Here is a 61947-nt window from a genome sequence, read left to right as displayed (position 1 = left end):
ATCTATCATTGTATTATTCCAAAATCCTGACAGAGCAATCTGGAATTCTTTCAGTTTCCCTTTAACCTTCACTAACAAATAATTATGTCCTCATAAAAATGCCAAAATCTAGTGTATACTTTTCCATAATTTTCTCACAAAGAAACGCTAAAGATATAGCTTCACAAGATATTCATAAAATATCTAAATATTCATCTAAATTTGTTGTTTGTTCTGCCCTTAGTTTTCTGGTGTTTAAAAGCCACATCAAGGTGTTGCTTCCTTCTTCCCTCCCACTGCCTGCCCACTCTTCGACAGTTATACCAGAGACAGTGAGTAAAGTGTTGGCATCTAAATCAAATCATGTCTTTAGTTTTTATCCCTTTTATTCCTTGCATTTAAAAAAATTACTGCTTTTTTAAAAGTACCAACTCTTATCTAGACTCTCATTGGCTACAATAACATTCTCATAAGATTGTCAGTGAGGGCACCTGAGAATACAGCTTTTTGAGGTTTCCAACTGGCAATCTCCTGCTCTCAGAACTGCTCTGGGGGAGTGCAGAAGAGCTGTGGAGTCTTACAGCATAGTTACTGTCTTCTTATATGCCCTTCTTCCCTCTAGGTACTCATCTAGCTCATCTAAATGCATATGCATAATCCCATCTATGAAAACCCATACATATCCCTCCATAGGACATAAGCTTAGGATAGTTTGTTTTGCCATAAACCGGCATACCCTAACAACCTAGATGTACTTTAAGAAGCACAAATAAAGCTTCCTAACCATAGGGTTCATTGGCAACTCACTAGTCAGTCAAGCATGCTGATATCATGTCTACTGGGGGTCTGATGGCCTCCTATGCCCAATGCAGTGGACTTCCACAGCGCTACTCTTTCATTTCCCCAAATTTTTCAGTCTCTCACATTTGTACCCCATTTTGTCACTCAACTAAACTAATTATCTGGGTGTCCCTTTCCCCCAGAATTGGGTGAGAAAAGACTAGGAAAACTAGAATGCTTAGACAGTGTAGCACTAAGAGTATTGTATATAAATATCCAGATACTACCCTGTGGCCATTATTGGGACTACAGATCACTAACACAGAGACAGAACACACATGCTAGAGACAGGGACTCAAATCCATCAACACAGACATTTTTGAGGCCCAGTTAGGATAAAAGCAGTTTGTCTGGGACACCTGAATGTCTCCTTCTCAGTGACAGTACCCCTTGCCATAGTTAATGTCATTCTTTCTAGGGTTTTAAAGCACTTTTAAGTTATCTTTATTATAGTATGTACTGTTGCATTATGCTTCATATTTCCATGACATCTTCCCCATTAGACTGTGAACTCAGCAAAGGGATATTTCCTTACTCCTGCCATACACTAGGTGTCCAATAAACATTGAACTGAGTGTAGAATAATGCCTATAACCAAGAATCATTCATGTTTCAAGGTAATTGTTCAGCCTAAAAATGAATCGTGAGTTTTATTTTAATTTAGACATACTAAAAAAAGTACATTTTTTCTTTGATCTTTTCCATTTAGAAAATTTTCATTCTATTTACAAAATAAATGTAATCTTTTTTTTTTTTGAGACGGAGTCTTGCTCTGTCGCCCGGGCTGGAGTGCAGTGGCCCGATCTCAGCTCACTGCAAGCTCCACCTCCCGGGTTTACGCCATTCTCCTGCCTCAGCCTCCCGAGTAGCTGGGACTGCAGGCGCCCGCCACCTTGCCTGGCTAGTTTTTTGTGTTTTTTAGTAGAGACGGGGTTTCACCATGTTAGCCAGGATGGTCTCGATCTCCTGACCTCGTGATCCGCCCGTCTCGGCCTCCCAAAGTGCTGGGATTACAGGCTTGAGCCACCGCGCCCGGCCTAATAAATGTAATCTTTAAAAAGTTTCCGCCAAACAAGATAAATGGAAAATCCAGACAACAGCTACATTCAAGAGCCCTTATTTATTTTATTAATTACTCAATTTTTCTTAACCAGGACTGTTTTCAAAATATAAGTGGTGCATGCATACCCCCTAGTGGGGAATCTATTCAGCAATGCAAATTCCACAGAGGCAACTTTCATGGAAAGTTTTTATCAATGAACAAATTTGACATTGTCAGCTTCCAATCCTTCCTGAAAGATTTCTAATGAGAAGAAAATTTAAATTCCTCAATTAAAAAATTGATTAAAGTAGCAACAACTCATTGAGTCAACATTAATTAAGGAGTGTCTAATGCAAACCAGGTATTGTTTTAGGAGCTCTGTTTTAAAAGGACACATTAAGTTTGAGATACTATTGGATTATTCAAGTGGAGATGTCAGCTGTGCAGATACAATTTCAGGGGAAAATCTCCCAAGAGGAAAAGTAGTTACAGAAGAGTCCTGAGGATTTAACCGTGGGATGCACCAACATCCGGAGATCTTGGAGAGGAAAAGAAACCAACAAAGACTGAGAATGAGGGGGCAGTCAGGCAGGAGAAGAACTAAGAGAAATTGGATATTTAAAGTCAAGGGAAGAAAATGTTTCAAGGGGGGTAGAAATTGACTGAATTAAGTGCAAAGTAAGGCAAGAACTGTTTCAGTGGAATGGTAGGGTAAAGCAGATTGGAATGGATTCAAGAGATCGAAAGAGAGAACATGGCAATTCAGAAGGTGGACAACTTTTGGAGTAGTTTTACTCAAAAGGGTAACCAGTAATTTGGGCAAAATCTAGAGATATTTGTGGTATTTCAAGATAATCAAAACAGAAGTAAGGCTTTCATTGAAGTAGTGATAGGATACATCTTGTTCTATAGTTTCTTTAGAATTTTATGATTCCTTCTATATTCAACAAAATGATATCTTAATGTAAAATTACCATCACGGTCATATCCAATATCTAGGAAAAACTATGCCTAATCCATTATTTTATTTTATTTGTTGAGACTTTTTTTTCTCGAGATGGAGTCTCACTCTGTCGCCCAGGTGGGAGTACAGTGGCGCAATCTTGGCTCACTGAAACCTTTGCCTCCCGGGCTCAAGCACCTCTCCCTGCCTCTGCCTCTTGAGATGCTGGGATTACAGGCCCCTGCCACCACACCTGGCTAATTTTTGTATCTGTAAGTAGAGACTGGGTTTCGCCATGTTGGCCAGGCTGGTCTTGAACCACTGACCTCAGGTGATCCACCTGCCTTGACCTCCCAAAGTGCTGGTATTACAAGTGTGGTATTACAAGCCACCGCACCCAGCCTGATCCATTCTTTTAGTCATTCAATAACCATGTCCTAGCTACATATTAATAGGCACTGTGCTAAGTGCTGGTGTCGATAAATAAGGCAGGTTCTCTGCTCTGCAGATGTTCATTGGTAGAAGAGACAGACAAGTAAATAATTACAGTACAATGTGCAAGTCTCCTAATATAGGTATGAACCAAAGGTATGAGAGCCCAGAGGAAAGAGATATTAGCTCTGCTTCGAAAGACCAAAGAATTCACAGAGCTAACATATCAGCTCAAGTAGAAACTTCATTAGAAGACTGGAGGAAAGGAGAATGCAATGCTGACAGGGTCCATAAACACATGGAAGACTTGCCATAGTGGTGGAAAATGGCAAGGGTAGACTTGTTGGGGCAGATCATAAAGAAACCTGTGTGCCATGCAAGGTAGGTATGAGTTTTACTCTGCGCAAGAAGGGTCACATTATTTTTCTAAAATAAGTTGTTGACTGACACTAATTGTTCAATAACACATTTAAATGTTTTTCCAAGTACTTAAAAATCTAAAAATGATTCTTAGCTTGCAAGGCATACAAAAACAGGTGGCAGACCAGATTTCACCCATGGACTATAGTTTGCTAATCTCCAATTTAGACTAACTACTGGCAAGATATTTGTAAAATTCTAGTGTTCCAATATTATCATTTTAAGTTCTCAATACAATGCACTGCTGTTCAAAAATTTCCTTTTGTAATTTTTATTCACACTAGCAGTAGCAATTGAAAAAGGCAAATTAAGCAATATTATCATCAAGTTTAAGGGTTTAAATCAGAGTGTCTTTTTTGAATCACAGTCTTCAACTTCACAATTTGGTGCTGCAATATAGGGTTATTCCATAATTTTCATATCTGGAAACCAGTTTCAGTGCAAAAAAATGGGCTAGATCATTCCTACCTAGATGAGCTTCCCAAAGATATAATTTTGTTATATATGAATAAATCTGTTTGTATGCTTTTTTTAAGGGACAGGGGTTATATCATCAATCACAAGAACCAAATCTTTGATTCAGCCATCACTGGTGAGCCAAGATGGATATTTTAACCTTGATGACATTAATAAGTAAATTTCTTTCAGCAGCTCAAAATTGAGTTCTCAACATCCCCTATAGCTATTTGGGGCATGAACTGTGTGTGGCCCATGGTTAATGCCTTAGCTATTATTTGTATGGCTTTTAAATTTAGAGCTCAAAGTGGTTTCCTGTTAATGGTACAATAAATTGGCTTAAATTCTGTGTCTTGACAAAATCTTGTCACATCGTGCTTATATTTCATAAGTCTGATGGTAACACTGACCCCTACTGGAGTCCCATCTGTAGCCATGGTTACCAATTCTGAAAAGTGTACTTTAAAATTCTAAAAAAAAACCCTCTTCTCCATACACAAAAATAAGCTACTTCCTAATGTGCCTTTTTGAAGCACCATTTCCAAAAAAAAATTTTTAGTCATTTCAAAATACTCTCCAACACAAATAGCTTTTAGGTTTCTATACACTTATCAGCTGCAATGAAAAAATGCCAGAAATAACTTAGGTTTTTTCATATAACTTGTCTTGCAAGCTCTAAGCCATATTTACAACATACTGAGCAGTAAAAGCTACAGATATTACATTTGTAAATGTTAGTTTCTGTTTAGGACTTGTGCTTTCTTTTGCTTCCAATAAACTTTCTTTTTAAACTTGCCTTTTATGCAAAGTTTTTGTTGCCTGAGCAGTTTTTTTTTTTTTTCACTTAATATGCAACAATTTCTAGACAGTATCACCATGAAAGTTAATTTTATGTTTCAATTTGACTGGGCCATGAGGTGCACAGATATTTGGTCAATCATTATTCTGGGTTTGTTTGTGAGCATGTTTCTGGAGGAGATTGACATTTGAATAGGTAGACTGAGAAAAGCTGATTGTCCTCCCTAATATGAGTGGGCCTCATCCAATCAGTTGAAGGCCTGAACAAAAAGCTGTCTGTCTCCTGAGAAAGGGAAGATTCCTTTTGCCTGACTACCTTTGATCTGGAACATCAGCTTTTCCCTGCCTTTGGACTCAAATTGAAATGTCAGCTCTTTCTTGAGCCAGCCTACCTGGAACTACACCATCAGCAATCCCGGTTCTCAGGCCTGTAGACTCAGACCGGAACTATGCCATCAGCTGCCTTGGATCTCCTGCTTGCTGACTGCAGATCTTAGGACTTGTCAGCCTCCATAATCACTTAAGTTAATTCCTTAAAATAAGTCTCTCTCTCTTGCTGTCACTTTACACACACACACACACACATACGTTGATTCCTTTTCTCTGGAGAATCCTCATACCATCATTTATTCTATTTGTATTTTTAAAATCCTGTTGAAATTTCAGTCCTCTTCTTTACATTTATTAAGTCTATCATCATGCATCTTTTCCCTATACCAGTCATAGTTCTTCCTTTGATTTCTTTCATAATGGCTCCTGAAAATGTATTTTTTAAAAAATCAGGCACACTGTGCATCTTAAAGAGGTAGGACTACCTTTATTTTCACAATCGAGCATGTTCTTATGCTAATTTTTGTAAATATAAGCCTACATCTGTCTCATTTTCCAATTTTTAATAGAAACATGGGTATAAAACATATTTCACTTTCATTTAACTGCACTTGAAAACTAATATTGCGAGCAGGGGCAGATTACCCCAGCACAGAAAGTGGACAAATTTTTATGATATCAGGTCAGTAACGAGTTTCTGGGGGAAGGTAAGAAGATGAGGAAGGAATTACTGTAAGCTGTGAGCAGCTCCCTGGATTGGTGATGTCCTATGGAGTGCCACTAGAGTTCTAGGTTTAGCAATTAACCCCTCTGATCTGCTTTATGAGGGCTTCTGGGAAAGGCTGGGCAGATGGTTCACTGCACAGACTTCCCAGATATGTAATGAATAGGGCAACTGTATTGTCAGCCTGGAGTTAAGGCATTTTTTAATCTCCCAAGAGCTCCTATAAGTGTCCCATCATGTGGGACATAGAGGATGGTTCTGTTTCAGTTGCTGATGTATCATACTAGTGCACCATGTGCATAGTTCAGTGAATTTCTGGCCATGTGATTAAATAATACATCCAACAGTGCTACAATTCTGTTGATGTGGGAACGAAGTCAAACAAGAGGCCATGAGTTCATTTATTCAATCAGTTACTTTTGGCTGAGTACCACCTCTTTTATGCCAGCTATGGATATACTCTCAACACCCTAGATCTCTGCCTCATGTATGTTCCTCTTCCACTTTCATGTGTCAAAATTTAATTCAAGCATTACTTCCTCAAGGAAACTGCCCTTTTTCCTCTTAGGATCTCCCAAACTTACCCCCTCAATTTGGGAGATAAATCTCTGCTTTGTGCTCCCAATACATCTGGCTGAATCATTTTATAATATGGATTTCTTGCCTGGCTCCCCCTCAGCCTTAAGCTGCAAGAGGACAGGTTTGGGTGGAGCATTTTTCAGTTCACTCAGGAGGGGTGAATGAAATAAAAGTAGGATAAGGCCAAAGTCTAATCAAGCACACACCCAAGCCCACACACAGCCCAAAAGAGAGAGCTCTTCTGGGAGGATGAGAAGGGCCCAATGATTGCGTTGGATGTGAAAAATCATCCTCTTTTTCTAGGCTTCCCGCAGAGGAAGAAATGACTCGAGCCATCCTATCTCAGCCCAGGACTTCTACTTGATATAATGGAAATAGCAATATCTCTCTCATTGGCTATTACAAGAATCAAATCAGATAACTGATGTAAAATGCTTAACATAATTATACAATACTTTTTTAAAAAAAAAAACAGAGTTTCCCTCTTGTTGCCCAAGCTGGAGTGCAATGGTGCAATCTCTGCTCACTTCAACCTCTGCCTCCCAGGTTCAAGAAATTCTCCTGCCTCAGCCTCCCAAGCAGCTGGGATTTTTAAGAGACAGGTCTCATTCTGTCACCCACACCGGGGTGCAGTGGTGCAATCCATAGCTCATTGTATAATAACATCGAACTCCTGGGCTCAAGGGATCCTCCCACCTCAGCCTCCCAAGTAGTTCCGACTACAGGTGTGTGCCACCACTTCTGGCTAATTTTTTTTTTATTTTTTGTAAAGACAGGGTCTCACTTTGTTGCCCACGCTAGTCTTGAACTGCCTGCGATTCTCCTGCCTCAGCCTCCCAAAGTGCTGGGATTACAGGTGTGAGTCACTGCTCCCAGTCTTATACAGTACTATCATCTTCCAGTCAGAAATGTCTATGGTCTTCTTCAAGCTGCAGATTCTTGCTGCCACAGCCATCTCTTCAGGTCAACTTCTGACCCCTCTTCCCTATTCATCTCCCCTATTCTGTCTTGTCCTTTTCTTCTTCCCACTTCTCTCTCCCCTCTTCCACTTCTTTCCTTTCCTTCCTTCTCCCTTCCTACTTCTCCTTTCCTCCACTCTCCTTCTCTCCTCTCCAGTCTCCCTTCTCTTCTTTTCTCTTCTTCTCCTCCCCCCTCCCAACAACTCTAGTCTCTGCTTGCTTTGCTCAGGAAGCAGTACACTAGGCAAGAACTGAAACAAATTGCCTCTTTCCACATGTAGTTCTACCACTACTGATGCCTTAGATTTCTCAGATATAAAAATGAATATTGATTTTAGAAATAAAATAACAAAAAGTAAAAAACAGTACTTCTGCAAGTCTAGATCTGAAAACAGTAATAAAACAAAAATAAAAAACAGCACTTAACACACAGCTGCTTTGAAAATAAGATACATACATAAGTACTTAGCAAGTTTGCTGACCCTCAGTATAGTGCTAAATACTGATTGTTATCTATTCCTATTCTTTCTTACCTTTTCTATTCCTCTTCACCTAGGCTTAGGGTGCAAAGAAGAAAAGAAGTGTATATGGTACAGTCCACAGCAAAAGTTCTGTGGCTTTCAAAGAAGCCCACTTTAGTCTCATACTAGCATCAGATAATTAAACCATCTCCCATCCAAAGCAATTAGGCAAGAAAAAGAAGTAAAAGGCATCCAAATTGGAAAGGAGGAACTCAAATCATTCCTGTTTGCAGACAACATGATCTTATACATGGAAAACCCTAAAGGCTCCACCAAAAAACTCCACCATTTAAAACTAGCAAGTAAATTCAGTGAAGTTGCATGATACAAAATTGACATACAAAAAATCAGTAGCATTCTGTATGCCAATAGCAAACTATCTTAAAAAATCAAGAAAACAATTCCATTTACAATAGCTACAAAAAGTATACCTAGGAATAAACTTAACCAAGAAGGTGAAAGATCTCTACAATAAAAACTATAAAATATTAAGGAAATAAAGATGACACAAATAAGTGGAAAGATATCCCATGTTCATGAACTGAAATAATTAATATTGGTGAAGTAGACATTCTATCCAGAATGATCTACAGATTCCATGCAATCCCTATCAAAATACCAATGACATTCCTCACAGAAATATCTTTTAAAATCCTGAAGTTTGTGTGAAACCACAAAAGTCCTCAAACAACAAGAGCAGTCCTGAGCAAAAAGAGCAAAACTGGGGACATCACAAAGCCTGAGTTAAAAATATGCTGCAAAGCTATAGTACCCAAAACAGCACGGTACTAGCAGAAAAACAGACACATAGACAAGTGATGTAACAGAATAGAGAGACCAGAAATAAATCAATGCACCTATAGCCAACTGATTTTTTTTAAAACAGATGCCCAAAACACACACTGGGGAATAGACAGTCTCTTTAATGAGTCATGCTGGGAAATTGGATATTCACATGCAGAAGAATGAGACTAGACCCCTACCCCTCATCATATTAAAAAATCAACTCCAAACAGATCAAAGGCTTAAATGTAGGAACTGAAACTATAACACTACTATAAGAAAACAGAAGTGCTTCATGACAAGCATTGGGCTGGACAAATATTTTTTAAATAACACTTCAAAAGCACAGTCAGCAAAAGCAAAAATAGACAAATGGGATTAAATCAAACTGAAAAGTCTGCACAACAAAGGAAAACTTTAACAGTGTGAACAGACAATGAAGATATTTGGAAACTATGCATCTTACAAGGGCTTAATATCCAGAATATATAAGGAACTGAAATAACAACAACAAAAAAGCTAAAATAAATAACTCATGAAAAATGGGCAACTTGGCCAGGCATGATGGCTCACACCTGTAATATCAGCACTTCAGGAGGCTGAGGTGGGAGGATTACTTGAGGCCAGGAGTTTAAGACCAGTCTCAGCAACATAGCAAGACTATTGCTATAAAAGGAAGTTTTAAAAATTATCTGGGCATGCATATAGCCAAGACAATCCTAAGCGAAAAAAGCAAAGCTAGAGACATCACTCTACCCAACCTCAAACTATACTATAAGGCTACAGTAACCAAAACAGCATGGTATTGGTACAAAAGCAGACATGCAGACCAACAGAACAGAATAGAGATCTCAGAAATAAGACTGCACATCTACAACCATCTGATCTTTGAGAAACCTGACAAAAGCAAGCAATAGGGAAAGAATTCCCTATTTAATGAATAGTGCTAGGAAAACTGGCTAGCCATACGCAGAAAATTGAAACTGGATCCCTTCCTTACACCTCACACAAAAATTAACTCGCTTGTTTGTTTGTTTGTTTATTAAAATTAACTCATTTGGATTAAAGACTTAAATGTAAAAAGCAAAACTATAAAAACCCTAGAAGAAAATCTAGGCAATACCATTCAGGACATAGACACAGGCAAAGATTTCATGATGAAAACGTCAAAAGCAATTGCAACAAAAGCAAACATTGACAAATGGTATCTAATTAAACTAAAGAGTTTATGCACAGCAAAAGAAACTATTATCAGAGTGAACAGGCAACCTACAGAATGGGAGAAAATTTTTGCAGTCTATTCATCTAACAAAGGTCTGATATCCAGAATCCACAAGGAGCTTAAACAAATTTTGTAAGAAAAAACCCCATTAGAAAGTGAGCAAAGGACATGAAAAGACACTTCTCAATAGAAGACATTCATGCAGCCAACAAATGTATGAAAAAAAGTTCAACATCATGGATCATTAGAGAAATGCAAATCAAAACCACAGTGAGATACCATCTCATGACAGTCAGAATGGTAATTACTAAAAAGTCAGGAAACAACAGGTGCTCGTGAGGCTGAGGAGAAATAGGAAGGCTTTTACACTGTTGGTGGAATGTAAATTAGTTCAACCATTGTGGAAGAAAATGTGGCGATTCCTCAAAGACCTATAAGCAGAAATACCATTTGACCCAGCAGTCCCATTACTGGGTATAAACCCAAAGGAATATAAAGCATTCTATTAAAAAGATACATGCATACATATGTTCATTGCAGCACTATTCACTATAGCAAAGCCATGAAATCAACCCAAATGCCCATCAATGATAGACTGGATAAACAAAATGTGGTACATATACACCACAGGATACTATGCAGCCATAAAATGTAATGTGATCATGTTCTTTGCAGGGACATGAATGGAGCTGCAAGCCATTATCCTCAGCAAACTAACACAGGAACAGAAAACTAAATACTGCGTGTTCTCACTTATAAGTGGGAGCTAAACAATGAGAACACATGGACCAGGGAGGGAAACAACACACACTGGGAACTGTTGGAGTTGCAGGGGGAGGAAGAGCATCAGGATAAATAGCTAATGCATGCTGGGCTTAATACCTAAGTGATGGGTTGATAAGACTTTAATAGGCATTTCTCAAAAGAAGTTATACAAATGGCCAACAGGTATATGAAAAGATCAAAAAATCATCAGCCTCACTAATCATAAAGGAAATGCAAATCAAAACCACAATGAGATACCACCTCACTCCAGTTACAATGACTATTATCAAAACAATAAATGAAAATAAGTGTTGGTGAGGATGTAGAGAAAAAGGACCACTTACTGTTGGTAGAAATGTAAACTAGTATAGCCATTATGAAAAACAGTAGATGTTCCTCAAAAAATTAAAAATAGAACTATCATATAACCTGAAAGTTGCACTACTGGGTATATAATCCAAAGAGAGTGAAATCAGTATGTCAAAGAGATATCTGCACTCCATGTTTACTGCAACGCTATTCACAATAGCCAATATTTGGAATCAACCTACATATCTGACAACGAATGAATGGATAAAGAAAATGTGGTATACACATAATGACATACTATTAAGCCATTTAAAAAGTATGAAATCCTGTCATTTGGGATAACATGGATGACACTATCTTAAGTGAAATAAGCTAGACACAGAAAGACAAATACTGCATAATCCCACTCGTATGTGAAATCTGAAAAAAAATAATTTGATAGAAGTCTAGAAAGTAAATAGTAGAACAGTGGTTAACAGACTAGGGATTGGGGGAGGGAGGATGGAGAGAGGTTGCTCAACAGGTACAAAGATAGGAGGAATAAGTTCTGATGTTGTATTGCACAGAAGGTGACTATGGTCAACAGTAAGGTATTGTTTATGTATCACAAAACAGCTAGAAGAGAGTTTTTTTAATGTTATCACCAAAAATACATGAGGTGATGACTATGCTAATTACCTTGATTTGTTCATTATACAACATATACATATATCAGAACATGAAATTGTACCCTATAAATACATATAATTACAATGTGTCAACTAAAAATGAAAAAATAATTGAACTATCACCTTATTCACCTTCGCCACACATTGGTCATATTTCTGACTAATCTAGATTGTTATAGTCATAGGTGAAGATGCCGGGGTGACCCTGCAAAATTAACACTCGATATTCTCATGAAAAACAAAGGGTTTGGTTCATATGACCTTATTCTATTTGCAGAAGTAGTATTCTCTTCTACTCCTACTTAGGAAATATCAAGTACTGGAAAAAGCAAAATATCTCTTCTTACAAAAGTTAACCAAGAAGAGAATTGCATGCTACTGCATGGAACAGATCCCTCCTCCCTTCTGAGAACGACAAGAAAATCGCATAAAGGAGTACTAGTTAAGGTGTAGTCCATAGACGAGAGACTGTCTGTGAATTGTTTGTGATCAATAAATAGAGAAATTGATGGGTGGGGCACGGGGGTGGGCGCGTGTGAATCACAGCTAGGAGAGAGGACTGCTTGCGTTAGAGTCCATCCTGGTCAATAACGAGGTGCTCTCTCTAAAAACAAAACAAAACGAAACGAAAACTCAGCAGGCCACCAACCGGGACACTCCTCAGGTCAAATGACCGAGCCTCTAATTCTGTGATTGTTGTTGCTGTGCTCACGTTATTAAAACAAACAAACAAAAAGTGAAGATGTTTAGAACGTTTACAGTACTTTGGCATTGTCCTGATATCCGAGCTCCTGATCAGCAGACTCTATTCAGCCAGGTATAGGGCAGTTCGAGTGTTGTCAAATTTGTGATTCCCATGAGGGCAGGCTGCTTACCGGTGATGCATAAAGGACCACATCCTGGTTCGCGAAGAATTTGGAGGTAGGGGAGAAGGAGGGAGAAACTGGTCCTTTATCACAGGTGGATTGAGAGCACTGATGTAAACTATCGTCACACTTTTGTAGTATAATTTGCTATTAATCCTCAATAGATCACTTACACTAAGTCGGAAAAAGGTGGAAACACCAAATATGTGGGATATGCGTCACCTTGTACATTTCTGAGATGGAAAAGTGTAAAACATCTCAATTTTGCACCTCCCTTTTCAAACGTGTCTTTGGCTAAATCAATGTTGGCTGTAACCGCTCGTCCTCGAGCGAACCCTGCCATCTGGTGGTTGAAGGTGTTGACTGCAACAGAGATTAGCGGTCATTGACATCAACACTTCTGATTGGGTAAAAGGACCCTCGTCTTGGGGTAGTTCTCTTTTGAAGTCCTAGAGTCAGTCATACACAAATGCCTTCTTCCCGGAAAGTCCATTGTAAACAACGGAAAGGACTTTAGGGAAAGGAAAGGAAAACGTGTTCTTTAGGACTCTTTAAATAGCATTCACCCATTAGCAGAATTCTCTGATTCATGAGCAGCGCTAAATAGATACCGTGTGCGTGAATGTTGAACGAATTCATTTCTACACTATTTTACAGGAGTACTGAATAGTGGGGAATTGGAACCCCTCCAGGGGGAACCAAACATTGTCATTCAGAAGAAGACAAAGAGGGACTGAAATGAAGCTGTTGATTTCAACACAAATTCTGGTGGTAGTTGAAGGCAAAGTAAGTTTCTCCGAATCCCTAGTCAACTGGAGGTAGAGACGGACTGCGCAGGTTAACTACAGCTCCCAGAATGCCTGAGGGGCGGGCTCAGCGGCTGCGTAGACTGTCGCGCGCGGGCGGTCATGGGACTTCAGCATGGCGGTGTTTGCAGATTTGGATGTGCGAGCGGGTTCTGACCTGAAGGCTCTGCGCGGACTTGTGGAGACAGCGGCTCATCGTGAGTTGCCCCGGCTTCGCGGGCCGCAGCGCCTGCCCAACCTCATGCCACCCTGACCATCGGGCCCCTCTCGGGAGGAACTGTTTCCTGATGGGTCTCGGTCAGGTCTTCCAGAGTCTCTGGGATGTCCCTGGAATGTCCCTGGAGGCTGATGTCCGCCAAGGTGTTGGTCTGATTCCTAGCGCGGGAAACTCGACGGTTCTGGGGGTTGTTACCTGGTTCAGCTCCTTTCCTGCAATGAGGGAACTGAGGCCCAACGAGGGCGAGGGATTCGCGTAGGGGCCTACAGCTGGTAGATGACAGAAACCGGAGCTGGACTCCAAGTGTACAATCTTCTAAGCTTGTAAGTTACTATCAGCCCTTCCTGACTCTCACGACAGTGTCTAAACAAATGCTAGAATTTGGGGGCACGGACAGGAAGCGCCGTGGAGGCTCGGATAAGGAGGAGGACGTGGGAGTGTTGGAACAGTATTATCCGGACAGAGAGAGGGTAGGTGGGGGCAGAGGACATACCCGGCGGAGTGGAGGTGGAGGAGGAGGACAGCATGGCCCAAATCGAAGGGAGGCGAAATCCTTGAGAGACTAGAACGTGTTTTAACTATTGGAGTTAGTCGTGGGTTCTGTATTCCTTAGACTGTGAAGTGTGGGGATAGAGATATTAAAAAGAATCAAGAGGTTCGTGCAGTAACATCTGCTCTTCAGAGACAGTTTTCAGCTCATTGTGAGTTCTGATTACTGATCCTGTTCAGAGGTGGTGCTAGAAGTGACAACCACTTCTTGGCAAAATGAATCACACCATTTTTTAAATTGTCCTCTTTATGAAGTATCCTTGGCGAAATGACTTTGCCTTTCCACTGCTGCCACTAAATGAATGTTATCTCTGTGATACTTTACTCATCAGCACGAAGAGGAAAGTAGACAAGATGATCTGGGCCATTTAGTGCTAATGTTCTTTGATCCTGTAAAATAAATTTTCCTGGGTGTAGCTCGTCGCAATTATTATCTCCTCAATGAGGCTTTTCCTGATGCCATCCCATTTTTAAATAAATCATGAGCTTCTTAAGAGAATTGCCATGTCTTATCCTTTTATTTACTGTGCTTAACATACTCACTTTGCAAGCACTAGTGCATGGCAGTTACTCAGTTAATGCTTGTGGAATAAACTGAACACATTAAAAAAAATTAATACAAAAAAGAAAAGTTATAAGGATTTCTTTAGAGAATTTCCCCCAGTTTAAAATACACTTGAAAGAGATGTGGTAATTATGTACATTGTTAGTGGTTTTTTTTAATAAATTAAATGGAATTCATGGCATATGACAAAGTTGCCTCAACTTACAAGTCAGACAAAGGACTGCTATTTGATGAGTCTGGAAATAAATAGTGGACATTTTCAAAGAATAGGGAAGACAGAGCCCTCGTTCTTAGTTTCTGATGTGATATAAGAAACCAATAATAAGCTTCAGAAATACACTGCGTAAATTAAAATACCTTGAAGCCTAATTAGGGAAGTAAGTACTCCTAAGCTGCCAGATGAGGAGTAGTCTAGGAAAAAGTTTTGTGGAGAAACAGATCCTAGTTGACATTTCTGTAGAATGGTAGGGACATTGTTTAGTAGCCAAAAGGATATCCCAAATGGGTATAACAAGGAAGTTTAGAGCAGATTTGGGAGTGTGGTAAAGAAGAATAGGGAGAAGGTGTGACTGGTTGATTTGACTAACTGGGTGCAAGGTGAAGCCCAAGGTACAGGCATACATGTGATTTTTTTGTTTTTAAGGGTGACTTTCTCCAGGGAGGCTTTTGTGACCCCTATACCAGGTTTCATTGTGCTATATACTTCCATAGAAAACTTACTTTTTAAAAAAAATGTATTTATATGTAATGACTTGCTTAATTGCCTTATTTGCCTTAGTTCTCCAACAGACTGGGCTGTAAATTTCTTGTGGAGAAGGATTGTATTATTTATCCTGTATGCTCAACACCAGTTTAGGGCTTGTCAAGTAATGGATGCTCAGTAAATACTTGAGGGAGGAAGGGAAGAAGGAAGTTGGACAAACTGTTGAAAGTTTGGCATTGATATGTATTTTAATATTAATATCCTTTCATCCCCATTGGTATTTTTAAAAATTAAAGATGAGAATCATGATTTAGATTTTTTTTTTTTTGGTAGCCCAAATGTCCATAACAGTGCTAACTGATGAGGATAACAAAGCAAGCCCTTGACCTCAAGGAGCTCCCAGTCTGTTGATGTTGTGCAGCTTCAAATGGGAAGTGGGCGGCAGTGGTGTGAGGGAGTCATCACTCCATTTCTCCCTAGGAAAGGAGTCTCTGAAGGAAGTAGAAGGACAAAAAGCAAAAGAATGAGAATAAAAGTGACAGTGATAAAGTAGGAATTTGATGGGTTGAAAAGGAATACAGGGACATGAAAGAGAATGACAGTTGAAAAGGAGAAGCACAAAGTTAAGAGTCTTTAGTATCATTTTAATAATAATTCATAATGGTTAAACAAAGACCTATGTGCCAGGCACTGTTCTCAAACACCTCGTGTGTATTATTTCATTTAAATTTCATGACAGGTGTATGAAGTAAGTGTTGTTATTTTCACTATTTGACAGATGAAGAACCTGAAACTTCACATTAAGTAACTTGTAAGTGGTAGTGCGTAGACTTTAAATCAGGCAGACTGACACTAGAGTTCACATTCATAACCACTCCTTAAATGGCCTCCTACTCTTGACCTCTAGAGTCAGGATGGACCTGTGTTACAGGAAGGAGAGGTTGTTATATTTAACGAAAGTATTCAATTTTTCTTTTTCAGTTGGCTATTCAGTTGTTGCTATCAATCATATTGTTGACTTTAAGGAAAAGAAACAGGTAAAGTAATATTTCTGAAGTTAATAAGTTCCTAAATAAGTATTTGTAATTCTGTTTATATTGGTAATTTGGAAGCTACAGATTAGAATATTTCTTAAATGCACCCCTTTGTGCACTATTCCTTTTCTATTTTTATATGTTAACAGTTGAACTGATGCATATTTATATAAACAGTGAAGATTTTTGTGAGATGCTATGATATAGTGTTCAGGATTCCTAAAGTTGATTTGAAATTAAGTTACTTTCACTGTTCAAAAAGTGCATTGTTATTGGCTGGACTGTACTTAAAATATTTATTTTATTGTCGTGGACTTATTAACTAATTTCTCTCTTAAACATTACTAATAAGTATGTATATTTCTCTTCAGGCCAACAACTGTATCCTGTAGATTATTTCCGTCTAAAAATTAGTTTTCATTCTTCCTATTCACTGATGTTTACAGTTGCTTCTCTGTTTAGCTTTCTTTTTAAAAATAATTTTAAAAAGTCTTTTTGAATACCAGAAATCACCTTGCTTTCTTTTAAAAATAAGTGCATATTTTTTTCTGAGAACCCCTCATAATTTTTCCATTATGCCTTGTGCTATTGATGTATTCAATCTGCGGTAACTATTTATCATTTGTTGTAGGAAATTGAAAAACCAATAGCTGTTTCTGAACTCTTCACAACTTTGCCGATTGTACAGGTAGGTGTTTTGTTGCTTAAGAAGCATAATATCTATGTATTCAGTTAAAAGATACCTAATTATGTGTGTATTCTCTAACTTGAGCTGCACCTTACTCTGAGTACCAGTCTTACATTTTCCTCAAGGCTCAGCTCTTCAGGAAACATTCTTTTACTATCAGTTCAATACTGCGTTGATGATCTTCTTTCCTGAAATCCTACAACTTTTAAATTATCTCATTATGTAGTTTAAGATACATACATCCCTTTCTGTGTCTGTATTGTAAATTCATAGAGAACAAGGACTGGGTTTTACTGAGCTTCACTATCCCTTATAGCCAGTACCTTTTAATGAATACTTTCCACTGGTAAACAGGAAAATCAATTGTTGTCTTTTGTGCTTTTTGACATCATGTTTTTTTTTTAAATAGGGAAAATCAAGACCAATTAAAATTTTAACTAGATTGACAATTATTGTCTCGGATCCATCTCACTGCAATGTTTTGGTAAGTTAATTAATTTCTTCTCTCCTTTTGGCCTTGTAAGTTGTATTGATTAATATTGAACAATGTTGCACTTTGTCTTCCCCCTTTTACATTTTCCCTCGACCCCCCAAAACCATGACACCTGCCTGTTCTCCTTGTCCTCAGAATTCACACAGTGTAATATGTCTGTTCTATTTACTCATGGCACATATGTAGTGATACCACAATTAAAGAATCCCTTGGCAACTGTTATTCTGAACTCATGTGCACCAGACTTGAGGTAGGTGCTGGGGGGTATTGCCATGAATAATATGAGCACAATCCTTGAACTTATAAAGCTTAGAGTTTACTTGGCAAGACAAGCACTGAACAAATAATAATTACAAATGTAAGGAATGTTCCAAGGTAAGGAAGTAGTAAATAAAGGATGCTCCGGGAGTATGTAACCTGAGTAAGTTGATATTCAAGCTGGGAGATGGAAGACTCAGTAAATGTTATATAGGTGACAAGCAGGGAGCTGGTGTTCCCAGATAGGATGGATTATGCATAGGTCCTGAAGCTAAGGAAAACATGGTATTTTCTGGGAAGTGAAACCAAACAATAGGGCTAAGCCTAGCGAGCCGGTTACATGGGATGAGGTTAGAGATATAAACTTGGGTGAGGATTCCAAGAGCAGTTGGAAGCCCTTGAAGGTTTTAACTAAGGGAGTGAAATTATGAGGTTTGAATTACAGATAATGGATTAGAGAAAGTTAAGGAGGGGACTTAAGAGGCATCCAGGAGGGAGAATTGAAAGGATTTGTTGGTTAATTGGATGTAGGGTGATTACTCCCTAGGCCTGAGGGAGTGGCCTGAGCAGCCAGGTAGGTAATGGTACCATTTCCTGAGTGGACCATACAAACAAGCAGGTTTGGGGGCATCCTGATGAGTTACTGTGAGAGTTTCAAAAGAGCCTGTCAAAAAAGATGTGCACGATGGCTCACGCCCATAATCCCAACATTTTGGGAGGCCTAGGTGGGCAGATCACTTGAGGTCAGGAGTTAAAGACCAGCCTGGCGAACGTGGTGAAACCCCATCTCTACTAAAAATCCAAAAATTAGCAGGGCGTGGTGGTGGGCACCTGTAATCCCCGCTACTACAGAGTCTGAGGCAGGAGAATCGCTTGAGCCAGAGAGGCAGAAGTTGCAGTGAGATCACACCAGTGCACTCTAACCTGGGCAGCAGAGCCAGACTTCATTTCAAAAAAACAAAAAAAAAAAGATGTGGCCTTCAGAAGAGTGATCCCAATTAAAGATGGTGCTTTGGAAGTGTTCACCTGCAGTGAGTAATTGAAATCATGGGAATGCATGAGACTTCCTGGCCAACGTGCATTGTGGGAAGAAGAAGTTTAGTACAGAGTCCTAAGGAACTTCACTATTTAATGGTATAAAAGAGGATGAGCTAGAATTGGAGACTGAGAAGGGACTACCCTAGAAGTAGAAAGACAACAAGCAAAGGGAAAACAGAAAAGGAAGAATGAAAGGTCAGCAGGGTCACTGTGTAGTCAAGCAGAAAGGCAAAAAAAAAAAAAAAAAAAAGTCAGATTTATTGATATGACAGTCCTTGGCTGCCTTAGCAAAAAACATTTCAATGGATATAATAGAGATGTGAGAAAATACAGACTCTGCTGCTGACTTTGCTTAAGAAATTTGACTCCATAGGAGAATGGGAGGCATAGGGTGGTTGGTGGATAAGAATCTGCTACATAAAGAGATTTTGTTTCTTAAATGAGAGAGGTTTGGGTATGCCTGCTATCAGGGGAGAGAGAAAGTGAGATTCCCTGAGAAGGTGAACTGTTTTATCTCTAGCTGGGATAGACATCTCCATCATAGAATAGACGTAATTAAGGAAAGACCCCCTTTATAACAGTTACTATTGCTAAAGAAATTGTGAAAAACCAACTTTTGGTGTCTTACACACCTGCAAGGCAGCATTCTGGTTCCTTAGGCCCAGGTAGACATAAATGGAGCTGACTTTTGATAGATGTAAAGACTTTCATTTACTCTTGTTACCAGGAACATCTTGGTGGTTCCTTTTTGTATCCTTCACAAGTGGGAGTGGGCAGGTGAAGGAGAGCAAATCCTAGATCCTGGCTATTTCTGAGACCCTGCCCTATCTCAGCACAGGTCTGCCTAGCAGGCCCTCTTGCCTGCTCAAGCACAGCACCAGCTGCTTCTCTTATACCCTCCTAACTTTTATTATACTTTTTACAAAATAAGAGATTGCAAAATTTTAGAAGATGCCAACAAGCAGAGAAGAAATATGACACTTTATTCCATAATTCAGAGATTGTATGTTTGTGTAGAAATATATTTTTTTTCTAGTCTTTTCATATACAGACTCACACAATTTAGGTTTGAAATGAGATTTTCTTTCTTCTCCTTTTTTTTTTTTTTTTTTTTTTGAGACGGAGTCTCACTTTGTTGTCCAGGCTTGAATGCAGTGGCATGAATGTGACTCACTGCAATCTTAACCTATGGGGATCACATGACCCTTCTGCTTCAGGCCCCCCAAGTGTCTAGGACATAAGTGCCTACCACCACACCCAGCTAATTTTGTAATTTTTTTGTAGTGATGGGTTCTCACAATGTTTCCCAGGCTAGTCTCAAACTCCTGGGCTCAAGCAATCCTCCCACGTCGGCCTCCCAAAGTGCTGGGTTTACAGGCATAAGCCATCATGCCTAGCCTAATTTGATTTTTACATCTCAAACACAATGTTTGGTACGTGGTTAAAGTATAACCAATGTAGGAAGGAAGGAGGAGAATGATTAGTGAGATGGATATATGTATCTAAATTCTCATGTGCTTAGGTCTTTTCTGCCAACATACACAGCAAAGCAGAAATATCAGTAGTATATTAGAAGTGTTCCGTGATTGAAATATAAGTGTGAGTCAGTCACTAGACAGAATTTCTTGTGTACAGATTTTGTTATTGTATGATAACATTCTTTTTGTATTCCTAGAGAGCAACTTCTTCAAGGGCCCGGCTCTATGATGTTGTTGCAGTTTTTCCAAAGACAGAAAAGCTTTTTCATGTGAGTAACAAATAAGTAAAAGAAAGTAGTATTTATATGTTATGTAAGAAGTCTGATGTTCTGATTTTGTAGATGACCTGTTTTGACTCATCTGGAAACCTTTAGGATTTGTTATTTATACTTGGAGTTTCTAGAACCCCATAAGGGTATATATAACTGGCATTTGTGTTTTTTGTTTTGTTTTGTTTTATTCATCCTGCTATCATTTGATGGGCTCAGTTTGAAAGAGCCCGTTTTCTTCTGTTTCTTTATCTGCTTCATTCATTCAAAACTTCTCTTAGGTAAGTGTTTCTAAAATCACTTGTTTGTACCTTCTTACCATTTGCTGCTCCTTGGGAGGGAAAGGAGCAAGGTTCTATTATATAGCATAAAAGTTTCCACCTCTGTTTCATATTCCTCCTTTGCATGCTCTGAGGTATAGCCCATATGCCAGCATGATTGTCTCAACTTTTAGTCTTTCAGAAATTCTTCAAAATCAGCCATTTGCTAGCATAATCCCTCTTCTCATCTTGAGAGCCTTTATGAATTGAATTTCTTTTGTACTTTTAAAATGGCCATTTCATTGCCTTTGTAGAAGGGAAAGGAGCTTACCATGTGTGCTTGTTTGTCACCTTGAGACATTTTAATGGGCATTTTAAATGATTACATCAACTGTAATCATTTAAACATCAACTGTAGTGCATTTTACTGTGTAAAATGAGGTATAGCTACTTTTAGAAAGTTCGAAAGTTGCTTTTATCTGGGTTCACTAAAGTGTCCATCTGCCAAAAGTATAAAATGAGGTATAGCTACTTTTAGAAACTTCTGAAAGTTGCCTTTTTCTAGGTTCACTAAAGTGTCCATTGCCAAAAATATAACCACCAAAGGTACTACTCTTTGATTTTTTTTTAAAGACTAATCAAGTGCCCTATTAAGAAGTGGGGAAAGAATAGAACAAGGAATTCAATTTGTAACTGACTGTGAACAGTCAATTAAGATAACTGACTACCTTCAGACCAGCCTGGTGTTTGAGATTTTAATGTTACTTCAGTTTGTTTTTTTTTTTTTTAAGCAAAATGGGTTCTAAAATTGCAGAAAGATGTTTTTGCTAGATGTATCCAGTAGATGGAGCCATTAACTAAGGATGCTAATGTGTGTGGTAAAAATTAATAGTTTTTAAGACATACTATCAATTCTTAATTATTTATATTAACAGAGGGAAACAGCACAAATTATTATGAGTGCCTACTCTTTTTTTTTTTTTTTTTTTGTTACTTACTTTAAAAAATGCAGTTGTAGCCCGGGCACAGTGGCTCATGCCTGTGATCTTAGCACTTTGGGAGGCCAAGGTGGGTGGATCACTTGAGGTCAGGAGTTCAAGACCAGCCTGGCCAATATCGTGAAACCCCGTCTCTACTAAAAATACAAAAATTATCCAGGCATGGTGGGACGCGCTTGTAATCCCAGTTACTTGGGAGACTGAAGCACAAGAATTGCTTGAACCCAGGAGGCAGAGGTTGCAGTGAGCTGAGACTGCGCCACTGCACTCCAGCCTGGGCAACAGAGTAAGACTCTGTCTCAGAAAAAAATTTTTAAATGCAATTATAGATATTCTCAAGAATTTTGTTTTAGTTAAAGGGGTAAGTAGAAGCAAGTGATTTTTAGTCGTAAAATACACCTGTAGAACTTTTTAAAATCAGGCACATTAGTCTTCACCACTGGAGACTCTGGTCCAATAGATTTGGGGTTGATTCTGGGTATTTGTTTTTTCATGTTCTGTAAGAAAGTATAATTCAGTGCTGAAACCACTAGTGTTTAATATAAGGCAGACCATGGGCATTTCCAAATTTGTTAAACAACCAGCAGCAACTTAGTTTTGTTATTAAATAATAGCAACTCAGTTGTGATTTAGAACAAAAGTTGCTGATGTACCAAGCATTTTGTTGTACATTTGGTTTCTGGATTAATTTTGAAGATCATGCAACTTACATTTCCATATCCCTTTACTGATGATTAGAGAAACAAAAGAAGGTATACATTTGTAAAACCTTTTAAAAGCTTTTACATATTTATTTCCTTTAACTTTTATAACAATCCTGTAGGATAATTGGGACAGATATTTATTACTATCCCCATTTTATAGAGGAGAAAACTGAGACTCAGGCTGAGCGATTTGCTCTAAATCTCCCAGCAAGTATGTTCTAAAGATAGGACTTTGGGTTTTAGACTATATTGTAATTTCATATAATAGTTTTATTTGTTTATCTTACTGTTTTTCTCAGACTTAAAGTTTGAATTTGCTGAACACATGCGTGATGATAGTAGATGGGCCTGTCAAAAATACTTTGGAAGACAGAAGAAAGCACAAAGTATCGACTTTACACATATACTCAAAAAGTTATATGAAAATGCAGTTTTAAAAATTGGAACATCTTCCTCTTCTCTATCCAAATATTACCTATTCCTTAAGATTAAATTGAAATTAGAGTTCTCCCTGTTTTCTATAGGAAATCAATTTTAACAGACATTTCTTTTAAAGCTTTTATAAGTATATTGTGGTTTGGAATCAGGTCAAATGCAAGCAGTTTGTTTCTTAAGTTACATTCTATAAGTCATTTTATTTGTTTTGTTTGTAAGTTGATTATCTAGAATTCCAACAGCTATCTATCTCTATAGGTATTATATTCTAAAACTAAGTTAGGTCTCCAAGATGAGTCATCAAGCATTCACACACACAGACACACGTTTATGTCAATAGTATAAAATCTAACCACATTAAATAGCATCATTTCCATAGGACATGACATACCATTATATTTTCTACTCAGAATATCTGGAAGATTTCTCACAGAAACTCCCTCCCCATAACTACTTAAGGAGATAAGGCAGAGGTTAAAGATTTTGAGGGTGTCCATTGGTTAGGGCTCCTCGGAATGTGGGACAGTTGTGGAATATGACACAGAGAGAGAGTTGCATAGAAGCTTCAGGAGCATCTGGACCAATTATTCCCATTTAGGATTTAAAGCAGCTGAGCAGGTTGAGGAGAATTCAGGTTATTTAGTCCAGTGGTGTCTAACCTGCTTTGATTGTGCACCCTATCAGTTTAAAACTTTTTTGAGCCTGCTTCCAAATATATATATGTTTTTTATAAATTATTTGCATCTCTCACTATACCGGTGTGCCTTACAAAAACTGCATACACACAAAACAAATCTTAAGATAGTGAATTAAAAATTTAGTAAATGGGCCAGGCGTGGTGGCTTGCGCCTGTAATCCCACCACTTTGGGAGGCCGAGGCAGGCAGATCATGAGATCGGGAGATCAAGGCCATCCTGGCTAACACGGTGAAACCCCATCTTCACTAAAAATGCAAAAAATTAGCCAGGCGTGGTGGCAGGCGCCTGTAGTCCCAGCTACTCAGGAGGCTGAGACAGGAGAATGATGTGAACCCGGGAGGCGAAGCTTGCAGTGAGCCGAGACCGTGCCACTGCACTCCAACCTGGGCAACAGAGCGAGACTCTGTCTCAAAAAAAAAAAAGTAAATGGAGGCTGGATCCGGTGCCTTGTGCCTGTAGTCCCAGCACTTTGGGAGGCCGAGGCAGGATGACCACTTGAGACCAGGAGTTCGAGACCAGCCTGGGCAACATAGTGAGACCCTGTCTCTATTTTTAAAAAATAAAAGTAAATGGAAATAAAAGTTTTATTTTCTTCCTGCTCCTGAAATTCATGCCTTTCCTTTGCAGAGCACTGTTGTAGAGTATCTTGAGGAAGGGAGTGTCCTGGTGTTTCTTGGAGTATGAGTTCTGGCTCCACTGGCTTTAGAATTACCTGGGATATTTATTAAAATGCGGATCATTAGGCCATACTTAATGAATCAATGGAGGTAGGGCCTGGTTGTCTCCATTTTTGATACATTCTTTAGGGGAGTTTTATACACACTAAAGTTGAGCGCCACTGTTGATGGGCATCTCTCTTTTTCCTTGGTAAGTCTGATTGTCTCTTCACAATTTATCAACCTGATATCTTTGAAAGGGATTCAGGGAGGAATATGGACCCCTGCAGTCCTATTCCTTTTGTGCCATAGAGGCAAAGATGTGTATATACGTGTAAATTGTCATGGGAGTCGCTGGCCAAAAAAAAAAAAAAAAATGGTATGGACAACTGATGTGAATTCATATGTAACCTACCAGTTTTCAGAGAAAACCATGATAAGATTCTTAACCCCAAGGCTCTATTGGGCATAATTTAATCTTTTAAAATGATATAGAAAGCGTTTCATTGTAGTGTGAACATTAACTCTTATTTTGTGGTTATCTAAAAGTATCAATTAGACATTTTGGTTAATAGAAAACTAAATAACAAAATAATTCAATTTGGGGCATTCTAAGGTTGAAGTGTCAGAGGGAGCCATGTGGAGCTGTCCCTTGGAACTAAAAGTTTATGTTAGTTCATGTATTTGCACATACTTAAACCAACATAGAGCCATTGTTTAATTGGCTACTCATATAGGAGAAGGGAAGAAAGGAACAATATGTATGTAAAAAGTAACCTAATTTAGCTTCGTTCTGGGGAGAATGTTTAACAGGCTTTTCAAGAATTAATCAGCTTTTTAAACTGAAGAAACAATTTATATTCATGATGATTAAGTTAAACATTACAAAGGTACTGAAAAGTACGCCTTACTTCCACCTAAAACTCCCTCCCCATTTTTTCCAGAAGCAACCACTCATAATAGTTTTTGTGTATCTTTTTAGAAATATTATTTACCTCATCTTTTTTTCTTTGTTCTCCCCCTTTCTCCTTTCCTCTTTCCTTCCTACGTAACACCATGCTTCTTTTACCTTACAGTTTCTTAGAGGTTGTTCCATAATATCCATTAGAGATGTACATCATTCCCTTTAACGAGTTGGCATATTCTATCATATAAAGGGATCATAATTTATTTAAGTAAAATTGGGGAATGTTTAATTGTGTCTAGTCTTTCATGATTGCTATTGCAATAACTGTCATTTTACTAATGTCCCCTGAGCCTTTGTAGGGTATATAGCTACATAATACATTTCTAGAGTCTCTACACTTATAGAGACTTCTCTATAGAAGACTTCGCTTATACCTACTATATACCTATAAGTAGAATTGCTGGTGTGTGCGTTTAAAATTTTGGTAGCCATTGCTAAAATGTTTTTCAAGACCTTGTACTGATTTAAAGACCTTGTGAGTGCCTGTTTATTCATTCTCATGTCAGCAAGGTAGTACCAAACTTTTTTATCTTTGCCAGTATGATAGATAAAAAATGGTGAACAGAGCTGAATTTGTTTCAGCTATCATTCAGAGCTTTCCTTCACTCTTACTAAATTTTCAATGACTCTTTTATGAGTTGGACAGCTGTGGCAGTTGGGATGGGGCAGATTCTTTATGAGCCAATTATTTCTACCAAAACAACATTGCTTCCCAGGCTTACTAAGTTACTATGACTGTTTTAAAGCTAGCCAGCGTCTGATCTCTACTTGCTTCCTAAAGCCCTGGGGTTGGAGTAGGAGTGACTGAAGTGGGGATTCTGAAGAGAAAGGGCAAGATACGGTATTCCTGTCATTGCTGAAGGTTGACACCAATCCTACAGGTCGTTATTGCTCCCTCTTCTCTGCTCTTCCTTACTCTGCCCTTTCCCCTGGTACGTGCCACTGATGTTGTTTTGTCAGCATAGCCATCCTGGAAGTTTGAATTTGTCTGTCAAACCTGTACACATTAGCATTGTCAGTAAGCTTTATTTTTAATGTAATGTATAACAGCCAAATATTTAATCACTATAAATCAAATAATGGCAGAATCAGAGCCAGGTATATTTCTTCCAGCAGTGTCTTCTGGCTTGCCCTCTACGCTTGTAACCTTTTCCCAGCTTTATTTTTCTTCCCTGATTTTCCATTTATCCTGATTTTCTTATCTGTTTATTTTATCTTGTATGTGGTTTTTATAAGCAGTTTCCAATCTCCTTGAGAAGAAAATGCAGAGTATTACTCAACAAGTCATAGCAAAAATTAAAACAACAGAAAGGGAAATTAAAAGTTGAGAAAATGCATTCATTATCATTTGACTTGTAATAGCTCTGCTTTAACTATTTATGTAGATTCCTTCTATTAGTTTTTGGACAAATGTCATGAGATGCTGTGTTCATACTTCTTTAGCTGCTCGTTAGACTTGATAGGAGCCACAGCCCTGGGACAATTCTTGGCACAGAGTTGCTCAATAAATAGTTTGTGGGATAAATGGACCATGCATACATTCCATTTGGCTTATTTTTTCCTTGGATTTAGAATAGTCAGTTTCTTCTTTCTGGAACAGTCTGAAGTAATCTTCCAGAAACTGAGCCTCACTCCACAAACCATCCTTATGTAGAAGACCATATAAGTTAGAGAGTCTCTAGGCTCTATCTTTTGAGAAAGTCTATGGACATAATCTACTTTTGCTGGATTACAGTTAAACCATTTAAACCCAACCTAAAAGAGTAGCAAAACAGTTGACTTTGTAAAAGGTAAGATGTATTTCAACACAGAACCATCAAAACACCTATGGAGTGAACCATACTTATATTTTATTATATCGGGTTTGACCCTATCTCCCATTCTTACTTGTGCCAATTTTCCTTTTGGCCTTACCTATTTTTTTCTTCTTTACAGATTGCTTGTACACATTTAGATGTGGATTTAGTCTGCATAACTGTAACAGAGAAACTACCATTTTACTTCAAAAGACCTCCTATTAATGTGGTAAGTGTTATACTTTCCATCCTGTATTTGAATCTTAGAAACTTACATTAGCAAATTGGAAAAGAAGCAGAAGAAACCAGTGTTCTTTTTCTTTTTTGAGGCGGAGCCTCGCTCTGTCGCTCGGACTGGAGTGCAGTGGCCGGATCTCAGCTCACTGCAAGCTCCGCCTCCTGGGTTTACGCCATTCTCCTGCCTCAGCCTCCCGAGTAGCTGGGACTACAGGCGCCCGCCACCTCGCCCGGCTAGTTTTTGTATTTTTAGTAGAGTCGGGGTTTCACCGTGATAGCCAGGATGGTTTCGATCTCCTGACCTGTGATCCGCCCATCTCGGCCTCCCAAAGTGCTGGGATTACAGGCTTGAGCCACCGCGCCCGGCCTGAAACCAGTGTTCTTAGAAGGAAAAACAAAGGCTAGGGAATAGGAGGCGGTTTTAGAAAAGAGAATTTTAGTTTTGAAAGCTGAACAAAGGGAGAAAGAAAGTTTAAAATTAAAAATATCCCGCTAATTATTAAGATGTTTTTAAAAGGCTATGGAACCCAAAATTTATGAAGGATATTTCTTAAGAGGATAGCTAATAATCATGGATACTTACAACCTGAACATCGATTATTAAGGGAACAGAGCAGTCAAAAAAGAAGGGGAAGGGAAAAAATAAAAAGCAGAGGATCCTTGAGGCACCAGCAAGCTAAAGAGAGTCAAGAGGGAACAGGGCATGGCATCACATAGACATGGTCTATGCAGAATTAAAATATGTGTTGAAGCATGCTTATTCACAAAGAGCCCGGAGTTACTTTTATATTAACCTAATAGGATGGCCATGTGTTCAGAAAACTTTTTTGTTTCTCCCTCTGCTATAGAATTTTTCTCATTCTCCTTCTACATAGTTTTCTCTTGTTTTCCCATACCCTTCATCTTCCATCTGCCATGCCTTCTTCTAAGTCTTAATTTCCTTCCATTTCCATCATAAGGTAATATTATTTCACACCAGTAACTATTTTAGTAGCATAAGGTCAGCACAGCTGTTAACTATTTGCTTTGCCAATCAGATCCTAGGAAGAGTTGAGATGCTATTTTAGAATAGTGGCTTCCAAAACCCTACTTAGTCTCCTGTTCTCAAAAACTGGTACCCGAGGAGAAAAAAAGAGTTTAGCAAATACAGTCCAAATTACGTATCCAATCCTATCAGAGTCAGAAGATTAATTTTTGTAAGAAGTTTTTCAAAGCAGGATAATTCCCCTGCTCTTTTGCCTCTGTAGAATCATAACTTTCTCAATTTTAAATCTCTTTGGTGCTAAGGCATTGGCTTGAGAATTAGGGGGAGACAATAGGAGGAGAAAATGGAAAATTGGTATGTGAAAATTCAATGTGGCAATAATAATAATTATATTATTATTATTATTATTATTATTATTATTATTAATAGAGACAGGGTCTTACTCTGTTGCCCAGGCTAGAGTACAGTGGCATAATCATAGCTCACTGCAGCCTCAACCTTCTGGGGTCAAGTGATCCTCCTACTTCAGCCTCCTGAGTAATTGGGACTACAGGTGCATGGCACCACACCTGGCTAACTTGTTTATGTTTTGTAAAGTTGGGGTCTCACTGTGTTTCCCAGGCAGGTCTTGAACTCCTGGGCTCAAGCGATCCTCCCACCTCAGCCTCCCAAAGTGCTGAGCTTACAGGCATGAGCCACCACGCCTGACCCACCCAATGTGGAAAAATTTAAGTTAGCTTATGTTCTACCCCTAAAAATATGCTACTCAAACTAAAAATATATAATCATATATTTCAAGGGAAAAACATGAAAGCTCTTTTTGGGTAAATTTTTTTTTGATACAGAGTCTTGCTCTGTCACCCGGGCTAGAGTACAGTGACACGATTTTGGCTCACTGCAACCTCTGCCTCCCGGGTTCAAGCAATTCTCCTGCCCCAGCCTCCTGAGTACCTGAGATTACAGGCACATGCCACCATGTCCGGCTAATTTTTGTATTTTTTTTTTTTTTTAGTAGAGATGGGGTTTCACCATGTTGGCCAGGCTGGTCTCAAATTCCTAACCTTGTGATCTGCCCGCCTCAGCCTCCCCAAATGCTGGTATTACAGGCGTGAGCCACCATGTCCCAGCCTAGGGTAAATATTGACAGTACTAGTGAACATAACAATATAGGCTAAGCTCAAATCATTGGTTCCTTGTGGTGTTGCCAGTACTTATAAATAAATAAGTAAACAGTGAAAAACCCCTGAATCACCACATTTTCGAGTTGGAAATCTATGTTGTGCAGCAGCTCGTTTGTCAAATGTGGGGAAATGAAAAACTGCAAGAAGTCATTCAGCTCTTTAGTCACACAGGATTGGGAAAGTTGTGATTGGTTGTCTGTCAAGATCTCTGATGTGCCCCAGGTACCTATGATAAAATCCACCAATTAATACAATACTCAAGGTTGTGACAACCTTGTTGGCCTCACATATTGTTTCTCTCCAGAGGTAGCAATCTCTGTCTTTAGAAGTTTGCCTAACCTTTTTACCAGCCTCAAACTGCCAATACAGTTTCTATGGAAGTAGCACCCCCAGAGTTGGGCAGTATAGCCACTCAGCAAATTGCTAGTGAACTTAAACTTTTTCACCTTTGTCTTCACCTTAATGAACTAGGAAGGTCATTTTCTAGACGGCTTTGCCTGAATAAGCCCACATATGATACTGTGACCTTGGTTGGGAGGAGCTAGCATGTGATGCTAAGGCCAAGTCCATGGATTGGACAGCAGTGCACAGCACTTAATTCCTCATGTCTCACGACAATGGTAAGATTCCCAGTGGCTGCTTCGGTGAGAGCTTTTAATTGGGGTTTTTAGGAACTTGTATTATTGTTTAAACCAGAGTGTGAGCTTCTAGAGAACACTAGCTGTGTCATGGTCCTTTTTTAAGTACTTCACTGTCTTGCCTATAATGAGTCCTCCTTACAGTTTGTTGAGTGAATAAGTACATGTTGAGCTTAGCATCTCAGGGTATAGCATAGGGGATGTGGCCAAATTCTGCTCGTTGTTGGTCACTAGCTGGATGTCCGCATTCAGCAGGAAGTATATACAGTGAGGGAAGTGGGGCAGCGGGGCAACATGAGGAGGACAGTGGCACTCAAGATAGTGACACCAGGACACCCCACCCCCTGATTCCATTGGGAAGTTCAGGAAAGCTACTTTTGTTTGATGGGCATTTTTGGCTTAATTCCTACATTTTTCAATTTAAGAATTCTGAAAAGTAAAAAATTTTGCCAAGTTAGAAGGATATGCAGTTTAACACAGTGTCTGCTTTAAAAAAAATCTGGTGTGAACATTTTACATATGTTGTTTAATAAAAACTAGATGATGGAGTGGAAAGAAAGGCTGCACAAGATTATTTTTAGTCTTCATCTAGTAGAGGAGTAGGCTGCACTGTGAATTGGTCAAGAAGCAGAATTTATTCACTGTTAGTCCCTGTTAATTTATTCACCTATTTTTTATTAAAGTGAGAAAGTTGGAAACATACAGCGTCCAGCTTGTTGTTCAGAGTAAATAATAGTTGTGGTATAGGTATATGTGTATTATTTATAACATAATATCCAGTCTGGCTGTGGAGCTGTTTGTCTACACAAAGGGTGGAAATGTATACATTGTGAGAGCACAGAACATGTAGTAAGTAGGTGTGGATAATAGTTCAGTCTTCAGTCTTGGTCCTTGCATGTTCCTTTGGCTTTGAGGATAAACCTGTTTTTGGCCTTGAGAAGTTCATAGATTGGCTTTAAAAGGATCACTTTATAAGGATTACTTTTTTTTTTTTTTTTTTTGAGACGGAGTCTTGCTCTATCACCCAGGATGGAGTGCAGTAGTGTGATCTCGGCTCACTACAGCCTCTGCCTCCTCGGTTCAAGCGATTCTCCTGTCTCAGCCTCCCAAGTATCTGGGATTACAGACGTCCGCCACCATACCTGGCTAATTTTTTTTTATTTTTAGTAAAGATGGGGTTTCATCATATTGGCCAGGCTGATTTTGAACTTCTGACCTCAAGTGATCCACCTGCCTCGGCCCAGATTACTTTAAATTAAGCACAGATCTTAATTTTGTTACGATTTGGGCCCTTTTCTTTGGTTGTGGTGAAAAGCAGTATTAAGAAAGGTCAGTCATTCATATTTTACCAATAGGCCAGACGCCATGTGAGGATCTTCAGCTTGGAAGGTTGGGATTGTGAAGGAGGGCCCAGGAGCTCTAGAGCATACCAAACACTCCATTTGTGTACTTTGCAACTCTTCTCCCTTTTGTCATCTTCACTGCATGCTTAGGGCACCATAATTTCAATTATGCGATTTCCTCTAAAATCTCCCACAAACCTCTTCTGGAGTCTAAGTAACTTGTCATTGCAACTCTATCATGTGATAGATGTGTTTCTAAAAAATTGGATTCCACTCCTCTTCTTGGATAATCACATGACTTCAGATTATTTAGCATTTTATGACGAGCAGTTGGATACCTGCTGTGGCCCAGCAGCTTTGGGATGGGTAGATATTAATTATCTCCATATGCAGGTAATACAGTCTTTCTCAGGTAGTTCATGGTTCACACAGTTAAATGACTCTCTCAAGGGGTTACTAGGGATTTGTACTCAAGCTTTGATTCCAAATCTGTCATTTCCTACTGGGAAATGCTATTTAAAGTTACTTTACAGCAGTACTCTTTGTTAAGCAGAGTAATTTCATATTTTAAAACATGAGCTTTATGAATTCAGGTTGTGAGAAGAAGGATGATCTTAAAGCCTCACGTATCTCTTTACTTTCCCTTTGATTTTTTTTACAGTGTTATTTCCATTTCAATGTTATTGTCATTTAACAGTGACTCCAAGCTTATTGAGTTATTTTAAGGGATCTTACATGTTTTACACTCTGATGTTTTCCCCTCAGCCCTTCCTTTAACCCTAATCCATTTCTGTCTTTGTGGTCCAGTTACTCCCCACTGAGAGATTTTAGTAAGTAATATCTAAAGCAGTGAGGTAGTTCCATGAATCATGCTATAAATACTTGATTTGGATGTGAGTGTTCTGTAAACTTTGTTTTATCACACATGAATCTAATGTGTTAAGTACTGTGTCCATTCAGTGCCAGTATTAAAAATTTCTGTGGCAAAAACAACAACAACAACAGCAAACAACTCCAGAAACAAAGTTAAAAGACAGATGACAAACTGACGGAAAATTTTCACTCATGTCATAGACAGAAAGCTTACTCCCTTAACACAGAAAGACCAAAGAGTGCTTAGAAATTAATAAGTTAAAAAAAAAAGATGAACAATACAAAAAAAATGGATTAAGAATATGAAAAAGGCATTTCACAGTAAAGGAAATGCAAACAGGCCTTAGACATATGAAAAGATGATTAAATGTATCATAGTAAGAGATTTCACATTAAAATCACCTGTGTGATTAGAGATACACTCTGTTGTAAGGCTGCAAGAAAGCAGTAATTCTTATACTTTGCTTGTAACAGTGTAAATTGGAACAATCCCTATGTGGAGGGTGTGTAATTTGGCAACAACTCTTCAAATTACAAATACATTTACTGATTTAAACAACAGTTTTAAACTGTATGATCTCACGGTTCTGAAGCCTGGAAGTCTGAAATCAAGGTGTCAGCATGGACTTGTTCCCCCTGAAATCTGTAGGACCACCTTCCTTGCCTCTTTTTTAGCTTTGGTGATTTTCTGGCAATCTTTGGTAATCCTGGGCTTGCAGCTACATAACTCCAATCTCTGCCTTTGTCTTCAGTGTGTTCTCCCTGTTTGTCTCTGTGTCTTCACATGGCCATCGTCTTATAAGAACACCAGTCATATTGGGTTAGGAGCCTACCCTATTCCATTCTGACTTCATCTTAACTCATTACATCTACAGTGAACCTATTTCCAAATATAAGATTACATTCTGAGGTACTGAGGTTTAGGGCTTCAACATATCTTTTGTGGATGAGGACATGATTCAACCCATTATGACTAGCAATCCCACTTCAGTGTTATTCTACAGATACACTGAAACCATCCAAAGGCTATCAGTAGAGGTTTGGTTAAATACATGCTATACCTCTACAATATAATACTGTGCAACTGTAAAACAGGAAGTTATGAGCTGACTTGGAAAAGCTTTCATGTCAGGACAGGAATGTAGCAGACTACCTTTAGTATAAGAAAGAAAAATAGTGTCCATATTTGCTTATAGTTGTATGAAGAAACTCTGAAAGAAGACACAAGAAATTCATATAAGTGATTATTGGAGGAAGGGATAGGGCAGATAGGATCCGAGATGCAAGTAGTACTTTTTATTGTTTTCTTATGTTGCTTTGTGAGTCATGTGGACAGATTACCTATCTTAAACACTGAAAGGGTGTCATTCATTTGAATTGAATAAAGAACTAATTTTTATGACATTAACAGGGAATCAGTATATTGTCCCAGTAATCAGCTCCTTATTTTCCTCTCGTCTTTCTCTAAGGCTTTGCTTAATACTTGGAATTTTAGTGCCGGTGTGTCTTGATTCAGGTGTCACACACCTGTCCTTAGTAGCATCTTTATGACTGTTATTTCTCATTAGTAAAAAAATCTGATCACCCACCCATGCCAGAACCTTTGGTCAGACATGAAAACAAAAGCTAATTAGGCAGGCACTGTTAAGAAGAGGCTGTTATGAACAATCATTTGATGAGCTTTAGGCAATTTGCATTAAAATGGTCTTACAGCAAGATCCCAGGTAATGAGTCTGTATTTTATCCATCTAAAAATTTAAAATGCGATACTGTGAAAGAAATATTCACAACCTTCAATAGCGCATTATTTTTCATTTTTCTTTTTCAAGAATTCCTATAGCAGTTTTAAAGTAAACTTGATTCATGTACCAAGATGAAAATCAGAACTTTTTTCTTAAAAAATAATTATGCTGATAATATCCTTTTTTTCTCCCCTTCCCCCTACAAAAGTTGTTTTTATTTTGATTTGGTCCCCACAAGGGTCTAGAAATTTAGATTCAGTCAATTAGGACTATTTTGAGATCTAACCATCCAACTCTATGTATCATTCATCTCTTTCGTTTATTTCGCCTCTTCATCATCCTATTGCCTTGTATTATAGTTCCACAACTAGAAGGATAAGGAAAAGAAATACAGGTCAGCCTCTTCAGCTAAGTAATAGTTTCGGTAAAATATATAGCCAAGGAGATGGCTGATAATATGGCTAAAAGGGATGTTTCTGTTTATCTGTGGCTTTTGGTTAGCCAGGTGCATCAAGGTTCCTTTGATGATGGATCGTCTATAATGAACAACGTTATCACAGGACATCTTCTCCATAAGCTACTATTTATTCACTCAAAATATAAATATACACTTTTTATGTAAAAGGCAGTCTAGCTCTCAAGAAGTGTACAAGCTTGGCAGAGAGAATGAGATACATGTTCAACTATAACAGAAATATTATCTTAACAAATGTCTTTCCTAGAAATAATCAACACAGGTAAAGAATTAGAGATGGGGAAAAGTCAAAAAATGAGAGAGGGGAAGTTTGCAGTGTGGAAAATAGCATTTAAATTCTAACCAAACTAGAATCAGACAGACAGGAAAATCTAAAATAAAATCTGGGAGCCTTGAAGCCAGAGGAAGAATTAAGGAAATCTGTGTTCAGGAAGGAAAAGTAGAAGGGGCCTTGAAGTGCAAGTGAATTAAATCAAGAAAGATTGCCAGTTCTAGAAAAAGACAAGTTTCTCCATTCCATGTAAATGCTCAGGAGTAAACCACAGGAGTCACAGCTGGGCCAGTCTCAACTCGTACTCTGGGCAATCGAAACTCATTTGCCAAGCAGAGACTTGGATCATACTGCCTAGAACATGCCTACCATTCTTTATTCATTCGAAAGAGTACTGCCCCCCAAGTGACTTTTGCAATTGGATAAGAAAGAAAAATAGTATCTATTCATATTTGCTTATAGTTGTATGAAGAAACTCTGGAGGAAGACACAAGAAATTAATAAAAGTGATTATCGGAGGAAGGGATAGGGCAGATAGGATCGGAGATGCAAACAGTACTTTTTATTGTTTTCTTATGTTGCTTTGTGAGTCATGTGGACAAATTACCTATCTTAAACACTGAAAGGGTGAGAATCTGATTATCCTCTCTATGCTGAAAATCCTTCAGATGTTTTCTCCATTAGGAATAATCCTCATCATCAGTTCTAAAGGCCTGCACAGTTGACCCTTCCCATCCTCTTTAGCCTGTCATCCTCATTATTTTTCTCCAGCATTTGACCTTCGCTACGTGTTGCCTTGCTGCAACCTTGGAGACTTTGCCAATGCAAAAGTCTGACCTCCCTATGAAAATGCACCTTCCTCTGCTATTTAACTACTTAATTTCTTCCTCACCCCCATCCAAACTTCTACTTGATAGCACTTAACACAGTTGAAGTTTTATATTTTTGTGTGGTTATTGATCGTCTCCCCCACTAAAATGTGAACTTTTAGAAGGCAGGAACCATCTCAGCTTTTGCACATAGTAGGCTTAAAACATATCTTCTGTGAATGGATGAAGACATTTAGGTGCTCATTAGGAAAGCTGAATAGTATGGTGGTTAATTTCAATCTCATTTCCACTCATCTACTTACCTGTGGATCCCTATATAGTAAGAGTACATTAAATAAAGAAGTTTCTTTTTCTCATGAAAAAAGCCAGGCTTGTATGGTGAGCTGGGCAAAATCCTCAAGGGCACTTCAATCTTTTTTGCTGTGCAGCTATAAGCCCAGTGAAAAACCAGGGGCTTTATTACTAAAGAAAAAGGAGAGGACAGATATACAGGCAATTAGCAGTCTTTCAGTAATGCCTTATAAAGATATTATAGTAAGGATTAAATATTATATATAAGATTCTCTTAGCATATAGTCAGCACTCAATTAACTATGGCTGTTATTCTCTCTTCAACATATAGGTAATAAATTACTTACCTGAAAGACCTACCCACCCTTGGTTCTTTGGGCTTTTTTCAGCTCTTCATTTCTTTCTCCCTTTGTGCATTCGTAGGTCAGATTACTTGGTTTACTATGTTTGCATACAGTTTACTCTAAATGTAGGGAGTACATTTCTGTTTTCCTTTTGATAGTGCATGGAGTAATAGCCCCTCTCTCACCCCATTGGGACTTTGTTCTTCTTAGCCTCTTCATAATTCCTGTTTATGTAAAGTCAGCTTCCCCACAACCAAGATAAACTCTTTTGATCAAGTAGAGCCACAGATTTACTTTCTTCTCCTTGTGGGTAGTGCCATTTGAGTGTTAATCTGTCTTTCATAAAGCTGTACCTTGACATGTAAGGGGTAAGTGGTAGGGAGTGAGGAAGGAGGTGAAGAGAGAATCTGTGAAAATGCAGTAGGCCAGTGCATGCTTATCTCTGACAGTTTTCTTTATTTCCTATGAAGGCAATTGACCGAGGCCTGGCTTTTGAACTTGTTTATAGCCCTGCTATCAAAGACTCCACAATGAGAAGGTATACAATTTCCAATGCTCTCAATTTGATGCAAATCTGCAAAGGAAAGGTATGGTTCTATAATTTTAGGATGTTTTTCACATCTGGCAGTTTATTATTAGTGGTACACTGGAATTGTCAAACTGACTCCTTTCCTTAATGCAAAATGTTCTCAAAGCATAGGAACAAATTCTCCCATTTCAGTGAGCTCTGCTAGTTTTAAGGGAAAGAAAAATACCAAGGGAAAAATAATATAAGGGAGAAAAAGATGTGTTGGAAGCCATATCTTTTGATAAAAATTTGCAGTTTACATACTGTGAAAGAAAAGTCTAGAATAACAATTGTCCTCACTGAGTTGAATTAAGATTATGTGACCTTTTCCTCTTGTTTTTTAAACTTAATTCATCTGTACTAAGATATGCTAGGAAAACATATTTTGTTTTTTATTACGGATTGCCTTTAGTTTGACATGAAGTCTTTCATTTTTTTCACCTTAATCATTTACCTTATCTTTAAAAGAAGATGGTATTGGAGCCTTAAATGTTAAAATGTGATTACTGGCTGTTTATATTATGAAGCTCCTTTTTTTTGCATTTATCTAAGATTAATATTAATCACTTTCTATTTTGTAGAATGTAATTATATCTAGTGCTGCAGAAAGGGTAAGTCTAGCATGAAGTACTTTGTTTTCATCTTTCAGGTTATAAAACTTTGCAGTTTCTGGGAGATAAATTAAAATAGTAAATGAATATTTGTTGCATTTTTTTCTATTTTAACTGCATTTGCTCATTGTAATTGCTAAACAGTAAAATTTATCCCCATTTTCTTTAGGCTTCAACTTTTGTTTATATAATTAGTTTTTCTTTTATCCTTTTACAAAATGCTTTTCAAGCTTCTCTTATATTTTCAAAAACTATAAAACCCATCAAAATTATAAGGACTTAAATTTATGTAATTTTTTATTTTTGGATACTTAAATATTCTATTAATTTGCTATAAGTTATTGAAATGTTATAAATAGTTTTCTCATAGCTACTCTTTGTTCATTTTATTTCAGCCTTTAGAAATAAGAGGGCCATATGACGTGGCAAACCTGTATCCTTTTCTGAGTAAAAGTTGTTGACATTGTCTTCAGGAAATTTTGAATTCGAAGCCGTATTATAGTTGAATGTGGTATTTTTCTCAACCTTGTACTGTAAGTTTACCAATTAATAACTTCAAAAATAAATTATATTACCTTATAGAGATCTTTATGCTTCTGTTTTTTAATTAATCCTGAGATAGAAAAGAGGGAACAAGGGACTTCATATGTTAAAAGCTTAGAGTTAAATGAGTCTTTTCTCAGATGCATGTTCCAGTTGAACTAAGAACTGCTGTTGAATTAATTAACCTCTCAACACGACCAGGTTAGCTGGCACTTTCTGTTATGTTTGTGTTAGTCTCATGGCCTTGGCTGACTCCAGGTTGAAATCTTTAACGCTCGCCCAAGAGGCTTGCTGTTTGGGCTCTCTGAAAGTGATGCCAAGGCTGCGGTATCCACCAACTGCCGAGCAGCACTTCTCCATGGAGGTAAGCAAGTTCTTCCAGTACAAACTGAATGGTCATGTTAGAAGCAAGTCATTTTTACAGCCATACCTATTTTTATTGCCCTATCCTCCTGAGTTCCTTTGGGGTCATCTTTTCTCAACCTCTTCTAACCATAGCCATCAGTGTTTTCTTACCCTCACTTCAGGTTTTACTTTCTAAAGTTTGTAGAATGAGTATAGTCTTCATTACAGAAATGGAAATGAGTATTGAATAGTTCCTCCAGCTATACATGTGTGCTCCTGCCCACATTTTGATAGACTTCTAATCTCCCTTCTTCTCCCTCACCAGAGGGCCATGCTTTCCCTGTTGAAAATCTCTGTTTTAGAGAACTGATATATTAAAAATATATGTTAAACTATTTATTAGGAAAACAAAAACAGCAAATACATTTTAAAAATCCAACTAACAAAACATAGACTGTGACTTTTACATTTATTATAACTCAGAATGTTTCTTTTCCCATGTTTGCTTACCATGGTCAAGTTGTGTCCAGACTGTACTGTTTTTTGTTGTTGTTTTTTTTTCTGTTTTTAAATAGAGACAGGGTCTCACTATGTTACCCAGGCTGATATTGAACTCCTGGGCTCAAGCAATCCTCCTGCCTCAGCCTCCCAAAGTGTAGGATTACAGATATGAGCTACCATGCCTGGCCAGACTGTACATTTTTTACTTACGTTTTGTATACGTACCTTTTCACTGACTGAATTTCCTATTCATCAGATGTTAAAAATTGAAAGTATGCTGAAACTTTGGAAAATGAAATTGAAATTGTATTAAAACAACTTAAGCTTTTGATCACTGTTTTGTCTTCATTATCTTTATAATTCTTAGGACTAGTTGTAGTGGTTAAGAAGCAGTTTCATTGATATCACCCAAATGAATTTTAAACTTCAAAGTAGATCGCTACATATAGACTAATATTTGTCATATGAATAGCTAGGTTATTGAGGGCCTGTGTGTTGGGCTTTATTGATCTGATTTCCACTTGACAGAACTGCTTACTGTATTGGCTTGCCATAAATTAGATGATTTTTGCTTTTAGTTTCAGCATTTTTAGTTTGAGTTTTTTGTGTTATGTAGCCTAGAACTCATCACATAAGCTTTGGGAGTGATCAAATTAATTGAGATTTTTTATGATGATTTTCTTGAAGTTAGGGAACAGTTGGTTCACACTTTCATAGTTCTGTCATTATTTTGATCTATTTTAAATAAACAATCATCAAGATTTTGAGTAACAGTTGGGGTTCCAAAATGGACTAAACAGAAAACAGTAACTAAAATATAAATACATATATAATTTTATATATAGGAAAATAGGAAGTCCTGCATTTGACTTTAAGAATTCAACTATTCAGCATACAATATATAATATGTAATGTATTTTTTTTTTTAGAATTTCTTTTTGTGGGTACATAGTATGTGTATATATTTATGGGGTACTGAGATATTTTGATATAGGCATGCAATGCATAATAATCACATCATGGAAAACGGGGTGTCCATCCCCTCAAACGTTTGTCTTGTGTTGTAAACAATCCAATTATGCTTTTTTAGTTATTTTTAAATATACAATTAAGTTACATTGACAATGGTCACCCTATTGTGCTGTCATATACTAGGTCTTGTTCATTCTATTTTTTTTGTACACATTAACCATCTTCACCTCCCCCTCAGCCCCCCACCACCCTTCCCAGCCTCTGGCAGCCATCCTTCTACTTTCTGTCTCCAGGAGTTCAGTTGCTTTGTTTTTTAGATCCCACGAACGAGTGAGAACATGTGATGTTTGTCTTTCTGTGTCTAAAATCAGGCTTTTATAGGAGCTAAACTTAAAGAAGACTTGTGAACTTCAGGTGGCATTACCATTCACCCCAGTGTACCCAGGACAGTTCTAGTTTATGCCTGCTGTTTCTGTGACCTTATTAGCACTTCTGTTCCCTGAAGAGTGTCCTAAATAGATGATAAAATATGGTTACCCTGGTTTTCGTTGCCATTGGGATCAGTATGAGACGGTAGTATGATGTGTTCTTAAGATTGCTAATTCAGCTTAGGTAATATTATAAATAAAGGATTCTGAGGCAAGGAAATGCAAAGCCTCATTATTATACTCTTATTTATGAAATCTCAGCCAGCATCTGTATCATTCTGAGTGCCACATTTAAGAAGGACAGCAGTGTACTGAAACACTATTGGAAAATGTCTACTCGGTCCTTAAAGGGTCTGGCAACCTCATGATGAGAGGAATCATGACAGTGGTGCAGGCATGGATACCTGGCAAGCAGAAGACTTTGGACACATAGTAGTTGGCTTTCAACTTGGAAGGCTTGCCACAGGAAATCAGAATTAGGTTTCTTGGGGGTCCAGAAATCCAGAAACTAATGAATAGCAATTCTGAGGAGGTTGTATGGAAAGGATAGAGGAAAGAGGCCTAAGGTCAGAGTCTTTGGCCTGTGATTGATGAAGTTCATGCCGTCAATCAGCCCCTGGACCAAAATGAACCTGTTGGGGACACCTGCCCTAGCCCCTTGTGAACAAAATTATTCACTTGTAAATAATCCTTTAGATTTTCCTCAGCAAGATAATTAAAGGAAATACTGTATGTGAAAACATTTTGTAAACTAAAGCATACACAAATGTAACTTCCTGCTGTTACAGAAATGCATTTATTGTTAAAAGACACTGAAGAAATTAATGCATTTTGTTTAAAAGTGCTGATTTTCACAATGTTTTATTTCAGGTGATTTTTAGACTAGACTATATGGGTAGAGAATCAGTGATATAAATTAATAGCTATTAAGTGTGACATTTTTCATTTGGTGAAATGGAAATAATTGATAGTTTTTGTTTTGAGGTTCTCATTATATTGACATTTTAATGACCTTGAGAGCAGTTTTATCCCTTTTATAAATAAAAGTGTTTTAAAATAATTGGCAAAGTAGATTTACTAGGTTAATCTTGGTAAATGGGAAAATAATACTTAACACTTTATAGTTGACTTTATTTTTATTACTTGAAATAAGAAATAATTCATAGCTAAATTTCTGGTCAAGTTGTTTTGATTCTGCCACCTTTGTAGCTAATGGGTATCTCTCTCCTTCTCCATAATCCCTTTCCCTTTCTAAGAACAGAGTTGGAGTCTATTTTCATGACACTATGGCCTTTCATAAGCTACCCTTCCGGCCTCATTTTCTCCTAATTTTTTCATATTCCTCCTTCACATCAGCCATATTGTCCTCTAAACTGTCTTACCTAAGTTCTTCGTACCTTTCTCTCCATGGCTTTGTAAAGGAATACTTCTCTTTTTCTTATTCCATTTACCCTATTCAGAGTAGTGTCACCTTTATATAATACCTCATTGCTTTATCCAGCAGTTAATTCTTGTGGATGCCTCCACTCCTATTATATTTGCTCTTATTGTGCTTCTCACATGCATGTATTATGGGGAAAAGCACCGACTGTTGGGCATCTTAATACCCTCTGTATATGGACACAGTGCCTGGCCTGTTAGTAGGTTTCTAGGAGAAATTGGTTAAATTTTTGAACTCTGCTGCCAACCTAATCTAAGCATTTAATAATTTCTATTAATTCTTTGTTCATTGTCACCATTTAAAGAGATCAATAAATTTATGAGTTTGATTTTATCCATTAACTCAACTAGTATTTATTGAACACATTTTGCATAGCTAGGCCATTGTTGAGTGTTGGCAATATAATACAATTGATTCTTCAGAGGTACCTTGATGTTCTAATGAGAGAGATAGGGTGCATGCTGTAAAATGAGGCAAGCATGTGCTCCGCTTGGGAGCCATACACTCGATTACTGTGTTTGCTCTCTTGATTTGTCTGTCTATCATATGTAAAGTGTCTGCTACACCAATGTCTATGACGGGGTTCTGGCTACATAAGATGCCATGGACAGACCAGTGGAGATAACACTGTCCCGCAGTTTTACCCATGAGGTAATCTTCAGGAATGAATTAGATGTTAATAATATACTGATATTTGTTTATGTTGGGAAAAAAGATAATGACAGTAAATGGCACTAGCACCCATAGCAGTTCATTATGGCTTATCATTTACTAGTGCTGTAAGCCAAAGTAATATGTTAAACCACCTCATTTTAAATTATGTCTTAACTTCAAGCGCAATGGTTTCCCTGTTTGTTTTATAGAAACTAGAAAAACTGCTTTTGGAATTATTTCTACAGTGAAGAAACCTCGCCCATCAGAAGGGGATGAAGATTGTCTTCCAGCTTCCAAGAAAGCCAAGTGTGACAGCTGAAAAGAATGCCCCAGTCTATGTCAGCACTCCCTTCTTCCCTTTTATAGTTCATCAGCCACAACAGAAATAAAACCTTTGTGTGATTTACTGTTTTCATTTGGAGCTAGAAATCAATAGCCTATAAAAACAGTTTTACTTCCAATCCATTAAAACAACAAATGAAACCTAGTGAAGCATTTTTTTAATAGGCTGCCAGCTTAATGAATTTAGATGTACTTTAAGAGAGAAAGACTATTTATTTCTCCTTTGTGTAAGTGATAAATAACAGCAGATATACTTGAATAAGATGTTTTAGGTATTTTTGTTTTGTTTTGTTTTTGAGATAGGGTCTTGCTTTGTTGCTCAGGCTGGAGTACAGTGGCATAATCACAGCTCACTGCAACCTCAATTCTGGGCTCAAGCGATCCTCCCACTTCAGCCTCTCAAGCAGCTGGAACTACAGGTGTGCACTACCAGGCCTGGCTATTTTTGTTGTTTTTTTTTCCCTTGTAGAGACATGGTCTCACTGTGTTGCCGAGGCTGGTCTCAAACTTCCAGGATCAAGCCATTCTCCTGCTTTGGCCTCCTCAAGTGCTGGGATTACATAAGCCACCACATGCAGCCAGATGTTTGAATATTTTAAGAGCCTCTTTCGAAAGTTTCTTGTTCTTACTCAAATAGTAGTTATTTTGAAGATATTCAAACTTACATTGAAGAAGTGACTTAGTTGATCTTGTTTTAAGCTTCTTTCATGTATTCATCAAATCAACAGTTTTTTCTAAAAGAATTGCTATAGAATTTGTGGAACGAGAGAGGATACACATGTAAAATTACACCTGGCCTCTTCCTTCACTGCTTCATACCTATGGGAGGTCTTTGAAATAGGATTCCTTACTTTTAGTTAGAAACCCCTAAAAACCTAATATTGATTTTCCTAATAGCTGTATTAAAAATAGCAAAGCATCGGACTCAGCCAATTTTGGAAATAATTTATTTTTATAATGGGATCATATTAAGTAGAAGTAGCTTTTTACGCAAATATGTACATTTATGCAATATTAATGTAAGGGCTCTAAAACACAATGGAGTAGAGCCAGAGGTATAACTAAATAAGAATTTTTTTAAAAAAAGAAAGAAAACTGTTCTGTGGGTTGGATAAAATACAATTTTAAAAAGAGAAAGCTTTATAACCTCACCAATGAATATAAATGTTTAAATAAAATATTGATTAAAAAAAAACCATTAAAACAAAGTACATCATGACCAGGTAAATTTATTTATTTATTTATTTTGAGACAGGGCCTCACTCTGTCACCCAGGCTGGATTGCAGTGGCACAATCTCGGCTCACTGCAGCCTTTGCCTCTTGGGCTCAAGCCATCCTCCCACCTCAGCCTCCCAAGTAAGTGGGACCACAAGCCTGCACCACCACATCCCGGCTAATTTTTGTATTTTTTTTGTAGAGATGGAGTTTCGCCATGTCCAGGCTGGTCTCAAACTCCTGGATTCAAGCGGTCTGTTTGCCTCAACCTCCCAAAGTGCTGGGATTACAGGCACAGGCATGAGCCACCATACCCGGCCTTCCAGTTCTTTTTAATGCAGTATCCTTTATCATATTCATAGGTCAAAGAGAAAAATCAGAATATTTTTGATAGATGCCAAAAAGACATTTAATAAAGTTTAAAATCTCCTGATTTTTAAAATGACAACAATAAAAACCCATGGCAAAATTAAAGTAGAAGAATATTTTATGCATACATATGTATGTTCATATGTGTCTATTTTTTGTGTATATTAAACATGATGGCTCCAAAAGCATTTTTGACTACCACTTGGCCAATTTGATGGATTAACCTACCCATTCCTTCTGTAAAACTGAGGCCAGTGCTGCTGAGCCCACACACCAAAAGTCTGCCACTTCCTTGTGTGCAGTTTGCTTTTGCCTTCACCCTACTTAAGTTTAGTCAGCTGTGTTTATTCACAAATCTGTTTATGCCGGCTGTATTTAGCATTTTATGTACATTAATTTTTTAAATATGAAAATTGATTAACTATTGGGGGCAAATGAAGAATTCCCAGGAAAACTAAGTCAACACTTTGGAAAGGTTTGGAAAAGAGTCATTATAAAGAACTGCTGTCAAATTAGGTGTGAGAAAGATAACAAATTTGGGGGTGATCAGTAAAAACTGTACATTGGATTGCTTCGCTAATGTCAGATTCCTTTTTTGCTTTAAAGGGACTAGAATTCAAAAAAGATAACTTTGGATCTCTCGTCAATGTATTCATACTCCCAAGAACAGGCTTTGACCCTTCTTTAAAATTGGTACCCAAGTATACATATATCTATTTTAAAGTCAAAATGCTTAACAGGATGTATGTTCAATTTTTTGTGATGTCCCACCTTAATTTATGAATTAGTGACGTACCAGCTACAGTTGCACCAGATACAGTAAGATTTTCATGTTATAGAAAGGAGGTAAAATTGTTTGCAGATATGACTGTCTTGGAAAACTCGTGAAGTAAATGGGAAAAAAGTAGAAATAAGGTGCCTTTCAGCTTATGTCCATTTACTACACATTTGTGTAGTATGTGTTTGCAGTTGTGCCTGCTCTCTATTCATACGCGTTTATGCCATTGTTCACAATAGTAGGGCATGATGGCTGATCACCAGTGATAGCAGAGGCAGGTTTCCTTCTAATACTTACTTTTGTTAAAATGAACCACTGATTTAATTGCCAAGATGACAATACCTCTGCCAAACCAAGATGAAGTTTGGCAGAGTGGCCAATTATGTATAAATACACAAAAAGCAGTTTTGATTAGTAACCTGTTATATAATTTTAAAAGATGACACTATTCACAAAGACGTAAATTACCAAGAAATGTGTAGGGGCTCTATAAAGAAAACTTAATGAAAGTAATAATAAGGGGAAAATAAAGAATACATGGAGAGAGACATTCTGTTTTCTTGAATGAGACAAATTGCAAATCAAAATCTCCCCCAAATTATGCATTAAAAAAAATTTTAAATCAAAATGCCTATAAGTATTTTTTGTTTTCTTGTTTATCTATTTGGTCTTTGGACTTGGTATTCTGAAAGAGTAAATATGAGAACTAGAAATTTCAGAGAAAAATCTAATGGGAGGGACTTACAGTGCTGAATATTACAGAGTATAACAAAACTAGTACTGTAAGTAGAACTAATTGGTGCGGAAATTCAGAACAGTGAAAAGAGCAGGAAGTGCAAGATCACACTTAAGATATAAGAAGAAATGATGGATTGATTGTTCAGTAAGTGATACTGAAATGATTGGTTATCTATTTGGGAGAGGCAGTACAGCATACCGGTTAAGTGCGTAGGGGAAAGAAAAACTGGGGGGAAAAGAAAGAGATCAGCCTGTTACTGTGTCTGTATAGAAGGAAGTAGACATAAGAGACTGCATTTAGTTCTGTATTTGAAATGCTGTTAATCTGTGACCCTACCCCCAACTTTGTCCTTGCAAGAGACATGTGCGAAGGTGATTTAAGGTTAAAAGGATATTGGGCTGTGCAGGATGTATCTTTGTTAAATAAGTACCTGAAGGCAGCTTGCTGGCTAAAAATCCTGCCCCTCCCTGGAATTGGAACATCTCCGGGTAATACCCATTGTGTGCCTTGTTTACTGAGTAAGGAGAAAACGCCTTTAGGAATAAGGTGGGACTTGCTGGAATAAGGTGGAACTTGCTGGAGCAATACTGCTAAAAGGTTTATGGAGATGTCGCATATACATCTCAAGGCACAGCATTTTCCTTTAAACTTATTCATGTTACAAGGATTTTTTCATATGTCTTACTGCCGACTTCCTCCCTACAATAATCCTGTTGTCCAGCCACTCCCTTATCCTTTTAATGGTAAAGATAATTCTCAATAAATACTAAGGGAACTCAGAGGCCGGTGCCGGCGTGGGTCCTCTGTAAGCTGAGCGCCGGTCCCCTGGGTCCCGCTTTTCTTTCTCTATACTTTGTCTCTGTGTATTATTTCCTTTTCTCAAGTCTCTCGTCCCACCTAACGAGAAGCACCCACAGGTGTGGAGGGGCAGGCCACCCCTTCAAAAACTAAATGCATTAAAAACCCAACTTGCTAGTACTCATTAGCTATGACCTTGGGCAAATGATGTAACCTCTCTGTGCCTCACTTCATCTGTTCTCCCTACCTGTGACATTATTGCAAAGGTTAAATAGGTTAATATTTGTAGAAGGTTTACTTTGGACAGGGCCTATCATATAAAATGTACCAACTACGGCCAGGTGCCATGGCTTACCCTTGTAATCCCAGCCCTTTGGGAGGCCAAGGAGGGCAGATCACTTGAGGTCAAGAGTTCAAGACCAGCCTGGCCAACATGACAAAACCCCATCTCTACTAAAAATATAAAATTAGCCAGGTGTGGTGGCACACGCCTGTAATTCCTGGTACTCGGGAGGCTGAGGCAGGAAAATTGCTTGAGCCGGGGAGGTGGAGGTTGCAGTGAGCCTAGATCGCGCCACCGCACTCAAGCCTGGGCGACAGAGTGAGACTCTGTCTTAAAATAAAGAAAGTACCAACTATTTTATTATTTATTACTTGGTTATATTAATTTAAATATTGAAGTGTCAGCTATTATTTAGGAAAAAACTAAGTCAAATCTCTATTTCACACCCAATACATACCCATAGCAAATCCAGGTAGATTAAAGTTTTAAATTCTTTAAAAAACTTGTAAAATACTAGAGGAAAATGTAAGTTAATTAAAAAAATGATAATCTTGGATTGGAATAGACCTGCTAAGCATGGTCATCAAAGCCGGAAAACAAAGTTTGATTGATTTGTCTCTACATAACAACAACTGGAAAAGTACATTTACAATGCATATTCCAGGAATGTTTAATATGCTTAGCTTTTAAGAATTTTTTTTTTTTTTTGGAAATACCCGGCATGACATGCTGTTAGCATTCACACAGATCCCCATTCCCAGGGTGGTGTACCTATTTTGCCGGTGCTTCAGATGTTGGATACTAATGACTTCTCTTCACCCTTTTCCAGAGGATTGTCCTGGGCTGATGAGAGTCACTTTACCTGGAGATACCTGGGAAGTTTTGTCTCCTCTGAGGTTGGCCCACAGCCAGTGACTGATGCAGGACATTACAGCCCAGCCCACTGGCCTCGGTGGTGGTACAATTTATGCTCCTGAGCACCCCATGGGATTACGCTGAGTGTAGATTTCTCCTGAAACCACATATTTGCCTCTTCTGCCCTGTTCTGTTTTTTCTCATTCCCTTACAGAGGACTCTCAGTAAGTCACTTGCACAAGAATCCTAATTTGAAACACTGCTTCTGGGAGACTTGACTTAGAAAATTGGACAAATAAAGTTGATTTTTTTTTTAATGTCCAGTAACATGACAATGCTAAACTTTCCTAGTCATTTAGGAGAAAATCACCACAAATATATCTGGCTGATCAGGTTGATATAAAAAGAAGATTTATAAAGTGGGTATTTTCAAGGTGGTGGGGAAAGGCAATAACATTGTGGAGGGAGATATAATTTGATGCAAGACTTATACTTTTTATGTCAATTTATTCTTCAGAAATAAATGGTTAATTATAAAGGGTGGATGAATAAGGATATTCACTGCAACAATGTCTAAAATAATGTGAAAATGGAAACAACCTAAATACCCAATAATAACAGAATTAAGTAATCCATTGTACATTAAAACAAAAGAATACTATCTATAAAGACATCTAGAATAAGTTGTTCAGTTGAAAAAGATGTAAAGCTAAATACACAATACCCATAATGTGCACAGAAATAATCAGAATGTCATGAAACCAGGATTATTGGTGATGTGTTGCTTCCTTTGTTATTCATTTCTGTATTGGCATAATGAGTATTGGGTGTTCAAGAGGAGAGGGAAGGCAGTATGACAGATGTTATGACATGGGGAAAAAGCAAAGTACAACAGGAAGACACCTAGGGGAAACTAATAGAATCTAAGGACTCAAGGATGGCTTCCTGGAGGAAATACAGCTAGACCAAAGGGGAGGAATGAGGAGAAGTGATGCGATGGGGCGGAGTGGGCTGTAGTGGGAAGAAGAGACTTCCAGGGAGCTGGCACAGTATGTGAAAACAGTAAAGCAAGTGCTTGGATTTTTTAAGGAACTGAAAATTTAGTTGAGTTGAAATTTAGAGTTTGGCTAGGAAAGTAATGAGAGATAAGAATAAAGAGTTAACAGCAGCCAGATTTTAAGGATTTTGTAAGACATTTTTAGGAGTTTTTATTTCATCCTGAGGGAAATGTGAAGCCATCGGAGGGTTGAAAGAGGAGAGTGAGTTGATCAGCGTTGCATTTTACAAAAATCACTCTGGCTGCAACTTGAAAAACGTTCTGGAGGTAAGCAAGCCTGGAGGCCAGGAGCTCGGGAGGACTGTTTGAGTGATCCAGATGAGAAGTAATGGTGACCTGAACTAGGGCAGAGGCACCTACGATTGGAAGACACAGACAGATCACAGCACTACTTACGTAGTATACTTGGTAAGACCTGGTGGTTAGTTGAAAGAGAATGGTGAGGGAAAGAAGGTCAAAAACAACTAGGACTCTCCATTGGCTAGTGTGATGTGCCCTTCACCAGAGAGCAAACACAAAATGAAAGATTGTGGACAAAGAAAGAGTGGAGTCAGTGGGAAGGCAAGGAGAGAACCTTAATTTAAAAAGAAAAAACGACTGTGATTAAAAACGTGAAAATTTCCCCCAGCGTCTTTATCTTTTCCATTAGCAGAGATAACTAAGAGTTGGTCTTACTCTAATGGGATTTATTCCGTATTGTCTTTCATGCCCTCTAACTAGTTATTAGTGCAAATATTTATATGTGGCAACACAAAACTTTTTAACTCTTTATTCTCTTCTCTCATGTACCTTCCATGAGGTACTCTTTAGGGGAGTGGATTTGAGGCAGATACCATAAAGAAAAGTTGGTCACATGGTGGTAACACACTGAAGTTGTGCCACATCAGCACTAGCAGGAGAAATGTCTGTGTTGTAGGTGCTTCACTTGGAAGAAATTGGAGGACCTTGAGCCTTAAAAGTCTGACAAACTTAAGCCAGGACCCCTGTGGGGAAGGTAGATGGGTGGACAAACAGGATTGGGAGTCAAAGAGAGAACAATGAAATCCCCAATGCCTGCGGGAGGTGGACTCCCTGGATTGGTAAAACACTAGATAGAAAAGCCACAAAAATATTTCAAACCATTCTCACAACTCTATATGTGTCTATGACCGGACACCTGAAAGACCTTCTGGTTATGGACTATGCATATACACTCTTCCAGATGGTTAGAGGCATATCTAAGAGGTTAACATATATGATCTTGTCCAAAATGGGTCTCTTGGTTCTAGTGTTTCACATCAGATTTCACTGGCTTTCATGTATTTCCACAAGGGCCAAACATTTCTCATATCTTTGCTGTATTCCAGAAAGCAGTGTTCCTGCTACCTGGAACACTTGTTGCTTGAATAACTTCTGTTTTATCTTTCAGACAAACCCTAAAGGTTACCACCTCAAAGAAGTCTTTATGGAAGCCTCATCATCTTAGACACTCACAGCACTCTGTATTGTTTCCTTCATAGTATTTACTACAGACGGATACTATGCACTTTTGCCTCACTTAACAACAGGGATATGTTCTGAAAGGTGTATCATTAGACGGTTTTGTTGTGTGAACATCACAGAGTGTTACTTACAGAAGTCTAAATGATACGGCCTACTACACACCTAGGCTATATGAGCAATACAGCCTATTGCCCCAGGCTACAAACTTGTACAACGTGTCACTGTACTGAATACTGTAGGCAACTATAACACAATGGCAAGTGTTTTGTGTCTCTAAACAAACATAGAAAAGGTAATGCACTGTACTATGATGTTACGGCAGCTAGGATGTCGCTATCAACAGAAATTTTTCAGCTTCATTTTAATTTTATGGGACCACCCTTGTATATGTGGTCCATTGTTGATGAAAAATCATTCTGTGTCACATGACTATATATTTATTCCTTATTATTCCTTTAATATTCATCTCTTCCAGGAGGGCATGTCAGGGACAATCTCTTTTTCTCATCACAGGTCTTAGGACCTGACCTAGCACCTGGCCAAGAACTACTGGCATACTTCCTTTTATTATGCTTCAATTTATTGTGCTTTGCAAATATCGAATTTTTTACAAATTGAAGATTTGTGCCACCTCTGTAAACAGCAAGTCTATTGGTGCCATTTTTTCAGTCATGTGCCTGTTTTCTGTCTCTCTCATGTTGCGTTTTGGTAATTTTCACAATATTGAAAACTTTTTCATTATTATTATATGTGTTTTGTTGGTTGGTGTTCTTTGATTTTACTATTATAACTTTTAGGTAGCCACAAATTGCACTTATATCGGACAGTGAACTTAATCCATGAATGTTGTGCGTGTTCTGACTCCTCCACTGACCAGCTTTCCCCATTTCCCTCCCTCTTTCCAGGCCTCCCTATTCCTTGAAACAAGACAATATTGAAATTAGGCCAATTAATAACCCTACAATGGCCTCTAAGTGTTCAAGTGAAAGGAAGAGCCACACATCTCTCACTCTCAATCAAAAGCTAGAAATGATTAACCTTATTGAGAAAAGCATGTAGAAAGCCAAGATAGGCTGAAAACTATGTCTCTCAAGTTGTGAATGCAAAGGAAAAGTTCTTGAAGGAAATTAAAGGTGCTACTCCAGTGAACACACAAATGATAACAAAGCAAAACAGCCCTATTGCTGAATGGAGAAAGTTTTTGTGGTCTGGGTAGAACACCAAACCAGTTATAATAATGCCTTGATCCAAAGTCTAATCCAGACCAAGGCCCTAACTGTTCAATGCTATGAATGCTGAGAAGTGAGGAAGCTGCTGAAAAACAGTTGGAGAACTGCAGCAGAAGTTGGTTCATGAGATTTGAGGAAAGAAGTCATTTCTGTAACATAAAAGTGCAAGGTGAAGCACAAGTGCTGATAGAAAAGCTACAGCGAGTTATCCAGAAGATCTAGCTAAGATAACTGATTAACATGGCTACACTAAGCAACAGATTTTCAATGTAGGTGAAACAGTCTTCTATTGGAAGATGCCCTATAGGACTTTGATAGCTACAGAGGAGAAGTCAGTGCCTGGCTTCAAAACTTCAAAGCTTTGATTCCCTTGTTAATGGGTGATTTTAAGTTGAAACCAATGCTCATTGACCATTCTAAAAATCCTAGGATTGTTAAGAATTATGCTAAATCTACTTTGCCTGTGCTCTATAAATTGGACCACAAAGCCTTGGTGATAGCAAATCTTTTTACATCATGGTTTATTGAATATTTTAAGCCCATCATGGAAACCTACTGTTCAGAAAAAAAAAAAAAAAAAAAAAATACTGCTTTCACAACATTAGTGCTCATTGAAATGCACCTGGTCACCCACGATTTCTGATGGAGATGTGCATCTGATGAGGATGTACAAGGAGATGAATGTTATTCTCATACCTGCTTACACAACATCCATTCTGTAGCCCATGGATCAAGAAGTCATTTTGAATCAAGTCTTATTAAGAAACAGATTTCATAAGGCTGTATGCCATAGATAACGATTCCTTTGATGGATCTGGGCAAAGTAAATTCAAAACATTCTGGAAATGATTCACCATGCTAGATGCCATTAAGAACATTCGTGGGTCATTGGAGGAGGTAAAAATACCATTAACTGGAATTTGGAAGAAGTTAATTCCAAACTGTGTGGATGACTTAGAGGGGTTCAAGACTCCAGTGGAGTAAGTAACCGTTGATGTGGTGGAAATAGCAAGAAAACTAGAAATGGAGCCTGAACATGTGACTGAATTGTTGCAATTTTGTGATAAAACTTGAACAGCTGAGGAGTTGCTTCCTATTCAAGAGCAGAGAAAGTGGTTTCTTGAGATAGAATCTACTCCTAGTGAAGATGCTGTCAACATTGTTGAAATGGCAAAAAACAGGCCGAGCGCGGTGGCTCAAGCCTGTAATCCCAGCACTTTGGGAGGGCCAGACGGGTGGATCACGAGGTCAGGAGATCGAGACCATCCTGGCTAACACGGTGAAACCCCGTCTCTACTAAAAAATACAAAAAAAACTAGCCGGGCGAGGTGGCAGGCGCCTGTAGTCCCAGCTACTTGGGAGGCTGAGGCAGGAGAATGGCATAAACCGGGAGGCGGAGCTTGCAGTGAGCTGAGATCTGGCCACTGCACTCCAGCCTGGGCGACAGAGCAAGACTCCATCTCAAAAAAAAAAAAAAAAGAAATGGCAAAAAAAGGATTTTGAATATTACATCAGCTTAGTTGATAAAGTAGTAACAGGGTTTGAGAGGATGTACTCAATTTTGAAAGATGTTCTATTGATAGTAACATGCTATCAAATAGCATCAGATGCTACAGATAAATCTTTTATGAAAGAAAGAGTTAATTGATGTGGTAAGCTCATTGTTGTCTTCTTTTAATAAATTGACGCAGCCACTCCAATCTTCATCAACTACCACCCTCATCAGTCAGCAGCCGTCTACATGGAAGGAAGACCCTCCACCAGTAAAAAGATTATGACTCGCTGAAGGCTCGGATGATTGTTAGCATTTTTTTAGCAATAAAGTATTTTGAAGTTAAGGTATGTGCAGTGTTTTTTAGACATCATGTGATAGCACAATTATTAAATCACAGAATAAAGTAAACATAACTTTTGTATGCACTAGAAAACCAGAAAAATTGTGACTCACTTTATTGTGATACTAGTTTTATTGTGGTGGTCTGGAGGTCAAAAATCATGGACCTGTGTGTTCTCTCCTGGGAGGTCTTTGACATTGCCAGTCCCTGTCCACAGGAATTGTTAAATCTCTAGTTAATTTGCATTTTTCTAATGATCAGTGATCTTGAGCTTTCTTCTCCAGATGTTTATTGGCCACATGAATGTCTTCTTTTGAGAAGTGTCTATTCATGTCCTTTGCCTGCTTTTTTGATGGGGTTGTTTTTTCTTGTAAATTTAAGTTCCTTGTAGATTCTGGATATTAAAGCTTCATCAGATGGATAGAGTCTGAATGGCAATTATTAAAAAGTCAAGAAATAACAGATGCTGGCAAGATTACAGAAAAATAGGAACACTTTTATACTGTTGATGGGAATGTAAATTAGTTCATCCATTGTGGAAAATGGTGTGGTGATTCCTCAAAGATCTAAAACCAGAAATACCATTTGACCTAGCAAGCCCATTATTGGGTATATAACCAAAGGAATATAAATAATTCTATTACAAAGATAGATGCATGCATATGTTTATTGCAGCACTATTCACAATTGCAAAGACATGGAACCAACCCAAATGCCCGTCAATAATAGACTGCATAAAGAAAACGTGGTAGATATACACCATGGAATACTATGCAGCCATAAAAAGAATGAGATCATGTCCTTTGCAGGGACATGGATGGAGCTACAGGCCATTATTCTTAGCAAATTAACACAGAAGCAGAAAACCAAACACTGCATGTTCTCACTTAAAGTGGGAGCTGAACAATGAGAACACATGGACACAGGGAGGGGAACAAAACACACTGGGACCTGTAGAGGAGTGGGGTGGGAGGAGGAAAAGCATTAGGAAAAATAGCTAATGCATGCTGGGCTTACTACCTAAGTGATGGGTTGATAGGTGCAGCAAACCACCGTGGCACACGTTTACCTATGTAACACCCCTGCACATCCTGCACATGTACCCCAGAACTTAAAATTTAAATTAAAAAAAAAAAAAAATCACTCGTTAAGCCCTGATGGGAACTTCTTAAGGAATGAGGGTTTACCATGCAGAAATCATTCTGACCACCAGGGGTCTCTTTCTACACACCACTGGGACTGAAAGGTCGCTAGAATTCCTTTGTGTCTTTAGGGCTCTCAGCCCAGTTGCTCAGTGGCATTTCGTGGCCTGTCACCTGGGAGCTTATCAGAAAAGCAGAATCTCGGGCCCCACCTGAGACCAGCTGAATCAGAAATCTGCATTTTAACCAGATCCCCAGGTGATCTGTATACATATTAAATACTGGGAGTGCTGTTGTATGGGACATTTCTAATCTGCAAAACTTGGAAAACAATGGGAAAACCCCCCTCCTATAGAGCTTTTTTTCACATAGGACATTTCCGCCACACTTATGGAAGGATTTAGAGGTTTAGAGTTTGCTTGCTTTTATTATGAATATAAAATGTACATACAATACAATATACATTTACACATTTACAGTTTGCATTTCCTTTCATCTTTTTTGAGCAAATTCAATTTTGCATGTCTCAGTTTGCCGCTCCTTCCACTGCCTTGCACTTACACTCATGACGTTCTCTTCACCTGGATACTCTGTGTACTTGGTTAAAAAAAAAAAAAAAAATCCTGCCTGGGGGTAAAATAGCTGGCTTCACTGTCCTTTTCACAGAATCACTTTCCTTCCATTGTTTCCTTTCCTGTTCCTACATGCCTTCCCTTGCTTCACTCAAACTTCTGCATTAAAAATTCAGGAGAAAAAAGGGCTGCAATAATCAGCCCTCTCTTAAAAACTCTTACATAAGCGAATGACACGTAAGTAGGCACTTGAACTTTGCTCTTTCACCTGGTTTAAGAACTACCTATGGGAGGGCTCTGAAAATGTGATATACAAATGAAGCTCTGCTCACCAAATGGATTATCATGAAGGTCGGAATATCAGTAGCGTGGTAGTAAATAAATAAACAGGAATACATAAAAATAAATAGAGTTTCACTAAAGGAAATTTCAACACATATAACCCTGTGCTTTCTCAAAACTTCATTAGGTACATCTTCACAACACATTGATAAATAGAAACTAGATTTTATGGCTAGTGTCTCTTCTCTTGGGCCATGCCTTCAAAATGCCAGTGAACATTTACTGATCAAAGAGTCTGTCGTTTCCCTCAGAATGTAGCTATGCGAGAGGTCTTGTAGGAGTTCTCTTTGAGGCTATGGAATATTGCTTTGGTTCCATTCTGCCAGTGTAGCACCAGATCCATCGGCGTCTTCCCAGCCTAATCAAATGAGATAAGGAAACTTGACTTTCAGGTGGGTGACATCTGTAAATTCACATTCTCTGTGTGTGTTTCGTGAGGTAAGGATCAGCTATATAACAGTGTTTTACAGTTTCCACTAGTGATCTGCAGTTTATACTCAAACCAGCCCTTCACTGTTTCTCAGAGGGATGCTTTGGCCATTTTAGAGTAGAAATCTTTTTCATGTGGGACCATCCCAGGTATTGGTAAAATCCATTGTCCCTAGACACTAAGTGTCAAGAGCATCTCAAGTCATTTTGAAATTTATAAAATGCCTCCATACATCTTCCAGTATCCTGTGGAATGGGTTCCCGGAGGTGGCAGCATCCTTCTTGGACCAAGAATCAATGCCTATCCATTTGAACGATAGTTCTTTGATTGATAAGAAATGGTAGTAAATGAGCTGCATCAATAACTTGGCTTAAGTACTCAGGTACTGCTTGGGTACTATTACTGTTCCTGGGAGCAGATTTTTCATAACTTGTCAGAATTTTCAATGAACTCTCCCAGGAAATTTGTTTTTCTTGGAGTTGATGGCAATGACATATGTGAACAAATCATTTTTGAGATGAATTTTTGATCTCCCTTATGCACATGTCTCAAGATTTAAAAATATTAAAACCATATCATCTCTCAATTCTTCTCTATGGATCTGAGAAGTCCTAATTTTTTCCATCTCTATTCATTGAAAAGTTTCTTTTTAACCCAGTGACTGCAAATTGGCAGCTTTGAGATGCAAACCAGAATAGAGACCTGTTTTGTTTTGACCCAAACAGAACTTAGATTTTTGTTAAGATTAGTATGAATTGGCAACAGTTGGAAACCAAGACATTTCCCAACTGGATTTGTGACTTCTATGAAAAAATCAGAAGAGTTAACAATATGGTACCCATGGTTCTACAGAGCAATATAGACTGGGTTGGGGAAGGGCCACCTTTAAAAGAGTTATGTGCACAGACCCTGACAACCACACATTGAAGTCACTTATGCCATTTGCCTGGCACAGTGGGGTCAGCCTGCAGTCAGATTATGCAATCTGTAGATATTTAAATTAATGGCCCTATAACTTTCATTTTGGAACTTCCCCACCTAGTGTCTTTCTCTAGGAACAGTCATCAGTAGACATGAATGTAGAGTTTTGGATAATGAGAAAATATTGTATGCTGCTGCCAATCTCCTTAAGATGGTATCAATAGATTATTGATCTTTGGGGAAAACATCAATCCATTGGGTCAAGGACATTAATAGTTTCATAAACCTGATGCTAAGATCTAACTGATAATTCAGAGCCCTATTTGTATATTTTGGGCTACTCTTCCATAAATTCCTTGCACTTCTCTCCATTGAAATTTATATCGTGATTTTTCTGGCTACTTACACAGTCTCCCTAAACTTATATGCTGCTATTTGTCTCTGCTGGTAGTGTCTCACTGCTTGAAAAAAACTCTTCACATTTTCTGCAGCTTTCAAGATTTCATTGAACCTGCTCTTTTTCTGATAGTTTAAAAAAATTACTAGATAAGATCAATTCCAATATCTAGACTGAGGGAGCCCTACTGTTAACACTTTCCCATTCCAAACAATCTTCATTTATCACCATTCTTTGTTCCTGTCACCAAGCCAGATTTTTTTTAAATGGTAAAATATTCTTCTCAGTCTTTGCAACACAAATAAGGGGAGAAAATTATTTGCATTTATATGATGACTGAGTTTCCCTCCCCTCCTCCTCTTTTTCATAAAATGATTCTTCAAAAGCTTCTTTAAATTTATTTCTTCAGAAATTTATACCTGTTCCTCTGGGAAATATTTTTTAAGCTTATATTAGATGGTGTTTGTCTGGAAATTGATACCATGAGGAAAAGTTGGTTATGTTCCCTGCTTACAGATGAAGTTAAATTAATATGTACTTATACAAGAATGTTCAGGGCCTAAATATAGGAAATTATTTTGAGAGATGTGAAGACAAATCCAAGTGGAGAATGGATAGAAATTATCTGAAAAAAATACAGGCAAAAGCACAGCTACCCCTGGAAGAAAATGGTGACATTTCACATTGCTGTAAGGAGGAAAGGGACTTTCTGAATTACTCAGATTGGATATTGATTAACCTTAGTTCACTGCCTGCACTGACCCTGTGGAATTTTAGGACATTTTGGAAATGGTGGATGCCTTTATTTCTAACTTCCTCAGCCCTTGCACAGACAGAAATGGCCAAGGCAGATTGGACTTCTAGGTGTTTGTGGGGATGAGCAAATTTTGACTGTCTTTCATTTCCAAGACCAAATTGTAAAAGAATTATTATGCACTGTATCAGGCACTGAGTCATAGAAGTATCTACGGCTTCCCCCATCTCTGGCCATGTGACCTGAGTCCTAACCAAGATCAACACTGTCCTTGGGGAAATGGGCAGGGGCATTTAGACCATCGAAAACCCCTCAAATACTGCCACTGTGGGAGTGGTTTCACCTATTTAAGAAATGCTCCTGGAAATTGGAAAGCTTGCAAGCGGTGTTTCTTGTTTTCAGTACTTACACAGTTCTTGACGTTGAGATCCGCGCCATACATGATCAGGAGTCGGATCATCTTATAGCGGTTCAGTCTCACCGCATCATGCAACGGGGTATCTCCTTCCTAGAGAAGCAGAGTCAACAGGTTCAAGCTGGGTCTGAGGCCAGGAAGTGGGTCCTGCAAGGGCACCCAGGCTTGGGAGAGTGATTCCAAATACAAAAGCAGTGAAGCTTTGGGAAACCCGAGCGTGTCCAGCTACTCACTCTGTCTTTGGCGTTGAGGTCTGCCTCACAGGCGATAAGATGCTCCGCGCACTCATAGTGGCCAGTCCTCACCGCCACATGCAGCGCTGTGCTGAGCAACTGGAAAATTGGAAAACGCTGCTGATTCGCTAGGAATGAGGACAGAGGCTGTCCCAGACCCCTAGACATGTGAGAGGGGTAGAAGTGGTCACTAGGGTGCCTGCACACAGCATGGGCCTCCAGATGACTTTAATGGAGAGGAGAGGTTAGGAGATGAAGGAGTGGGGGAGGAGGAGGGGCGGGTAGGGGAGAAGGAGGAGTGGGGAGGGAAGAATGGGAGAAGTGGAGAAGGGGGTGGCAGGGAGGGGGAAGGGGTGAATGAAGGGAGAAGAAGAAGAAATACCTTATCTCGGGCGCTAATTTTTGCTCCTTTGTTCAGCAACAATTTTAAAACATCTAGGTTTCCTCCACGGCTTGCCCAGTGGATGGCCGTGGATTCAAGCTACACCGGGATGGAAAAAGACCCAACAACGTGAAGGATAATGTGGTCTGGGGAATTAGAACCTGATTGCTAGGGCATCCGTGATAGTACTGAGTTGTCCCCATCTAGATTGCCAATTCTAACTGGAGTCAAAGGTTCTTACCAAATGTGTTAGCTAAATTACGTGTGTGTGTGCGCATGTGTGTGTCTTATTAGTAGGCTCTTAATAAATCTAATAATGTTTTAAAAGAATAAGAACGGCCATTTATTGAGACATTTCTCATGCCAACATGGTGCTACACTCTAGACACCTTGATTCTTCCAGCAACATTTTGAGGTAGATGTTACTATGCACATTTTGCAGATAAGAAAAACCAGGTTCCAAAAAGTTCAAGTTTCTAGCCCAAGGAAACACAATTAATAAGAGGCAGAATACATAGTCCAACCCCCATCTGCCTGGAACTTCTAACTACTTTTGTCAAATGTACTCAAAAGTTCTAAACACATGTATTTAAAAATTCTAGCAGAATAAAAGTAGTCCCTTCCAAAATATTTTAATCTGAATCTGACACCTCATCTAGGGTCCCTGTCGCTCTTTCTCTACCTCTGTGGGTTTTCTGCTCTCATTTTTGCTAGCACAGCCTCTGTACCTCAACTACAGTCACTTATGTCTACAGTTGTAACGTGTATAGTTACACCTGAGAGACCCTCTCCTCACTGATCTATGTGGTTGATATGCCCCTGGCCTTAATCCCACACTCATGATTTTTAGTTTCCATGCAAACTTCATATTTTGTTTCTTTATTTTTTTTCAATGTGTTTATGTTTTGGATTCAATTTTGGCCAAGTCCTTTGGATTTCTTTGATATCCCGTTTCTGCTTTGCTATAAAGTCAAAATGAGCTGCATTTAAATACATAAAGAATTTTCCCAGCTCAATCTGCAGTTCATAAATTATGCTGCATCCTGGTCTTTGTAGAAATTACAGTGATTGAATTATTGAGGTCTGAATAGCAGCTACTTTCCACAGATGCAATTCATTTCATATTCAGTCTAGCCCTAAATCTCATTGGTAACAATTGGCATCTATCATATAAAGTGTACAGCTAGAGAATTCATATATGTTGCTGGCAGCCAAGGGACCATGAGCAGGCTGCCCTGTGAACAATGGAGGGACACGGCTGTTGAAAGGCAAGTGTCGAAAATGAATGACTAACTCACTGATGAGGATATTGAATTCAGCTGAACAGCTTTCACTTTCTTCTTTTCCCTGAAATATTCCTCTATTTTCAGTATGTATGGAAAATATTTTCACATGACCTACTCTCTTCTCCCAACTTTTCTTTATTTGGAGAAATGAGCTTTTGCCTAGTTCTCTCAGATCAATTTTCAGTCCAATCAGTCCGGTTTTGCATTGGAGGTTTTCCGGAGCTTCATATAGTCTACTTCTTTTGGCTCATTCCCAAGCAAAGAAATATATTTACCATATCACGGAATTCGATCTGGGCTCCAGCTTCCATTAACTTCTCCACAATTGCCAAATGTCCTTCCAAGCATGATCTGTGAAGAGCTGTCCGTTTATACTGTCAGAACAGAGATTTTAAAAAGAGATAGCAATAAATATAAAAATGTGCATAAACCCTTTTAAGAGCTATGAAGCTGGAGATTCTGATGACCTAACTGATAGAAACTCAAGTGCTTCTTTATGAATAGAAATGTCAAAGTTAACTAAAATTGCAGAATCAGAACAATTATCCTGCAACTAATATTTGAGCTTCCTTCAACATACATTTCTAAGGGCTCAAAGGCCTACGTTGAGGAATGTGAATTTAAAGGCTCAAAACTATCTAAATGCTGACATCTCCCTTTCTTGTATCTTGCACCTTCCTTGTTCATGTAACATTACCATGCAGATCAGACAGTTTTCTTGTATCTGGGACTGTTGCTAGACTGACTATCAAAAAGTTTCCATTCATTTTTAGGAGAATGGGAGACATGTTTTTAGTTCAACTTCAGAAGCAATCCCCAATTTCACTTCATGGGGGAAAGAATACAAAAGGATTAGTGATTTCTGATAAATTGGCTTTATTTGAATGGGCAAATGGACTATTAGAGCTGGAACAACTTTAGGCATTATTTCACCCAATGCCCCATGTTTTACAGATAAGGAAACCACAGCCCAGAGGATGCAAATTAGCTGCTCAAAACCAAATAGCCAAGTAGTGGTACAACTGGCCCCTGAACTCCAATCTCCAGATTTCCTATCTAGTGTTGACATGTTTGGTTTTAATCAAAGATGATGCTAATAATATATCTCTAAAGGTGACTTTTTGGTCCACATTAAAAATCTTATCATAAAGATCTAAGAAGTTAAAGAAAAACTGAAAAATCAGCCAGATGTATGTGAGTGCAAAAGACAATCCAATCCAATATCTATTTATTTTTTGGACCACTGAACTCTCCTATTAGGCTCCTGGCACACTCAGCAACAGCTGGGGAAACTGTTTCAGGTGGAAGGACTTTGGCATTATATTAGCAAGACTGCAGTAAAGCATAAGAAACATAAAATTAATGAGCTGGATTTTGCAGTGCTTTGCATGAGTCTTACCTCATCACAAACATCTGGGTTGTTCTTGTCTGACAAGAATTTTTCTACTACTGGCAGTTTATTCTCCAGAGCAGCCTTCAGAAACGTAGGCACATCCACAGGTTCCGTCTAAAGCCAAAAAATATAGATAGATAGATAGATAGATAGATAGATAGATAGATAGATAGATA

The 61947-nt window shown here is 38.3% G+C and overlaps 2 protein-coding genes across 2 annotated transcripts in view; one reads left to right on the top strand and one right to left on the bottom strand.

The window, feature by feature from the left end:
• Positions 1 to 13513: 13513 nt before the first annotated feature.
• RPP30 (ribonuclease P/MRP subunit p30) lies at positions 13514 to 43138 on the top strand. Its single transcript, XM_023226282.1, has 11 exons — positions 13514 to 13639; positions 16458 to 16513; positions 17142 to 17198; positions 17608 to 17682; positions 20663 to 20734; positions 27388 to 27477; positions 36929 to 37045; positions 37608 to 37637; positions 38033 to 38070; positions 38465 to 38544; positions 42731 to 43138. Exons 1-11 carry the CDS (start codon positions 13558 to 13560, stop codon positions 42838 to 42840), a joined length of 807 nt encoding a protein of 268 aa, XP_023082050.1. The 5' UTR covers positions 13514 to 13557; the 3' UTR covers positions 42841 to 43138.
• Positions 43139 to 55057: 11919 nt separating this feature from the next.
• Positions 55058 to 61947, bottom strand: part of ANKRD1 (ankyrin repeat domain 1) — a 9209-nt gene continuing 2319 nt past the window's right edge. The window contains exons 4-9 of the mRNA XM_023226281.2: positions 61778 to 61885; positions 60654 to 60752; positions 59093 to 59191; positions 58711 to 58809; positions 58472 to 58570; positions 55058 to 55918 (exon numbers count right to left, since the gene is read on the bottom strand). Coding sequence (XP_023082049.2) covers positions 55808 to 55918; positions 58472 to 58570; positions 58711 to 58809; positions 59093 to 59191; positions 60654 to 60752; positions 61778 to 61885 — 615 coding nt within the window. The 3' untranslated portion in view covers positions 55058 to 55807. The remainder of the gene's footprint in view (positions 55919 to 58471; positions 58571 to 58710; positions 58810 to 59092; positions 59192 to 60653; positions 60753 to 61777; positions 61886 to 61947) is intronic.

The sequence above is a fragment of the Piliocolobus tephrosceles genome, chromosome 9, assembly GCF_002776525.5.
Source record: "Piliocolobus tephrosceles isolate RC106 chromosome 9, ASM277652v3, whole genome shotgun sequence".
Classification (NCBI taxonomy): Eukaryota; Metazoa; Chordata; class Mammalia; order Primates; family Cercopithecidae; genus Piliocolobus; species Piliocolobus tephrosceles.
This window is presented reverse-complemented; position numbering and strand designations above follow the sequence as displayed.

What these genes read in the sequence shown, in the direction of transcription:
- RPP30 (XM_023226282.1), top strand. Translation starts at nt 13,558, where the DNA reads ATGGCGGTGTTTGCAGATTTGGATGTGCGAGCGGGTTCTGACCTGAAG. An exon ending in TGTGGAGACAGCGGCTCATC is followed by an intron (nt 13,640 to 16,457) that starts GTGAGTTGCCCC and finishes TTTCTTTTTCAG; the next exon opens with TTGGCTATTCAGTTGTTGCT. An exon ending in AAAGACCTCCTATTAATGTG is followed by an intron (nt 27,478 to 36,928) that starts GTAAGTGTTATA and finishes TTTCCTATGAAG; the next exon opens with GCAATTGACCGAGGCCTGGC.